Consider the following 72,089-nt stretch of genomic DNA (forward strand, 5'->3'; position numbering starts at 1 on the left):
TGCACCTTGAAAATGATTTCTAGCATTTAAATGTCACCCGGCACATCCAGTTACATCTACCTTGATAAGATTTTAAAATTAAGGTGAAATTAAATATTTTTTTAATTTATCACTATCACTTATATAATGCGTATTTCCTTTTGTCAGAATACCAAGAAGGTGATTTACGTGAGGCTACTTTCCTTCTGACTTTTCAGTCAATATTGTTGGTCATTGAAGAACAATTATTTTTTGTGCTAACAACGGTTACGGTTAAAGATCAACATACCTCTAACTTGAATTAGTGAATCTAAAAACACCTACAAATGAAACCTTAACTATCCAAAAGTAATGTTTGCGCATTTATAAGGGTTATTGTATCATTGTATCATGCAAAAACACAGCAACCAAACAGCAAAACAAATCAAACATCGGTAGCGGGAATTGTCCAAGCTTTGAGTACAGCTCCATCAATAATTCACCTGGTCTTTCAAGCTAGATTCACTGGCTTCCGTTACATCGGTGATAGTCACACTATCGTTGGACCTCACAGGAGTCCAATCCTTCAGAATGGACACTTCAGAATCTTGATTTTGAGAAGACTCCGAAGTCTTTGCTGTTTCAGGTTCGTGGCATACAGCCTTAGTCTCCAGGATGCCTTCATCTTCATCGTCTGACCATTTATCACCATATGCTGTTAGTATGTCTTCCAGCTTTTTCTCGCTGTCTTTGAGGTGGCTCAGGGTTGCCATCAGGTCTGCGACGTCGCTGTCGACCTCTTCCCTTTCACCTCTTTCAGGCTCCTGGCAAACACTCCCAACCGTCCCCATTAGCAAATCGTTACAGCGCCTCAACGAGATCAGTCTTGTTCGTAACTGTACAACATCAAATTTATTTCACGACGTACATTATTCAACTGGTTGAAGTAAGGAAGTTGTTTAATTCTATAGATAACATTATAATAACATGATAATATTTCCTATTACAGTAGAACCCCGTTAATTCGAAATCCAGGAGACTTAATGAATTTTCATGTAATTTGAAATTTTAAGAAAACAAAAAAAGTGGCGAAAACCAAGTTTCGCGGCCGTCTCTTTAAATTCGGAATAGGTTCTTTGGTGTAAATTCGTAATAATACGACTTATTCCCGTGTAAATCGAATATTCGCAACTGATTTCCGTCGCGGTCGGCCCTTCAAGTTCAGTTATTCAAAGTAAATTCATACTAAAACGAAATATATCCAGTTTTTCGCAGATTCAAATTTTCAAAGTAAAATCGTAAAAATACAATATATTTGATCATAAATCGAAATTTAAAAAAAAGTCGTACTTCGAATTTAAAAAACATTATGTATTAAAATAATTTTCTGGCGAAAATTTCAATTACGCATTTTTTCGAATCACTGGGGTTCGAATTATCGGGGTTAGGTAGTGATAAGAATACAATAACTTGGGTCAGGTTAGTAATATAATATAATAACAATTTTGGTAGCCATAGCTCTAGTATTTCAGTAGTTGGCTTTTTATGCTTATTTTATATTTATATTGAGAAGTTGTGAATGATGAATACATGGAGCAGGCGAAAGGGTTTGTGTATTTGGAGAGAAGAAGTGGAAAGGCTGATAGTGATAATGAAAGAAGGGTAAGAGTAGGTACATAACTCCATTAATAGAGGACTGAACAACAATGGAGTGTGGGTACCTACCCTGATGTATGGCAGTGAGGCATGGAACTGGCAGAGGTGTATGTGTGGTAAAACCACGTATGATAGTGTGAGAAATGAGTAAGATTAAGAAAGGGACATTCAGATGGTTTGGGCTAGTGATGCAACAGAGCTCTGCTTCCGCTTCTGCAGAAGTTCCGCAAGTTTTTCACTTCCGCTTCCGCTTCCACTAAGATTTACTTTTGACATCTGTTTCCGTTTCTGCTTCCGTTCAGACACTTCCGTTGCATCACTAGTTTGGGCATGTAGAGGGAATAAACGAAGAAAGGAGTGTAAGGAGAATATATGACTCAAATGTGAATGGTAGAAGAAGTCAGGGACGCCCAGATACTTGAGTTGGGCCATGTCAAGAGTCAGAATAATAGAAGAGAAAGAATGTGAATGGGGCAAGGAGTGTGTGCCAAGACCGAGTTGTTTGGCGGTCCTTCCTCTCTGCCTCCCTTGCAGAGAAACAGTGTGATGGTTAGTTAGTTAGATAACCCAATCCGACTCATAACATTCTTGAGAATTCATGGCAAGATATGGCACTGGCGCATCTCTTCAAAGTAATACTTTAAGTTTGAATAAAGCCCCCCTGCACGCTACTATAAGTTTGTTGGGCAATCTGCACGGATGAGCTTCAGTAAATCTGATGGGGGAATGGCTCACCTCATCCTCCGAGTTCCTCATGCTGTCCACGAGGGTGGAGGTGACACGGATGTACTCTCGGATCTGTCCGAGACGCTGCTCCACACGAGCCGTGTCAGGGCAGGCGGCCACCATGCTGTCTCCGGTGGAACGCGCAGCCTCCGTCCGCGGGAGCTGATCATGGAAAACATCTCGTTGAAAATATCGATTCCATCAAAAAACAGAAAAGTTAGGAGAAGTGAAAAAAAAATACCTAACTAAACTAATTTAACCCCTAACCTATTTTTTTTTTTTTTTTAAAGAAAGACAAACATTCCCGGGTTACGAATAACCCAACAATGTTTGAAAATCTCCTACTACCACCACAGAAAGCCGAAAATGTTGCTTGTGTTGTGATGGAGGACTTAGCCAGCCGAGGAATCGAACACGCGACGCTCGGGTGAGACCCAAGCGCTATGCCCACTCAACCACTGACCGGTCATTTTATCTGTTCTGTTCATATTCTGTTTGTTCTGTTCTATTATTTTATCTGTTCTGTTTTGCCATCGTTCTGTTTTATCCGGTTCCCGAAAATATTGCAGAAAGAACTCATTATCATTGGAATTGTTGACAATTTGATTTTATTAGTTGTGGCAATCCAATTATTTTGGAAATCTGCCGACTTAAATTGGTATCATACAATTTTAATATTAATTCTATGCAAATAACATTAATAAATACACATCGTCACTATGGTTTGACAAGGTTCTAACTGACAATTTGGACCAAAATAACCTTTGAATGGGAAACCGTTTCTTTAGCTCATATCTATGTCCAAAAGTAATTCTGTTGAGTATTAACAAAGTTAGTAATGTGCCAGAGTTCTAATATCAGACTTTTATTTTTAATTTATTTTGACAAAGATCTGTTCTCCAACTTTCTGACATCATCTTTAAGAAATATAACGGGCAATATGTCAGATGCCTGAAGGGTTAATAATAATGAAAATAAAGACACAACAAAACTTTGAAACAAACCATTTTGTTTCTAACTGTGAGTTAGGAACAAAATGTCAGTTGAACAAGGATCAAAAAGGACGTTATAACCTTGTAAAATTATATACGAGGGTGATCTGAAAAGTTTCCGACCTCAACGCAAAGATGGCGGTACTCGTCAATAAAAGTTAGTGAATGTAGTTGTGCATCTTTTGACAGTTACTCACCAAAGTTTCGGCCATTTTGGACGTGCAGTTTTTAGTTTACAGTCGTTTGAGTGAGTCGATGTGTGTGTTTTCGTGAAAATGGAAAAAATTGAGTATAAAGCTGTTATTAAATTTTTGTTTTTGAAGGCAATACGCCTACGCAAATCAAAGATGAGTTGGACTCTGTGTATGGGGACATCATTTACCACAGTGAAATTTTAGTAAGCTGAATTTAAAAGTGGCCGTAAGAGCATGGGAGACGATGAACGTTCAGGACGTCCAAAAACTGCAACTACTAACGATAACATTGCTAAACTTCACCAAATAGTGTTAGACAACCGCCGAATTAAAGTGAGAGAGATAGCAGAGGTTATGAAAATGTCCAAAGAACATGTCTGTCACATATTAAATCAAGATTTAGACATGAGAAAGCTGTACAGAAAGCTGTTGGGTGCCGAGTTTGTTCACGTTAGACCAAAAACGTGTTCGAATGAACATTTCCAACGCTCTGTTGGCGCAGTTTAGGCGCAATAAATCCGAGTTTTGGTGCCGATTAATTACTGTAGATGAAACTTGGATACACCATTATACGCCAGATGAGGAGGCAATCACCTTTGTGAACAATTATTTTGCAGAGAAAAACGCCGACTACTATTTGGACGGGTTAGAGAGATAGGAGAATCGCTGGGAGAAGTGTGTAGAGTTACAAGGAGACCATGTAGAAAAATAAAGAAAAAAATTCTTGTTTCATTGTTAGGTCGGAAACTTTTCAGACCACCCTCGTATTGTGTCCTTGCTGGTCGAACTTGGTTCTAACTTCACAAGTAGGTATGTTCAAGAATAAAAATATACATCCAATTTGTACATTTATTTTCTTTGTTTGTAGTGAAGAACTAAAATACTATTAACACATTAGATCAAACCATAAATTTAGCAATTGTTATGAGAAATTGACATTGTAATGTTTGGAACCCCATAACTCAGAATAAGGTAATGTTCAGTTACAACCTTGTCAAATTAAAGTGATGATATACAGTAGAACCTCTCATAATGAGCTTCATTCGTTCGTTATGTGAAACACTCATTAAACCAAACAATTTTTCCCATATAAATCAACTAGCTGACATGTAGTCGGTGATGCTCGACTTTTCTCTACTTTCAATAAATAAAATATCCTTGTATTATATATATAAACCTTCCGGAAGAAATTCTCTAAAACTCTAAATGATACTAAAAACCCTATCACACTCCGTTGCATAGTTTAGAAGGACTAAGCTCACAAACAGAGAAGCGGATAGTGACTTTGTTTATACTATTTAGAGATGTAAAATACTATAATGCATTCCATGCCAAAAATACCCAATTTTTTTTACATTTATTTAAATAATTACGTTGCAACAGTTTCCCATGCTTTTAGCATTTCTCTTATTGCGCCAGAAAACTGTTGCTCTGCTACTTCCTCCTCCTCCACTAACAAACTCACCTCCATAACTTCTTGGTGTGAAACCAATGCAACTCCATAAGCTCTTCTGTGGTCAGCTCTTGAGTGTGCTCTTCCACAAGCTCATCAATATCATTGTTATCCACCACATTTGACAACGCTCTTTGTCTAAATTTTCACAAAAAGTTAAAATATTATACCATGTTATGTTCCTGTTGATTCTGCACCATATTCTCATTGCCGTGTGTCTGGCCGTTGCCGCCATTCTGGTAGACAGAATCATGGGGATCGTGGGCGGTGTTGGTGGGCTTTGGGCCGCCGCCGGCCGGGTGGGGACACACGGGGGCTGTGTTACTGTAGGAGCCCTCGCGGCTCGACGAGGAGCCCCGCACGTTGTTCCTCGCGCCCGAACCCGAACTATTCTGAATGACGAAATATACAATTTAGACTATAATTAATATAAGATAAAATATTTATTTGTAAATGTCTTGTAATTTAATAATTATCATCCATTTGTTGGCTATTTGATGGCCTCTGTGGTTGAGTGGATACGAAGTAAATTCATTCAAATTAACTTATTTAGGGTTATTTCATAATAATTTATTAATTTAAAAATAATACATAGTATGTTAGCGGCACGTTCCAAGGCGGTAGATACTTTCAGTATCTCCCTGGAATTAAGGTACTTCCCCACCTTCCTCTTCCCATCTCCTTCATCTTCCCACTACCTTCAGCATCACAACATAACTCAATTGGGGATACCATAGTCTCACTGGCTCCAGACGGTTGGGAGGAGTTTATTATTGTGACTTGTGAAAGTTGTTTCAGAGTTCAAAGCCTATATCAAACTGTATCAAAAAGGGCTAAATGTATTTTAGTTTCTTAAATCCTTTAACCCTTGGTGTACGCAAGCTAATTGCGGCGCTGTCTATAGTGCTTCAATAAAATAAGAATTTATGAATATTTATATTACGTACATAAAGAGAAATAGACATGGATAACCTAGTATTATTATACAGAGCTATTGTTTATGAAAGTTGTGTTTATTAAAAAGTACACAATCCAGGATTCAAATTCGAGTCTGCGCACACCAAGGATTAATATTTATTTATTTATTATTCATTGGCGCCCTATCAGGCTTTTACAAAGGAAATTGACAATTTATGTGTGTAAGTGTAACATAATACATGAATAATAGCTAACTATATACATAAGTTACTAACTCAGTCTAGTTTCTGCTGCCGTGCAGCTCGCACGGACAGAAATTTCGATAAACTCAGTAACCACAAACCACAGTGATACCCAGTTTAACATATTGTTGTTGCAAAAATAAAGCAGGCTGGCTGCGTTTAGTCACCAGACAGCCCGCAAAAAAATAACTCATTATGGACCGAAGTGTCCAATCATTAATTGACTCAATTAAAATTGAAATTGGAAAATGCTCATCTGTCAAAGAGGCAAAACAAAGAAGTAACATAGAACAAGATATACACCAGCTAGAGGAAATATGGTGCAAGGAAAAACTTCAACTACAAGAAAAAATAATTGAGCTACAAAATAAACTTATATTAAATGAAGAAAAACATTCAGAAAAAATTGAAAATTATTTAAGGAAAAAAAGGAATCAATTAATACAACGTACAACAAGTCAACCCTCTCAATACCTATACCAGAGGCCAAATACTCATTAATAATTGCAAGTGAAAATACTAATACAACTTCTGATGATATTCGAGACATGATAGTTAAAAAAATTAAAACATCGCATTTGGGGATTGCAGTAAATGGAGTACAAAAAGCATCAAATAAGAAACTAATCATCTCTTGCCCCAAAAATGATCACGCAAAAAAACTAACAGAAGAAATAAATATAGTCTTCAAAAATAATTTGATCGCGAAAGAATTAGAAAAAAAAAATCCTAAACTATTCATCAGAAACCTACCTATCGACCTATCAGAAGAAGAAATAATAGAATCATTAAAAACCCAAAATGATGGAATTAAAATCATCATGGATGAAAATCCGAAAAACTCAGTAAAATTAGTAAAAATGCTTAAACCAAAAGGACAAAACAATCTTACAAACTATATAGTCGAAACAAGTGGAAAACTTAGGAAATATCTCATTTCTAAAGAGAAAATTAATATTGGATACCACAGAGTGCGGGTGGAGGATGCTAATCCAATAATGCAATGCTTCCATTGCCTGAGATTTGGAAATTCAGCTGTCAACTGTTTTAATAAGGACAAGAATGCTTCGTGCCTGCACTGCGCCATGGACCATCCTTGGAAAGACTGTCCCAATAAAAACAAAGAAGAGAAATGCAAAAATTGTGATTTCCAAAACAACACTTTCAAGTCAACAAACGATACAAATCATAAAGCAAATAGCAAAAATTGTATGTATTTAAAAAAAATGATGACTATTGCCCAAGGGCGTATAAATTATGAATAGGTATGTACCTACTTTAACATTCTTAATAACTAACTTTAAAATTCTTAACGAGATTAAAAACTCAATACCAAAATTTATATTTTTGTTTCAAATACGCTTGTTTTCTGACTTTTCACACTTTTCTGACTTTTCGCACAATTTAGCTATTAATACTAAAACTTTAAAACAATTGAGAAACATTTCAATGTTATTAATCTACCATCGAAGAGATAACGATTTATCAGTAATATCCAAAAAATATTTAATTAACTATTTCTGTAAAATTTTAAGACAAAAACAAAGCATTAAAATATTAGCCTACTCTCAAAGTGTTAATGTTTGTAAAATATTATTTATACAAAACAAAATTAATATACTACATAGTATGTATCATCTTTATAATATCATCACTAGTAATATAATGCTAAGTTGTTCAATATTGTCACCAAATCTATTTCAAGTCAACCTTGATATTATCCGTGAACATATGCTGCTAATTTATAGTTTGTCATCAAAATCAAATTCATTTTTGACAATTAGTTATAACAATATTATTTCCTTATTTCTTTAAAAATGAATAATTTCTTCACTGAGGAATTAGATAAAACGCTTAATATTTCGGAATATATTTGTCATACTTTAAAAGATTGTAATAAAATCGTGGATAAAATAACAAATTCATTCTCTGTACTCCATTTAAATATCAGATCAATGAAACAAAATTTCAATGAATTTTTACTCTCAATTAATTTACTAAATCATAAACCGGACGTTATAGTTTTAACTGAAGCATTCACCAACGTATACAATAAATTTTGCATACCAGAATATACCTACTTCGCAACATCTTGTGCTATTAATAGAAATAGTGGTATTGTTGTATTTGTTAAATTTTGCCATTCAAACATCGCAGTGGAAGAAGTACCTATGCAGCGAGTTAATTGCTTAGATATTAATCTAAATGTAAATAAAATGTGTTTTAATATTATTGCAATTTACCGAACACACGGATCAAACGAGTACACATTTATGGATGAATTGAGAAGCATTATCTTATCAAAAAAAAATAAACAGAACATAACAATAATCGGCGATTTCAACATAGATGTTTCAAACGAAAATAGTAACAGAATAAAAACTGAATTTATCAATTATATGACGGAAATGAATTTCATATTGTGTATAAATTTTTTTTTTTTTTTTTTTTAATTTTAGCGACTATATAAGATAATTGTTACATACAAAATATAATGGTGAAATTAAGTATAAAATATTGTATTTCTTAGTCCTCCTCACTAGGGGGTCCTGTGCCGAGGCGGACTAAAGTTATTTAAATATGGTTTATTTGTCTTCTATGTCGTTTTTAGTGTCTTCTATGTCGTTTTTAGTGTCTTCTATATCGTTTTTAGTGTTTTCATTAGGGTTTTTTCATTGACCTCTTTCAGCCATATTTTTATTAATGATTTGTATTCATTAGGATTTTTTATTAGTTTTATGTCTTGGGGAAGGATGTTATGGAGTTTTGTTGCAAAGTATGTATAGTTTCTTTGTCCGAATGTGGTTTTATAACTTGGAATATTTTTTATATCATTTTTGTTCGATCTAGTGTTATGCATACACAGTCTAGTAGAGGATTTGTTATTTTTGAAGAGCTTCAATAATATATTTTTGGCATATATTTGCTGTACATTTGGTACGTCAAAGGAATTGAATATTTCAATTGAAGGCGTTCTAATTGGTACTTTCAATATGGTCTTTATGATTCCTTTTTGAATCGTATTCAGGTTGTGTAGGTACGTATGTGTAGCAGATCCCCATCCTATGATTCCATATTCAATTCGAGAATGACATAATAAATATACTAGAGAAATTACGGGTCAACGTCCATCTTGTATCGATCACATATGGAGTAACACTAAAGATACCGACAAATTACACACGATAATATTAAAAAATAATATTACTGATCATCACACTTGCATCTATATACAAAAACTTAATATTAATAATCATATTGATTTAAAATGCAATACTTTTACAAAAAATTCACTAAACCATCATAAATTAAACCTAAAAATAAAAACAGAAACATGGCGTTCCGTATTAGAATCAACATGTGCTGAAACATGCGCAAATATTTTTGATAATATACTATGCAATTATATTACAGCATCAACAGATATTAAAACCATAAAAATTAAATCAAAATTCAAAAAAATAAAACCATGGATTTCACATGGCTTAATCGTGTCTATTAGAAAAAAAGAAGAGTTATATCGCTTGACAAAGAAATTTCATTTAGATAAAAAAATATACACAGATTATAAAAAATTTAGGAACAAATTAACCTGTTTACTAAAAACAACTAAAGAGAACTTTTACAAAAATGAAATTTATGTGGCTAAACAAAATGTAAAACATATATGGAAAACAATAAATGAAATAAATAGTAGAAAAAACAAAAAAACTCAAATTAAAAAAATTAATATCGGAAAAAATTCTATTAATGCCCTAATGGAACCGACAAAATGTGCTAATGCCTTCAATAAATATTTCGCTAACGTCGGACAAAATTTAGCTACACGAATCGATGAAAATTATAAAATAGATAATTTCGAAAAGGACTGTCACAAACAAAATAATCTGTCAGTTTTCAAACCGGTAACAACAGATGACATAAAAAATATTATTAGTGAATTAAAAGGTGCATCTGCACCAGGGTTTGATGGAGTCACAGTAGAAATATTGAAAAATTATAATGAATTATTAAGCATTCCAATTACACACATTATAAATATTAGTTTAAATAGTGGAATATTCCCCTCCGTTTATAAAAAATCTATTGTAACACCCGTTTTTAAATCTGGCAGCCCTGAAGAAATATCAAATTATCGACCCATATCTGTTGTCTCAAACATTGCAAAAATTTTCGAAAAGATCGTAAAAAAGCAACTTTTATACTATATTGAAAACAATAAAATAATTAGTCCTAGCCAATTTGGATTTAGAGAGAAACTAGGCACTCATGATGCCATTGCAGAACTAACTTCAACTATATACCGTGCATTAGATAAAAAAAATAAATGCCTTGGCATTTTCATTGATTTACGTAAGGCTTTTGATAGTATCTCCCATACAAAACTAATTAATAAATTAAATGATATCGGTATTATTGGTAAGGTAAGGTATTGGCTGCAAAGCCATCTAAGAAAAAAAGTAAAAGAAACCAAAAAGTAAAATTAAATAACTCACTTAGCGTAGATGAAACTTTAGAATTTGGAATTCCCCAAGGGACTGTTATTGGACCAATTTTATTTATAATTTACGTTAACCATATGTTTAAATTATCACTTAATGGTAAACTTATATCCTTTGCTGACGACACTGCAATAATTATCGAAAAAAAGACATGGATCGAAATTACCAATGCAGCGAATCAGGATATGAAGGTTATAAAAAATTGGTTCGATGGCAATTTATTATCACTTAACACAGAAAAAACATATTGTATTCCTTTCACTCTACAAGAAGATGTGCCAAATAACCTAATTAACATAACAATTCATTCTAAAAATTGTGTAAATGACGGTACATGTAATACGGACTGCGCGAAACTAAATCATAAATCCAATATAAAATATCTTGGTATCTAGATAAAAATGTTAAATGGAAAGACCATATTAATCTCACTGTTGAAAGAATAAGAAAACTTATCTATATTTTCTATAATATACAAAATATTTTAAATAAGAAAACTATCAAAATTGTTTATTATGCATTAATTCAGTCCTTATTGCAGTACGGGATTATTGGGTGGGGAGGGGCTTTTAAGGCTTCTTTACAGCCAATAATTACAATTCAAAGAATAATTATAAAAATCATCCTTAGAAAACCATATGACTCCCTACTTTAGAGATATTTCAGGAATTCAATGTACCATCTATAACAGAATTGTATAAGAGAATCGCTTTATATCAAATTTATAAAGAATATTTTATTTATAAAATGCACCCCTCAGATAGCATAAGCAATAGATTCAAAACTAATGGCTTAATAGCCATTCCTATGCTTAGAACGACCACGGCTCAGCACCACTATTCATATTTAGGTGTGAGATGGTACAATATATTATTGTCCAAAAATAAAATTAGTGTAACCGAAACTGTGAATTATGAACAATTCAAAAAGTTAATTAAGTCCCTCAAATTGGATAATGATATATTGTACCCCTAATTTTCTTACACTTACTCAATCTGTAAAAAATATATATTAATTTGATTGTCTTTAAAAAAAAACTATTTTTCAAAAATTTTCTTGATATATTGTACCCTTAATTTCCTCACGCTTACTTAATCTGTAAAAAGATGTATTATTTTAATTATCTTTAAAAAAACAATTTTCTAATTTGTGTACCCATGTTAATATTATGTTTGTATTTATTTCAAAAGTTTTTGATTATTGTTTAAAAAATCATTAGAACTAAATGTAAAGACTCCTCCCATAAACACGAGCTCCTGGAGCTCAACTTATGGAGAAATAGAATAATAACGAAAAAATTATTTATAAGTCTGCATATTGTAATCATTTATAATGTTAAATAATAAATAAAAAAAATAAAAAAAATATAACAAACAATTGACCAGTTATAAGTAGCCGAGTAAAAAAATGGATCAGGTTCCCACGCAGGTGTGGTGGGTTCAATTCCGCCGCTACCTAAGTCCTCCATCATTGTACAAGCCACATCTTCCTCTTGTAATGATGGTAGTAGGAGTTTTTCAAATATTTTCAGGTTATTTGTGATCTGGGAATGTTGATCTTGCTCATACCATATTCTGATTAGAGTTTGGCGTGGTGGGGTTCACTATCATGATAGCCGTGTGACTGGTGTGGGGGCTGTGTCCCCCTAGGATGCTGCCGTAGGGGGCGCTTTCCTCGGCACTGTCCAGCAGGTCGCGCTGGCGGAGCACCAGAGTGCGGGGCTGCGGGCGGACTGGCACGAACCTGCTGCCGCCTTCGTGAGTCGTGGAAGAATCTAGGTGGATACATTGATTAGACCACAATAATAGGTGGAGACACGTCAACATAATGCATGCATCATTTTGTTATGTGAATACAGCACAACAGTCCACACTGCTCCCAACCATCTGGAGACAGTGGAATTACAGCATCCCAATGGATAGTGAGCAGAGGAAGGAGAAGGGTAGAGGAAGGTGGGAAAGTACTTGGCTATTCAGATTTAGTCACCAAACAAGGCCAAAAGCCAGTTCAAGCAAAGTATCTATTCTGATTGGTGGTCTTTCTCCAGGGCAATACTGGGCATAGCATCCACTCTGCATAAATATTTAAAGTTTTTTTTTATGTGAATACTGCACATGAGTCATGTCTTCAAAAAATTTCATACCAATTTAAAGAAACATTTTGAAAACTTTTTTTAAAGCTTTTTCTTCCTCACTCCTTCCCCTCCCCAGTACTTTCAGCCCCACAACACACTACAACTGGGGATGCCATATTCTCACTGGTTACAGGCAGTTCAAAGAACCGGACCTCATGTCCAAATTATGTTTCTAGTCTTCTCTTATATAAATCGAAAGCAAAATTTCCTGTAAAATCATAATATTTGTAAGTAGGTACTTAAATACCTACCTACTTAATTAATAATCAATTCACAGTCTATCAATATTTTTTCCATGCAGTGTCAATTAACAATAAACAAATTTAAAGTAGACAAAGAGAACTGCAACGTTCAATACAAAATTAGGTAAGTTGCTGAATTCCGCCTCAACATGCAATTAAAAAAAAAATAACACTAGATTTCAACTTACTTACTACTGGGAATAACTATTTAAGTCAGTGGAGATGTAAAACATAAACAAAATAGGTTTTTAGGTTGGTTAGTTTTTAGATTCTCACGGCCAAAAGCATTTTTGTTGTTTGTTTTTGGGGTGTTATGCTGTGTTGCGCTAACTCCTTCTTTAGCCGACGTTTCGGACAGCGTTGCAGTGTCCATCATCAGGGCAGATCCGGTAGATCCGAAGATGTGTCACATCACACATCTTCGGATCTACCGGATCTGCCCTGATGATGGACACTGCAACGCTGTCCGAAACGTCGGCTAAAGAAGGAGTTAGCGCAACACGGCATAACACCCCAAAAACAAACAACAAAAAAGGTTTTTAGGTTGTAAATTTTTTGGTTATTTTAATAATTTATGCGTATTTCCTAACCTTCAAACATAACTTCGATTGAGAAAAAATGGAATGCAATGCATCTTTTACCATCTCCCCAGACATAAACTAAGTTGAAACCAAGTGCTGTTATTAATTTTTTTGCATAATAAGCGTGAGGCGGAATTCGGAAACTTTATTCAAAATTATTCCAAGTACAATCTACTTGTAAATAATTCAGTTAACATAATATGGTTGTAATACAAAATGTAATACTAATACACTATTTTATACATGTGATAACATTAATTGAGTAATCATGGGAAATATTATATAGACTTGAATACCAACCTAATTCAGCGAAATCATTGTCTGTTGGTATGTTGGTCGGCTTGCGGGATTTGTTCTGTGATGATCTCGTATTATGTTCGGATACTGACAGCCAATCCACAGATGTCTGTTATTGGAAATACAATGTTATTAAACACCCAATTATAAACACAATGTTGCTGAGAGCAGAATGTGAATCATTCATGTGAATTTATGTAAATGTGTTATGGCGAGACACTTGATATACCTATTAATAACAACATTCACAAAATATTTTAACACGTAGGAAGACACGTAATTGTAATTTGTCAAACAAATTGCTAACACGAATAAGAACAGAACTTAACACTGAGAACATATCTCAGGGTGAGCAATTTTGTTAAAAATACAAGTTGGGAGTATTTATAAATTACTGTCATTGTGAAATCCACCATATCTAAGGCTTCTTTTTAACAACATTTTATCAAATACCGTACCTTCAAGAAGGTCCTTTTTATATCAAAATGGTAACTTCGAATTCTAGAACCTGGCCATAGTTACACTGTGTTCTATGCACTGCCTACTAATTTTGGAACATCGTCAGCAAACTTATCTAAATTTAGAAGTCTCGTGTGGCAAAAGCGTGTAAGAGAGTTTGGCATTAAGTCAGCAAAATTCAAACAGTTACCGCCTTTTCAATCTGATATACAAATTGCACCGGTGGAATATGAATTGCACACAATTATACGAAATGCCACCACTGCAAGTTCAGTATGCAATTTTGATGATTCTAAAGTGTCTACAAATATTTTGCTTACCGTCATAATATTTGTAGAGTGAATATCTCTACGGGTAGGTGTGACAACTTCTTGAGGAACATTGGAATTATTTCGAGCCTTTGTTTTAGGCACCGTGCCTGTTTGGCGATCGCTCCCTCCAGAGGCCATAATCGTTTTCAGAATGTAGCTGTAACATGTAACACCCAATTATACATTTTCCTTCATAAACGGATGAAAAAATGTTATTCCATATATGCCGCACTTCCGATTAGACAAAAATGCCACTTTAAACGGTGGTTATAGTTTCCGTAAATATTTTTTACACATGTCCAGCGCAAATTGAAAAGCCACACAAAATCATCATAGAATTCCAACTGTCAAGCTAAAATGAAAATGATCAAAATAAGATCAAAATAGTTGCCTTATATAGAAGTATTATAATTTACTCCGGTAAGCAGGTACCCCTTTCAGGTGAAAGTTTTTTTTTTTTTAGGTACTATTTTTGCAAAAAAATATATTGTCATACGAAAAAGGTATGGTACATGGTTAATAAGCACATTGAAAAAAATACTTTGTCTCAGTTAGATAATTATGAGAAGTAAGTATTTCAGTTTCCGGGAATGGAAAACAAGGCATTTTAATGTTTACGATTGTGCACTTGGCGGCCATTGTTATTGCTGGGAATGTTTTAAGGTTAGTATTATTTCTTCGCTTATTTAACCAAAAACATAAATCTTAGAATTAAAAATTGCTTTTTCATTTGTTTTTTTTTTTTTAATTAACAACCTCTATTTAAAATTGTTATGTCAAAACATGGCGCAGAGAAAAGACAGAAGATCAGGTTATGCGTTTTTTTAACATAATAGCTATTGAAATTTATTATTTTCCATTTTCGGTTACTGAAAAACTTGTTTCTCATTGTTATCTAATAAATCGTTTTTTTTTTAATAAAAATTAATCGTGCCTTATGATCGTTTTAGACCACACCTTTTTTCATCCAGTTTGTCTAATACCCCTTTCTCTCAGGGCGATTTTAGTTGATCAAGTCGGAGTTGAATGACACTTGAAAGCTAATCGACAAGTGTGAACAGCCTTTTATCAGAGTTGATCAAGTTTTTAGTTGCACGACAAAAATTGAAAGCCCGTCTACTTTTGTTGTTCAAGTATGAGTCATCGTTCGATTTTCCCGCCGAATCGAAACGTGTGAACATATGTTTCAAGTCGCTTGCGATTTTTATTTCCCTTCCGGTCATGAAAAAATGTATTAAGTGGTCGGATGACATGATGTTTAGATTTATCGATCTATATCAAAGCCATCCCTGTATTTGGGATCAATAGCAAGAATTTTACAAAAATAAGAATGCCCGTGACACTCCAATTAATAATATTATTTTTGTAATGTCACTGTAACTTAGTAGTTATTATTATTAAATAACAAATATCTGAATGTTTCAAAAAATTATATTTTTTTTACCTTCATAACAAATTTTAGGGCATCAACTACTGCAACGAACACTTCTTTTATAAACAATCATATCGTATTTTTTGGAACTCCGTGCATACATCAGACCTGAAGAAGAATCCCCCGTTGAATTTGTAACTTAGTTTTTGCTGGGACAGCCGCGCGCCTGTGTCCTGTTTTTGGATATTTTCTTGAATCTTAGACAACAGTACATCAAATTGTTCTTCCAAAGTTCGTAAATGATTGCGATAGCCTTCGGTATCTTCTAACGCCGTATAATTAAATCCTTATATTCCATTTTTTAGCCCACATAAGAAGGTTTTTGTGCTTTTTCATATTCTAAAGTTCGTTCCGTAAAAGGTCCGAAATCATAGGGACGCGCGCAGCAATAACTTCGCTTGACGCCATCTTGATTAACAAAATCGGTTCGAGCACTGCCATCTCTATAGAAGGCCGTGCTGTAGAAAACCAACTGACATTCAAAGAGTCCTGTTTTTGGGACTTCGTGGTAGCTTTTTTCTATGCGCCAGTATGGATTTTGTAGGCGTCTGGAAAGTGTGTGCAACTGGAACTGATTGAAGTAGTTATTTTACATTTTACATCACGTTTCTGCAATATTTATACTTCATTTTTGTAAAACAATACGTTGGTGGTTATATACGATCGTCAAGGTAAGACATTTTAAATATATTTACAATTTGAACGTAGTAAATGATGTTTTCAATAACTTTCATAATGGCGGATGACGCTTAGCTTTGGATCTGTACAGATTATCATTAGAAATGGTGTAATTTACTAGATAATATAATATAATCTACATAATAGTACTATGTAATAACATGTGTAGAGCTTTCTGAGAGAATAATAGGGCAATTCATAAGCCGCCACGTTTTTAGTAGGCACTTGGAAATGATACTTCGTTTCAACTCGATTGTTGATTTGTTTTCAAAGTGAAATTTGATTTGTTTTGAAAATACGTAATATATTTACTAATGGATATTATTTTCAGATGCCTCATAAGTGCTGTGTTCCCGGATGCAAAGCAAATTACACCAGTTCTCTGAAGAAGGAAGGAGCGGTTACCATCTTCAAATTTCCAGCAGAGGAAGAACGCAGACAGTCATGGATCAGGGCCATTCCTCGCAAACATTGGATTCCAGGTGCTTTCGCTGCCATTTGCATCAATCATTTTGACAAAAAGGATATTATATCGCACCCTAAAAAACCAAAATTGGCCATCGGATCTACACCAAGTATTTTTAAAGGTTTGCCAAGTTATTTAACAAAGAAAAAGGCACTGGATAGAGTGAATCCCGAAAATATGAAGTTAAAAATAAAACACCGACACGAGGAAGAAGTTGAACTTTTCTTTCAAAGTGACACAATAGTGAATTATAGTGATTTTGTTATAAATATGCAAATAAAAATTAAACTCGGTGAGTGGAATGTAAAAACTATAAATGACATAACATATTTATACGCCACAAACTTTGATAATGTAGATAAACATTTATATTTAAGTTCTCAAGTTGTAGTTGACCATAATCTGAATATCAAAGTATTTGTCGGAACAAATGAACTTTCTCATAGTGAATTGAAGTGATTATTCCCCAAAACTATGATATTGAGTTTATGGTCACAATTAGAAAATTTGTTGGTACGATATCATAATATTAATATAGATGACAATGTTAATTATGAAGACAAGAGTCAGAATACTGTAAATAATCATTTATTAAAAGCTCATATTTATTTAAAGTCCGCACTAGACGCTGCCAGTAGTCTTGAATATGAATTTAAAAACTCTTTAGAACTACTTTTAGATCAGGTTAGTTTATTAACATCAAAAAGGAGACGATATGGTACTACCACTTTAATCTTTGCTTTCATGATTTACTCGAGGTCTCCTACATGTTACAGATTAATTAAAAATGCAAAACAATCGTATCTCTTCAAATAAAAAAAGTAATACAAGAAAACTTATAACATATTGTAATTAGTTAATATTATAGTTAGGACGGGTTGTTTCGGAGAATTTGAACAATTCATCAAATTTCAACGTTCATTTTCGGGTTCTGTGAAAGTCCTATTCAAGTTCTGTTATTATATCTTTGTAGGCTAGTTGTTTGACAAAACTGAAATAAATACAGAACTTGAAAAAATCTTTCACAAAACTTGAAAATGAACGTTGAAATTTGATGAATTGTTCAAATTCTCCGAAACAACCCGTCCTTAGTGTTCATCTTTATTTTTTATCAATATTATTGTTGATTTGAAAGATATAGCAGTTGATCTATTTTGCTTACTTAATAATTTATATTCTATGTTACCTACTTTTGTAACATTTTATGTAACCTGTGTTTTGTTTCTTTATTTTTATGGACTCGGAATTTGTATGGTGGGTCCCCTCCAATGTTCCTATCCATATATTATAATACAAATATTGAAAATAATTGTATTGTGTATAATGTAATAAAATATATACTTGTACAAAAAATTCTTTTACTATTTATCCATGAAATTCTAAAATACGAAAATGGTCATCGTGTAAAGTGAGTAATTTATTTATGGTGTAAAGCGAAAATTTCCCGAATAGGTCCTGATTTGGGAATCGGTATGAAAAAAGTATCGTCTAAAGTCTTCGGATGTGAAGGCCAATTTTTTATCCAAACAATTAGGATAAAATTAAATAAAGAAAAAAATAATTTTTTTGAATAGAAATAAATTTATTATATAATAAATATAAATAAAAATTTTGGAACGATAAAAAATTCATTCCACTGTATTAAAAACGGCGAGCAGAGCAGCAACTTCTTCATGACCTGAAACGGTTTGAAAGGGAGATATGTAAATACGAATTTTATTGGGACCCCGCTAATATAAAAAAAATTAAAACAATTAAGCAAAAATGGTAAACATATGAAAGCACGACTCGTTGCCAAAATTTCTCGACAAATGCTTTAGTTTCAGTAAATTTTTTCAGGCCTATAACATATTAAATAAGAAAACAAAATGTGTTTTTAATAGTTTTCAGAGCTTACTTTGCGATTTTTCTCTATCGAGGGAATTTCATATAATTAACGTTTCAGTATAACAAATGTATAGATATTACATATATTAAAAAATAACATATATTTAAATTATAACTTAAAGAGTTATAAATTGGAAACTTGTTATATATCGATAGAAAATGGGAATGCGGGCGCTTAACCCTTAAATGCATGATTTATTTATTTTTCTGGAAAAAATATATTTTGTAGATATTTACATGCATATAATCAAGAAATACAAATATAGGGCAGGACGACGCAAGAAGATGCAGGAAGAGATTAGGAGAGCCAAGAAGAGTCAATAAAAAGCACATATTAATTCCTATGTCTGTGGTTGATTTATTCTGTAAAATATTATTGAATAACACATTTATGTTCAGATGAAGTTTGTTAAGAGAACACCAATTAATTAACCTGTTCAAATTATTTTGTAGACAGATACAATCTTCAGCGCTTTTGATTATTTTAAATATTTTTAGATCATCTGCGAAAAGTAACGCAATAATATCTTCATCAAATATATTTACAATATCATTTATAAACAGTAAGAATAGTATATAATAATTAGTTAAGGTTTATTTTTTTTTATGCTTCCGATTTTGTTGACGGGGTTAAATCTTCCCCATAGGAAAAACTAAACCCTTCCACTCACTTTTCCACAAATGATCATCTAGTCAATCAACATTATGTAAGTGCATTATATAAGCAAAATAAATACAAAACAATACAAGAACAACACGTCAACTCACAAGAGATCAAATGGCAAAATAATTCACCGACTCCAGATATTTTCATATCGCTCGGTCTGTTAGTATAGTTTTATCATAATATATTTTATAAAATTCGTTTTCTAAAAATTTTATCATAATATATTTTATAAAATTCGTTTTCTAAAAATAAATAATAAAAATAATAATAATTCGTTTTCTAAATTTTTTTTTATTAAATATCAAAATAATATACAAAAATCAAAAAGTCCCAATAAACTACTTTAAAGTAGTTTGTCATTGGGTGCTTTTACATATATATTATATATAATAATATTATCATTTACAACTCAACACACCTTAAGTGATATAAAGTCAAGCGATGAAAAAAACTAACATAAATCTTAACTAATTTTTTTTCACTTTTCAATAAAGGTTTGTTAAATTGTCATTTTGACGAGTTATACGGTATAACCAAAAAATGTGTATTGCATTTTGTCTCCAGTGACATTTTACAGTGTAATATTCTTTAGCATTTGGAAAGATCAAATAAAAAACTTTTTTAATAATAATTATAATGCTCTGGCCAGGGCTTTTTAAGTCCATATTTAATCGCTTAAATATAGAAATAGAGAAGATGATAGATAACAACACGGCACATTAAATTTTAAGAAACTATGTTTTTACTTATAGAAAAAAAAAGTACTGCATTTTTACTTACCAACAGCGATGAATAAATGGAAGCGCAAAATTTTACATTAATTTTTTTTGTTTATAATAATTTTTGATAAGCCGAATTCAGAAAACATGGTATGAAAATTCATTCCAGTTGACCAGCATATGGGGGAGACGGGCAAGGAACTAAGGTTGGGTTAGGTTAGGTTAGGAGAGCTGATATGAAAATGAATGTTACCATTCCTTCTGGCCAGGATGTAGGGGGAGACAGAACAGGACCTGGGATTTGGGTCTGCCCCATGCTCTAGTAACCACTGCACCAGCCGGTGGTTGCCAGCGCGGGCGGCGAGGTGCAGAGTGGAGTAGTCTATGTTATGTTGCTCGTTTACTTTACAACCTTCAAAAGATAACAAACTAAAGGGTATGGAAAATAATTTGAATTACTACAAACATAAAACAATGGTTCCATGATAACTGAACACATTTAATAATAATAAGAATTTATTCCAGAATGTATGCAGGGGTAGTGCAATGCAATACATTCCATATTTAAAATAATATACAAAATAAGTAATAAAAATAATAATAAGGGAGGTAATAACATAGGTGATTCAGACAGGCACAAAATGCGGAATTTAAGTGAAAAAATATAAACACAAAAATGAGTGTGAACAGCCGTTTATGGGGGATATTTGCACATATCCCGTCTAAAGAGGGCCATCAGAGGGGACTCCATACAGGCAACCATGGCAGTGATGATTCTGTTACTTGATTGGCGTAGTCTGTGCCATAAGCTTCCCATTTGATGGCGGAGAAGCGCTCTGAAAGAGTGTACTCGTCCCTCCAGGAACATTTCCGTGGCGCTGCAGTATCTCGGTAGGCTGAATAGTTGGCGATAAGCATTATTGTAGGCGACTTTTAGCTTATGCCATTGGGATGCAGTGAAATCCACCCACAGTTCTGACGTGTACAACGAAGTGCAAAATGCGTTGAAAAGTATATTTTTCACGTTTGTACTGCAAAAGTGAAAACACCTTGACAGCATACCTGCTCTAACGGATATCGCTCTTCTTTGCCTTTCCATATCCTCGATGTCTTTCAGGTCGTCTGTGATAACATGTCCCAGGTATTTGACGCTACGACTAACATCCATTTTCCTTCCATCTAGCCATACTGAAGGTGTTAGCATGTTTTCGTTTTTGCATTTGAAAACCATAACTATTGATTTGGACGTATTATATACCAGGTTATGATTTTATGGAAAATCTTCGCACATTTGGAGTAGTTTCATCAGTGCCCTAAGTCAGTGTTCCGCAAAGTGTGCTCCGCGGCACACTGGTGTGCGGTGGCCATTTGTAAGTGTGCCGCGAGTCCCGCGTCACTTCTCACAAAGTGCTCTGTAAATCGGTCTATACTTTTCTGTGCGGCGCGGCGGCCGGAGGTGACGTGGGTGGGACTCGATCGCTGCGAAGTGGCCGTGTGCTACGCCGCTACGCTACATTATCACGTGTGCTACACTACATAAATGGGGTGCTATTGCTACATTATCACGTGATTGCGCACGAGCTATCGGGGTGCATGCGCGTGACAACATAACATTACGAATTACGACGGCAACGTTACGCCCGCTTGTTTAGTAGTCATTCGTTAATGCTAGTGTTTGGTTGTGTCGTCGCGAACTTTAATGAATTTTTTAATTGCAAAAAAATATCCCATATTACGTGTTTATAATGGATAAATTCGTTAAACGTACCGCAAGTTTGTCAAGTGAAACTAATGATTCCCAAGAAGAAGCAGAGTGAAAAAAGAAAAAACCTAAGCTTTTTGATCGGAAATACGATGAGAGCTATGTGCGTTATGGCTTTATATATTGCGGTGGCGAATCGTGCCCAATCCCAAAATGTCTTGTTTGTGGAGAAACTTTGGCTAATAATTCGATGGTGCCAAGTAAACTTTCACGACATTTAACAACTAAACACCCATCGGTGGCTCACAAAGATAAAGCCTTCTTTCAACGTATGAAAGACCAGTCTAAGAAACGGGTAACTCTCATGAGTTCGTCTTTCAATACATCAAGCAAAGCGCAAAAAGCAAGCTACGTGATCGCTAATATGCTGGTTAAATCGAAGAAACCTCATTCTCTCGCTGATACTTTAATTTTACCTGTCTGCAAAGAAATTGTCAAAATTATGATTAGCAAAGAAGCCGCTAACAAAATCGAAAAAATACCTGCGTCAGCAGATACGATCTCACGTCGCATTAATGAAATATCCACCGACATTCAATCAACGTTAATTGAAAAATTAAGGCTAAGTGGAGTTTTCGCGCTACAAGTCGACGAGTCTACTGATATCAGTGGTTACGCGCATCTCATCACAAATGTGAGGTACACGGATGGATATGAAATAAAAGAGGAGTTTTTTTTGTCTGCCACTACCTGGTTATACCACCGGAGAAGAAATATTCAGAGTAACAAACCAGTACTTCAGTGAACATAATTTGGAATGGCGCAACTGCTTAAGCATTTGCACAGACGGAGCAGCAGCTATACAGGAAAAAATAGGGGATTTATAACCAGGGCTTTTGAAAAAATCCTAATATTAAAAATTTACATTGCTTTTTACATAGAGAGGCACTGATGACGAAGTCTCTGCCTGATGAATTGTTGTCTGTCTTACAAGAAGTCATCAAAATTGTCAATTACATCAAGTCACGACCGCTTAACTCTCGTCTGTTTAATGCATTGTGTCAGGAAATGGGAGCAGATCATCAGTCACTTCTGTTTCATACAGAAGTACGATGGCTTACTCGCGGAAAAGTGCTTTCTCGGATTTACGAGCTGAAAAATGAGACCCAGACATTTCAAGAAACCCAGGGTTCAGACTTTGCTTCTCTATTTAAAAAAGAAGAATGGGTAGCAAAACTTGCATATCTGGCGGACATATTCGCTCAATTAAATGAGCTGAACAAAAAAATGCAAGGAAGAAATTGTAACATTTTAGCTGCTATGGATCAGCCACGCTACCAATGGTAGTAACGAAATGTTTCCAAATGTCATGGCTGCCGATTCAGAAAAAAAAGTGCAGGCTTTGATAGAGAGTGTGACCTGCAACCTATGGACTGGAAAAGAAATCCATTTTCGGAAAACATTTCCCTTGGACATTTACCAATAAACGAGCAGGAAGAATTCATGGAGCTTAAAACTGATCGGACACTAAAATTAAAATTTTCTGAAACAGAGTTAGCACATTTTTGGCTCCACGTAAAAAATGAGTATCCACTGCTGTCAAAGCGAGCTATTGCAATTCTATTACCATTTGCCACGACCTATTTATGCGAATTGGGGTTTTCAACTCTCACAACGATAAAGTAAAAAAAAAGAGAACGCCTGAGGACGATCGACGAAGAGATGCGAGCAGCTTTATCAACGATTGTTCCAAATTTTGATCGTCTGTGTTCAGTTAAACAGGCTCACATTTCGCATTAAACATCTTTTCATGTTATATTGATTTTAATAATAAATATTAATAAAATATTTTTTTTGGTAAATTTTGGTTCGGAGTGGCCACGTTAATTACGAATAATTTTTAGAAAAAAAAATTAGATATGCCGTAATTACTATAAAAGGAAACTTTTTGGCTTGGTGGCGGCGGAAAAAGATGCATTTTAATTATCAATTGCGTAAAATTAAAATTCACTTCTCGAACCGATTCGGTGACAGTTCGCGGTCATTCTGTCACTGTTATGTGATAAACATCAATCATAATTACACAAACCCGGCTAGACAAACCCTGCTTTGCCAAACAAACCATTCAAAACCTGGGATGTTTTTTTAAATTATGATGACATGCAGCTTTCGTAGTTTAACCTCAAAGTTCGCCGTAATTCGTAATAAGCCTAGCCAATCCTATCCAAAATTAACCTTGTTTTTTTTTCTTTGGTGTACCGTTAAAATTTCTTGATTAGTTAGGTGTACCGTGAACATAAAAAGTTTGCGGAACACTGCCCTAAGTGACGGTGCTAGAATAACCATATCATCTGCGTAATTAATATTGTTTACACATACTCCTTGAACATGGCAACCTATCTTACTGTCTTTGAATTAATTCATCAGTATATATATTAAACAGTGTTGGAGACATGCTTCCTCCTTGCATTACGCCACTTTTCAAATAAAATGGGTTGGATAATTCGCCAGACCATTTCACCACATTTTCTTGCTGCGTGTGACAAATTGAAAGAATCGCTATTATATCTTCCGAAACTGCTCGTTTCCTGAGTTTTTCCCAGAGTTTATTGTGACAAACACGACCAAACGCTTTGCTTAGATCTAGAAAGCAGGTATAGATTGGCTTTTCCTTTGTTTATAATAGCTGATGGTTTCTTGGAATATATTGCCATAGATGTTGACAGTGCAGATTTAAATCCGAACTGGTTATCCTCTGTCTTTAGATGGTCTGTTACGACCGTCGATAAAATTTTTTCAAATATTCTTGCCAGTGCGGTCGAGAGTGAAATCGGTCGGTAGTTATTGATAACGGATGGATCAAGTTTATTAGATTTAATTATGGGTATAATTACCGTTTTTGTCATTTCGTTCGGGATGTACCTATAACGCATAATATTTGAAAATAGTTTTGCTAGGATAATATGTATCGCTGGCCCAGCATACTTAATGTGCTCAAGAGCTATTGAGTCATGTCCTGTGGCTTTTCCTGCAGCCATTTCTCTTACAGCTCTTTCTACCATATGTGGAGTAATGCTGTTAGTGGTAATATTACCTTCGGTTTTCAAACTAAAATTTACATTCAGAGATTTTTCTGCTACTTCTTCACCTGCCATGGAGGGGAAGTTACGAAATTCATTGATTCGAAGAGGTTTTTTGCCAAAATTTATAGAAATCTTTATTTATTAGTGAGGTGGCAATACCATCCATTCGCTGTTAAATTTCTCTTTGTTGGCATTTTTTCAGAGCTAATTTGAAAATCGATCGGTACTTCTTCCTGCCTTCGGCAGCCGGCCCTGAGAGTGGGTTTTCCGGCCTCGAGCCATGAAAGAAAGTCGCGTCTCGATGCTGCAAATTTGGCTGCAACCATATGATTCCATCCTGCGTGCAGTTAAATAGATCTGCCACATCTGCGTATCTATTACTAACTTCATGCAACCTAGGTACAAGCGAGTGTTTGGAATACTCAGTCCTGATATTGTTGCATTTAAACAAAATTTTAGAACGAGTAGCTCTCGTGGGTATATGAAATTCAATGAGGTTAATTAAATCAGGACTGTCTATACTACCATTTACAATTTTGAACATAAATATTAAGTCGGATATAATTCTTCGATCTGAGAGTTTTAATAAATTTAGATTTTTCATCAATTTTTCAATGAGAATACCGAGTTTAAAATTAATGTGTCTTAGGAATTTATGTTGATTTTTTTCGATTGAATCTGAATGTAATTTGTAGTGGGGGGACCAGATCGAGGAGTTATATTCGACTTGACTACGAACCAGGGATGTATACAAAATTTTTAATGTTGAAATATTCTTGAAACCTCTGGAATTTCGAAGAATGAAGCCTAGCATTTTCATTCCTTTATTATTAATATTATTTATATGCGATATTAAGTTTAATTTAGAGTCGAAAGTTATCCCCAGGTCGTTAATTTGTTCGACAGAGTTAAGGATTGAGTTATTGAGTTTATATGAATGAATAATTGGTTGATTTCATAGACATATGAATATTAGTAGACCTGCCCTAAGTGATTAAAAGCGTATTATCCCCACTCCCCATACCGGTTCCATTGGAGCCGGCTGTGCTCGCGTATGGCCTCAAGTGAAATTTGAAAACGTGACGTCATCATTCTTGTGCGAACTATGGTCGAGGCATCATCGGTTCATTTTACGAAATAACACGGCAAAATGTTGACTTGTGATATGAAAACTTGTAAAAATAGATGTGAAAAAGAGAATAAACCCAATTGTCGTATTACATTCCATATATAAGCATTATTTTACTTTATTTTAAGCATATTCACATCGTATAATATGGATCAGTTGTAGAAACATATACTATCACATCGAGAAACGTCTGGACGCGAAACACAAAGCTGGTTGGTTGCTGAGAAGTAAATTATGAACATTTATAAAAGTGTCTTAACTAAATACTTAAACGAAATATTCGACTCTGAAAATAGAAGAAATTTTTTGCCGAATTTGGACTTCGCAAATTTGTTCATAACGTGGCGAGTAATTTGCGCTCCCATGTAAAAATGTCTATTCATTCAAAAGCAGATTTTAATTTTAAGAACTAAATGGTGATATTATAATGCGAGATGCCTATTTACTGTCAGATTGATTTATTGACGAATCACAGTCAGCTTTACCCCCTTCGTTCTTCAACAGTTGATTTTACCCCTCGCCATTATCTTCTCGTCTATTAATTCCTATGTCTGTGGTTGATTTATTCTGTAAAATATTATTGAATAACACTTATTTATGTTCAGATGAAGTTTGTTAAGAGAACACCAATTAATTAACCTGTTCAAATTATTTTGTAGACAGATACAATCTTCAGCGCTTTTGATTATTTTAAATATTTTTAGATCATCTGCGAAAAGTAACGCAATAATATCTTCATCAAATATATTTACAATATCATTTATAAACAGGAACGGTATATAATAATTAGTTAAGGTTTATTTTTTTTATGCTTCCGATTTTGTTGTCCGGGTTAAATCTTCCCCATAGGAAAAACTAAACCCTTCCACTCACTTTTCCACAAATGATCATCTAGTCCAGGGGTGTCCAAACTAGATGGGACCCAGGGCCAATAAAAAAGACTAAATACATTGGTGGGCCGCAAAATATTTATAAAAATAAAATACTGGTAATAATACGTAATATCGTTATTTTATTATCTACTTTTTCATTAATTTGTCTTTTACAATTCTGTCAACATCAACCTCAATACTAGTGGTAGCTAGGCGCAGTGCATGTACCTCGTATGCCGGGACCGCATATGCGCGGCCCATACAACTTAAAAAAAAAAAAAAAAAAAAATTATATGCGATTTTAACCCTTATGTACAAAGAATTTGTATGGAAAACAAGGTCTCAATCGCTTGGGCTATTCTCGTTCTTTAAGCATCATATTCTGGAAACACTTGTAGCTCCTTCGACATCTACATTTTAAATTTTCTATGGGATGCCACTCAACAAATAATAACTGTCGCAGGCAGGGGCATTTAACTAAGCTTTGGCCTCGAAACTCATTTGAAACCGCCACGCCCACCTCAAAATTCTTATAGAAAACGAATAATATGGCTAAAAGCTCAGATCTCATTGGTGAGAACAGAAGGATTGGTTTGATCTCTCGCTCTCTACCATAATGACTCGTGTAACAGAAAGAGATGACGGAATTTTGACGTTTGACAGTTCATTCAAACAAAATGACAGTGGTTTATTTATACACGCGGGTTGTCATTTTCTGCCGAAATACTATCATTTCCGTCGAAAATATTGCGTGTTAAAGTTGTTCGTGATAAAAATACAATATAAGCCAGTATAGTGTTAGCGAGTTACAAACATATTATATTCAACCTACCTACGTAAGTTCAAGTTTAAAGTGAATTAACAGTTTTAGGTTATTCGTTCGGTTTTTTGAACAATGCTTCATACTTGACATTATGTCTTCCTCCACAACGTATAAATGTTATTTATTATATCGATAAACTTATTCATGTTATTGATTAGTGTTATCCTGTATTATCTTATTGTTTTGGTGAAATTAAAGATTTTTAAACATATGTAACCATGAGTTCATGAGGCTGAAAAATGTCGGAATTTTTCGTCGTACTGTCGGACAATCATATTTTGGAAATTTTCTTCAGTGTTTTTGCAAATTTCTTGTCATTTTGGGTTTCTTCTTCTCAGATTAACAAGTTTCATCTTAAGGAAATGCATTGTAAAAGTTTATTTTCTTAGTCAGATGAACCTTGCCCTTGGAAAACATTTCGACATTTTTCTGCTTCAAGGACATTTTTATTTTTATAATAGTTTTTTTGGGCTAGTGAATGAATAGAGTAGGCTGAGAGCAATTATGTTGTCTATGGTCGCATCTTTTTTTAAATGGCCTTGAGTTTCCTCTACCTTGTCTACTGTTTTGCTCCGCACGGTAGGTACTGCTTGTATATCTGTGGTTAAGTACTGTATAATTCTGTTGGATACAAAAAGCCGGAAGATATCGATCTAGAGAGTGGTATATTTATGGTCGCAGGTGTCGCATCGCGGTTCTATTTTAAAGTGCCAAAACGAAGTAATTGATCAATAAAACGTAAGTAATGTTTTTTTTATACATAGTTTATTGTTCACGGCATGTGTTTCGGTAAATTTAAAATACGAAAACTCAAAATAACCGACAAAATATTACGTCAAAGTATAAGCCATGTTTTCGTGATAAAAATGTTCGTTTTATTTCTAGCTATGTTGGATCATATATTGTGTGATTTGCTTTGTTTCGTATCTCATTTTGCAGATAAATCAATTGAGAACATATAACACAGCCTTCGATTTGTCCATATTTAGTAAATATTTTACTAAAAATGATATTCCGATGTCTCCGACCGCTAAAAATCTGCCAACAAATATTTTTATGTTTCTCTATCGATATTTACGTAAATATTGCATAATCTAATAAGGATTGTACATTATTATGTAACGAAAACTATTGAGATTGTGTATAAAAGCCCTAGTTTCGTCAATATTTAGTTAATATTTTTTAATTAAATAAATACGAGACATCGGAAACCTGCACAAATACACGTGAACTGTTTATATGTATGTGTGAGAGGCCATCTTGAAATGACATTTGCGCGTGCGCCTAGCTGCGCGCGCAGATATCAACGTTTTTTACAAATTCAAATTTTGTATGGGACGTACAGGGTTCTTAAAAAATACATGATTTATTAGAAATATTTATTTCGAATAATTTTTATTAGAAATATTATTTTTTATTTATAAAAATAGTGATAAATATCACAAAATTAGATCAGTTATATAGGGTGTGCAAAAAAGTACTAACAAACTTTTTTTTGTTTAGGTATAAAATATTTATAAATACAGGCGTATTGATGATTATATTATATAATGATATACATGATTGTTTCTATTGTTATAGAATGGAGATTCCAAGCGTGTCAACGGAGGAAGACACTACAGAAGAAAGATTTGCAGTCATTGCGACGGTATGTTGTGTATTAGTAGTAGTTCTATAGTGGTTGTACGCTTCATCCTTTCCAAAATTGAAAGACATTCGTGTAACAATTAATGTTTACAGTTTCAGATTCCGGGATGGCAGGCTGACCCGAGACCATCAACCTCCTCTACGCATCGGGCTCCAAATACTCAGGTAATTATAATAACACTTGGCTAACTTTTACAGCGCCATTTTTGTCTTGTATTACCTCAAGGACGCTTTACATAGCTGTATATATATTTTTTTTTCTTTTCTTTCTGTCTATAGGAAACCGACCACATCGTTGCGGAGTTCTACGGATTCACTGATAGCGAGGATGAATCCCTCGCCGGTGATGTAGAACTTCCGTCAATGGTGGATATGGATGTTCCTGAGGATGAGTTGGAGCCTTTGGAGGAGGGGGAGGAGGAGAATCCAGAGGAGCAGACCTTCACCTGGTCCGAGGATTTCTCCACCTTCACGGGTCAGCGTGAGCATTTTGCCGTCCTTCAACCTGGCCCATCACCCGACGTGTTCCCTCCGACAGTCGCTACATCTCCATATGACATCTTCTCCAAAATATGGGACTTGGAAACAATGTCCTATATCGTGGAGGAGACCAATAGGCAAGCATGGAGCGCACTGGACGAGGTGAACACTGAGGATGGACTGTTGGATTTAACAACTTATTCCAGGCTGAAGGACTGGCAAGATGTTACAGTCGCTGAACTGTATGTATTCTTCGCGATGCTTATATACATGTCCATTTGTTACAGAGCTCAGTTATCAGAATACTGGACAACAGACATTTTAGAGATGCCTAAATTTAGGACTCTAATGTCGCGTAATAGGTTTCTTCTGATAATTCGGTTCCTACACTTTGTTGACAATAACACAATTTCTAAAGTCGGTTACCAAAACAAGCTTGCAAAAGTTAAACCACTATTGGATATAATGAATGAAAAGTTTTCCAGTCTGTATACTCCCTACGAAGATATTAGCATAGACGAGTCCCTGTTGCTCTGGAAGGGTCGCCTAGGTTTCAAGCAGTGCATTCGCACTAAGGCGGCTCGGTTCGGCATTAAAACCTATGAGCTGTGCGAATCGTCAACAGGGTACTTGTACCGCTTTATTATGTATGCGGGGAAGAATACAGAAGTCGAAGAGAACCATCTTGGGTTTTCGGGTAAAACTTCAAAAGTTGTACTCAAACTCATGGAGGGGCTCTTTGACAAAGGGTACTGCCTCTACATGGACAATTTTTATAATAGCATGCCATTGACTAGGTACCTGAAACAAAGGAATACCGATCTTATCGGTACCCTCAATCGCCGCCGAAAGATGGTACCTCAAATCATTAAAAGCATGAAGAAGAGTGTGCCACGGCTTACTATCATTGGTAGACACTATGGTGACATGTCAGTCGTTGCCTGGAATGACATTAAAATTGTCACCATGGTGTCTACCTACCACAACAGCGACACGGTTGAGGGTAAAAGAGGGTTAGAGAAATACCAAATGCCTCTATCTGTGGTCCAGTACAATCGCTTCATGGGGGGAGTGGATACCAAAGATTCGCTGTTATCCACTTACCGCATGGAGAGAACGCGGGGTTACAAATGGTACATTAAGGTATTTCGTCGCCTGCTCAATGTCAGCATCCTGAATAGCATGGTGATATTTAGGCAGCTTCACCAAGAAGACCCAGGGAAGCCAATATTGCACCGCGCATTCAGGATGAAATTGGCATCTGAGCTTGTAGAGCGACACTATCCCTCTTTGATTAAACCCGCACCGAGCGCTTCCATCGTCGGAGCCACTCTTAGATTAAATCGTTCTCTTGACCATTTTCCAGATGAAACCCCAAAGATGGACAGTAAGAATCGACGCATTCGCAGAAGGTGCTTACTATGTTCACATCGTAAAATACGCAAGGATGTTTCTACGATTTGCGTAGCGTGCGATGTTTTCCTTTGCATTGGGGGGTGTTTTAAACAATACCACACTCTAGAACATTTATAATTTATTTTTTCAAATCGTTTTTTTCCATTTAGATTCTTTTTTTTATACAAAATTTTAAAAATTGCCATGAAGAGGAAATTCATCATACCTAATAGTGGCAGTCCCATAATTACAGTTCAGGAATTGTATCGCTATTTCTTGCATTAGTGTTGTTGTTTGTTATAATGTTATTGTTTGTTATAATGTTATTGTTTGTTATAATGTTATTGTTTGTCATAATGTTATTGTTTGTTATAATGTTATTGTTCTTTGAATGTTGGTTGCGGTTGTTATTTGTTGAATGTGTGTTATCATTTGTTACTTGGATTTTGTTATCTGTGATTGTAATTTGGTACTGGTTGTTGTTATTTATGGTTTTAAATATTTATTGAATGGGTGTATTTGTGCATTATTTGAATAAAAATGTTTACTGAAACAAGTGCATTGTGCATCTTTGCATTGTTTGAATTTTCGTTTCCATTCATTGTATCTTCCACTTTTGAGGAGGACAGAAACAGTGTCTAAAAATTTGAATATTATAATAATAAATTTATGTATGTGAAAAATGATTTTTTTCGCAGTCTCTCGACCAAAGATTAAAAAAACGTGTTTCATGTACCTGTTCTAAAACTGAAATAAATATGATGATTTTTTTTTCTTATTTATTTTGAACCACACAGTATCTGAATTTAAAAAAAAACGTATTTAAATAAATAAATAAATATTAATAAAAAAATATTAGCAAATTTTATTTTTATTCCTCGAGTCATGATTTTTTTGTCACCCTGTTCTTTCGAACACATCTGTACACGGATGCCGGCGGCCATTTATAGCGGGCGAATTGACAACAATGCAGAAACGTCGCGAATTTTTATAAGGTAACCTCTTACTTCTTTCATTATTTTTTATATAAATTGATTGTGGAAATAATAGATTTGAGGTATCATCAGAAAGATAGTTTTATCTACATTATTTTGATGTAATTTTTATAATATTTCACCCAAGAAAAGTGATGAAAATTTACTTCGTAAGAAATGTCAAAATTTTTACGTCCTAATGAATAATTTTATTATTAGCATTATTTATTTACAGGTTTCTTGTACAAAATAATATTATTAGTAACAACAGTTGTATAAACTACCGAAATCTGGAAGAATTGTTATCATATACTTATAAAATACGACACAAAAAATTTTTAAGTGGACACTTGACGTTTGATTTTTTTTTTGAATAAATGAAAATATTTTACATTTTCAAAGAAGTGTCAATGGCATTACTTCTTCGAAAAAACCTTTGGATTATTTTTTTTCACGAGGGGTTTATTCAGGTTTGTGTAGAAATAAAAAAATCAGTTAATTTTCTTATGAATATATTTTTTTTACATTTGTTTGCCGAATGGGAAAATTTTTACACTTTTTTTTTGTTAAAGTTAGCTATTCTGGGAAAACTTGTAACAATATTATCATGTAATATATATGAATAATAAGATACATTATCTGATAAACAGAAAACAATCGCAAAATAAACAATTTCTTTGTTTTTAAACGGATGTTTGACCAAAAGGCAGGAGAGTAATTTGCGCGCGGCTTTTTTCAAAAAAGCTTGGAATTTCCGGGCATTCAACAGGTTGTGAAGTATCTGTCAATGAAGACCTGTATTTCGATTTAATAAACTTCATTGTTGAATATGCACTTTCACAAAGGTAGGTACTGCCCATCATCGAGCCCATTTTTTGCCCGAAATTCGTCAGTTTCGGGAAACGTTCAGCGAGGAGCTTAAAAAAATCAATTCCTGTTTCTGTTCTGCCCTTGTAAAAGGGGTCTGATTGCAGATCACACAGTTCCAATTGATAATCAATCTTCACACTCGCAACTGCGATCGTTAATGGATGAGTAAAGAGAGCTATATCACTCTCAATTTTTTTAAAATCTGCAAAACGCCGCTCAAATTCGACGATTATTTCGTCCATGTATTTGAGGTGGTCCAAAAAATTACATTCTTCAAAATTTTTCATCTCTAAATAATGTTCTTTACAACTTGAAAAAAAAGAAAAATCATTTTTTTTTTTTTTTTTTTTTTTTTTTTTTTATATTTACTCCACACAGGAGGCCCTGAAGAAAATAATTTCCCTCAGGGCCTATGTCATCTTTGGGGATGCTGTGTGGAGGGTCTTTTTGTGGAGAGGAAGGAGTGAACATGGGTCTTGAAGAGTCCCATGTTGTAGGAGGGAGGAAACACAGAGGCCGGCAGTTCGTTCCACAGCCGAGCTGTTGAACTTAAGAACGAATCGTAGAAGCGACCCGTTCTCATGTGACAAGTGTCAACTGTGTACAAATGTTGGGCGCGCGTTTGGCGTGTATCCCGGCTACGCACCGGTGCCGAAGGGATCAATGACGCTAGTTCCTCAGAGCATCTTCCATTGTAATACCGATAGAACAAGGACAGCATACCTACCTGACGCCTGTGCTCTAAAGAGTCCGTTTGTTAAGATTGGGGAATCTATCAAACGGACCGCCCGTTTCTGCACAGAGTCAAGGGTTTTTTTCAGGTATTTTGGGGCTCCAGACCAGAGATGGCTGCCAAATTCGACAGTAGGGCGCACTTGCGATTTGTACAGGGTGAGCAGTTGTGTACTATTAAAGTATCTGCGGGCCCTGTACAGTACGCCCAGCTTCTGAGAGGCCAACTTTACTCTGGCTTCGATGGAGCCCCCGTACCTGAGCTGGTCACTTATAGTTACACCAAGCATATCAATGGAAGGCCTGTTCGGAAGATTGCTTCCGTTGAAGGAGACTAGATTATCATTTGGATCCCTTTTAGACGTAATCAGACAGGATTGGGTCTTTGAAACATTAAATTCGACGAGATTATTTTTACCCCAGGAGGAAATACTCTCGAGATAACCGTCCATTCTCTGCTTCAAAGCCCTCCGAGCCGTTGGAGTTTGTGTGCCCTTTGGGGGCTTGTCAAACAAAAAGCTATCATGAACTGTACTGTCATCCGCGTAACAATGAATCGGTGCACATGTCAAAAGGTCATTGATGTGCAACAAAAACAAAGTCGGAGACAGAACCGATCCCTGTGGGACGCCAGCATTTATGGAGTGCGAGGAAGAGGTGAAACCGTCAGCAACCGCCTGAATCGACCTATCCCTTAAAAAGTCAGCAATCCACGTACACAGGGATGCGGGAAGTCCGTAAGAATGCAATTTGTTGACAAGTCCTCGGTGCCAGACCCGGTCAAAGGCCTTGGATATGTCTAGTGCGACCGTTTGGGTCTCACCGTGACGTTCCAGGCACCGCCCCCAAACATGCGTCACATACGCGAGAAGATCACCGCACGAGCGGTTCCGCCGGAATCCGTATTGACGGTCGTTGATAATTTTGTTCTTCTCGAGGTATGTGAGCAGTTTGTCGTTGATCACACGTTCCATCACTTTGGACAGAACTGATGTGATCGCTATGGGGCGGTAGTTGGCCGGCTGTTGTAGAGACGTTTTGAACAATTTCAGTTTACTTCTGAATCCATTCACATTTCCGTACATGTTGGCTATATTGAGGTTTTTACCTTGCAATTTTAAATTAAATTCATTCAAGTGTTGCGTCATATCAGTTAAAAACGCAAGATCAGCCAGAAACTGAGGATCTTGCATTTTATCTTGTAGTTCAGAAGTGTCAGATGATATCTCATTTTTTAGAAATAAAGGTATTTCTTTTCTTAAGGCGAAAAAGCGTTGCAAGCACTGGCCAGCACTTAGCCATCTGATTTCCGAATGCAATAGTAAATCTCCATAGTTTGCATCGATTTCACTTAAAAAGTCTCTAAATTTTCTATGTGTCAATGCCCTGTTTCCACCTCTAATCAAATTGGTTATCCTTATAACAACTTTCATAGCATTCATTTGACGCAAAGATTTTCCACACAAGGCTTCCTGATGTATAATACAATGCAACAACGGGCAATCAATGCCATTTTGTGTTAGAAGTCCCGCGAATCCTGTCACTGTCCCGGTCATAGCTTTTGCCCCATCGGTCACAATACAAGAACACTTACGAAATCCTCCATATTCTACTATAGTTTTGTTAACCGCTTCAAATATATCACTGCCTTTAGTTGTTCCATGAAATGGTATTAAATCCAGCATTTCTTCCGTGATTGTAAAATCTTTGGAAATGCAACGTATAAAGATTATTAATTGACTGACATCGGTCTGGTCGGTACTTTCATCCAAACATATTGAATAGTATTCGCAATCTACAAAGTAATCACATATTTTTTTTGTAATATAATTACCCATGTCCTCTATTCGTCGCGCCACCGTTTGATGAGATAATGCAACAGATTCAAACTTTTCCGCTAATTTCGGCTGCATAAAGCGTTTAGCCATTTCAACTGCGCATTTTTTTATTAAAACTCCATCACTAAATGGTTTTTTTGCTCTGGCTAATTGTAATGAAACTTCATATGAGGCAGCCAAGCTTTGTTCATTCTCAGTACTTACTTTTGAAAACATACTTGTTTGCTGTATTAGTTTTTTTTTGTACTCAGCCACCATAACTTTTCTTGCTTCACCGACATGTTTTTTATACTTTTCTTCATGTAAAGAAGTATAGTGTCGCTTAACATTATATTCTTTACTTACAGATAAAACTTGCATACAAATCAAACACTGAATTTTATTGTTATTGTTGGAGATAAAGTAGTCTAACTCCCATTTCGCATTGAATGTACGATTTTCTTCACTTAACTTCCTCTTCTTTGTAGACATGATGAAAAGTTCAATATACTCAAACACAAAGCGAACAACGTAATACCAAACTTTAAAATAATGTAAAAGTCTTTAATAACCTGAGAGTAACCTTGCGCAATCAAAACTTTCATTGCGTTGAATGACAAGTGACAAACAAATGCCCAATGAACGATGCGCGGTAGGTACCTATTTTGAGTTCGGGGAATTCCCCGAATTCTCGAGTCAATAGTGATGTGAGCGACGTGATCGAACATACCCAAAACGTTTGAATTTCGTCGCGAGAAAAATAGTTTGCTCATTAATGTATTTAAAACTTCGAACAAAGAAGATAATGAACTAAAATCTGAATAATAATTGCTTTCATACAAAATGTGACAAGAAATAAAGGTAAATTTTGGATAGGGCCTGACACGCTTATTACGAATAATTTTTAGAAAAAAACTTTATATTCGCCTTAATTACTATAAAAGAACACTTTTTGCATTTCGGGCGGCGGAAAATTATGCATTTTGATTTTCAATTGCATAAAACCAAAATTCACTTCGCGAATCGATGTGGCGACAACGCGACGCCATTAGGAACGCACTGTTATGTTGGTATCACTGATGCATTCAAGAGCTAAATACGACCGTTGCTATCTTCAATATGGTTTGTGATACAAAGGAAAGTGCCCCTTAATAACGCCTGCTCGCGTCAAGGCAAGAAAAACATCCCAGTTTTCAACTAGTTTACCGGCTACGCTAGGTTTGTGTAACATGGTTTGTGATACAAATCAATGTATCAGGGATACCAACATAACAGTGACGTACCTAATGGCAGCTGATTGCCGCTGCATCGATTCGCGAAGTGAATTTTGGTTAACGCAATTGAAAATTTAAATTCATAATTTTCCGCCGCCCGAAATGCAAAAAGTGTTCTTTTATAGTAATTAAGGCGAATATAAAGTTTTTTTCTAAAAAATATTCGTAATAAGCATGTCAGGCCCTATCCAAAAATTACCGAAATAAATAAAGGACTAAGTTAAAGCAATTATTAATTAAAATAAATATAGTTTAAAAAAACTAAAAAACACGCTTTTAAATAATATCGAACTAAAAACTTCAAAATAATTTTTAAAATAAGCTTAAAGCAATAATGAATGAAAAATGATAGTATTATTGTTAAAAAGCGTGGGCGCTTTGTGCCATATTTTTCGTATATCGTGCGCCCGACGCTTTTTCACAATAATACTATCATTTTTCATTCATTATTGCTTTAAGCTTATTTTAAAAATAATTTTGAAGTTTTTAGTTCGATATTATTTAAAAGCGTGTTTTTTAGTTTTTTTAAACTATATTTATTTTTCACTTTTTAGTTTCGTATGCTACAAAAGCGTGTTTTTTTAGTTTCTTTAAACTATATTTATTTAATGGTAGTTTCTTTATTACCGACTATGGTTCTAACAGGTAACTTTTATTCCGGAGAGGGAGCCTGAGAAACGGCTACCACTAGGGCCGAGGAAGGCAGCAGGAGAGTTACATACAAGCAAGCAAACAAGCAAGCAAGCAAGCAAACAAACATACATACAAGTGAAGTTAATAAAGTATTATTATATGCAGTGGGTACACCTACAGACCTCTTTGTAGTCGGTGTAACCGAACCGGACTTTTTTTTGAAGTCGGTTAAAAAAAGGTTCAATGGGCCGCAATAATCTAAACCGCGGCCCGCGGGCCGTGGTTTGGACAGCCCTGATCTAGTCAATCAACATTATGTAAGTGCATTATATAAGCAAAATAAATACAAGAACAACACGTCAACTCACAAGAGATCAAATGGGAAAATAATTCACCGACTCCAGATATTTTCATATCAGAGGGTTCGGCTCGGTAGAAATTCTAACAGGGCCTATAAATCCTACTGATCCCTCAACATAAATATTTAAAAAATCTTTTGTTATCCTACATGTATTCAAAATGACCGACTTTTGCATCTTTATATATAATTTTTTGAAAGATCTAATACGCCTAAATTTTTAATTAGAGAGCTAGGTATAATGCCAGTAGCCGAAATAACGAATGGTAATATTTTTATAGTCTGAGAATGCCAAATTCTTTTTATTTCATTTCCTAAATCTGTGTATTTTCTTAATTTTTCGCTAACAGATTTTTGAATATTACAGGAATTTGGTATAGCGACATCAATGATATAAGTTATTTTTTTAATTTTGTCATGTAAAACTATATCGGGTCTTTTATGACTTTATTTATTATACTGTTATACTTGGTGGAATTATATATTATTAAAATAGAAAATAAAACATTTTTTAACTTATTTCCACTTGTTTATTTTACCACTACCGGTTTCATCCTATTATGGACATCTTCAGGCTGGCAATTGAAATTCTTTTGTTACAGAATTTATACAAAATTAGGTACACAATGTCAAGGTAGGTACATATGATTGGGTTATTAAATTACAATGGTTCTTTAAGGTTAATATGTCATAAATAAGAAATAATATTTCTTCATATGAAGCTGTTACTTTGTGATGTGACATTATAATTTAAAATTAAACAGTAACTTTGTAAACACAAAGTTACTGTTTAATTTTAAGAAATAAAAATATAACAATGGTCACTATAGCAGAATAATCGATAATTTAGTAAATAAAATAATGAATTTTCCTGCATACCATGCAGGACAATCCGGAAGAGAAGAATCAAACTGTACAAAAGAACACCTCCTTAGTTGAGCAAATCAAAAAGTGGGGGGGGGGGATTATGATCTATTGAACATAATTTTGCATTTACCAGAAAACAAAAATTATTTCTATCAAGATAGAGATGTCAAAACTCTTAACGTTTGTAACAAAGGATCAGAAGATTACATAATTAAATTACACAACTGTTATTTAAGGTAAATAAGTCATGAATATCAAAATGTTCAATAATCATCAATACATACATCGCAAATTACTTAGAATAAAATGTTACCTCAGAGTCTAAGGTAACATTATTAAAATTAATTACAATGGATATATTAATGGTGACTGAGCACCATGTTCCAACTGTTTATTCATGACATATTTACGATCAATTTTCTTCGTTAGGCGATTAATTTCTAGTAATTCTAATCTGTCTAATTTCTGTCCCTTTTCACAAACGTGAAGAACCTTGACATCTCTATCCTTGTCAAAAGTATGTTGGTTCTCTAGCAAATGCAAGGCTACGTTCGATAAATCTCCCTTTCGATTTACCCAACATGCGAAATGCTCCTTTATACGGGTCGATACTGCTCTTCCTGTCTGTCCCACGTAACATGCAGGGCAATTCGAGCAATTCACTTGGTAAATTCCAGAGTTCTCCAATTTATCTCTCTTATCCTTATTGTTTATTAATATCTTACCCAAAGAATTCACGCTACAAAAAGATGTCTTACACTTCTTGTCACTGTCTATCAATTTCGAAACTTTATTTGATACTTTCCCAAGGTATGGTATTTTACACCATTGTTTTGTTTCAATTTCATTTTCTGGTGTAAGGCCATATGTAATTGAAGTTATAGTGAGTTTTTTATTTTTCTTTTTTATTAAATTATCTATTATTCCGCTATCGTAACCATTATTCACCGCAATAGCTTTGATAACATTCAATTCATTATTGTAATCTATATCATTCAATGGTACATGTAACAGTCTATGGATTAGACAATGGAATATCGACATTTTGTGTGAGATGTGATGTCTCGAAGAGCTGTGGATGATATTATCACTATATGTAGGCTTCCTGTATATTGAAAATTCCAACTTGTTATTAACAATCCTAATTCCTACATCTAAAAAGTTGATTCTATCTCCTCCTATCTCCATAGTGAATTGAATCGACCTATTGATTTGATTTATCTCCTTGATGAAGATATCCAGCTGCCTCTGTGTACCAGTCCATACGATCAAAATGTCATCCACGTATCTCCGATAGAAAACAACATTCTTAAAGGACACTAACCTCTCAATGGTCTCTTCTAAGTGGTCCATCATGATCTCTGCTAAAATTGGAGAGATTGGGCTACCCATTGCCAACCCTTTCGATTGTAAATAGAATTTATTATCAAATCTAAAAAAGTTTTGTTTTATGCACACATTTATTATTTGATTAATTTCTCTCTTTTTTATAATATTTATGTTGGATTTCTCCATGTAGTTATTGATTATTATTTTTAATTCATCTGTAGGTACACTTGTGAATAGACTAACAACGTCAAATGACACTAGAGAGGCGTTGTTTGGTATATTTATATCTTTTATCAGGTGTATTAGTTGTAAACAATTTTTAATACCATATTTTGGTTTGAAATTTAAAGTATTTTTAATGATTCTATTGGCGTATTTTGCTAGTTTGTAGGCTGGTGCTGAGTTATAAGCTACGACGGGTCTCACTGGTATATCTAATTTGTGAACTTTAGGTTGTCCATACAATCGTGGACATTGGGGGTTCATGACAGTGAGGTAGGATTTTTGGAATTTATCTTTAACAAGTGTTTTGCATGTACTAAGAATTGAATTTATTTCTGCGGTAAATTTTGGGGTTGGATCTTTATTCAATAAAATTACATCACTAGAGTTTAGTACATTTTGCACTTTTTCAATATAAATATTTTTTGGTAGAATTACTGTGCTATTCCCTTTATCAGCTTTTGAGATAATTAAATTATTGTCTTTAATTTTATTTTTAATTGATTTTATTGTATGAGCTTCATTTGAAAACTTATTATTAATTATAGCATTTTTTATTATTTTTGAAAGTGACCATTGTTATATTATTATTTCTTATTTATGACATATTAACCTTAAAGAACCATTGTAATTTAATAACCCAATCATATGTACCTACCTTGACATTGTGTACCTAATTTTGTATAAATTCTGTAACAAAAGAATTTCAATTGCCAGCCTGAAGATGTCCATAATAGGATGAAACCGGTACTGGTAAAATAAACAAGTGGAAATAAGTTAAAAAATGTTTTATTTTCTATTTTAATATATCGGGTCTATTATGACTAATCGCTCGGTCTGTTAGTATAGTTTTATCATAATATATTTTATAAAATTCGTTTTCTATCTACCATCTTTTGAGACTCTTCGTACGAATAAAATTACTTTCCCTGTCTCATATCCAGATCATTATAGTTTGGTAAATATTGAAATAGTTTGCTAAATCATTACAATCCGCATAGCTTCTTAACGGGAATTGCATGGAAATTAGGCCTAGAAGGAGGCGATTACTCTTACGATGAACTTGTAGTAAAATTAATTATTTCTTCTTCAGAAAAAACTTAGGACGGACTTTGATCTCATCTGCATTTTGTAAATTATTAACAGTATGATTGACTCATATCCATCAAAACCTTCACTTGACATTCTCTTTAATTATTATAAGTGTTTTGGTGCCCTATGCTGTATTGTAACATTTCTCCTTGCAATTAACTTCCCGTAAGTTAGTAAATACATAAATAAGTCATACAGCAGTCAATTCAAATCTCCCGGTAAAATGCGGACTTCAAGCTACGACTTTCTAACCAATCAGCGATCTACACCATGTATGAGCGAACCTTGTTTAATATTCTTTCGAACCTTGAGCTTACACCGTGGACCTAAAATGCCCTCAGATAAGTTTGCAAGTCGGTAAATTATAATTAACGTTAAGTAAATATAAGTACTAACCGGCTACAACCAGAAAATCCAAAATGGAAAAATCGATCAAATTTTTGGTCATCACGGCACACGCAGCAAGATATAATGGCGTGTCTCCTCTCGATGTCGTGGTATTTATATCCGCACCTAAAAATATTTAAGTGATAAACATTGCCTGCATCTAAGCACAACATTTACGTACCTATTAGAACTTATTGTGAAACTCTGCAAAATATTTTCACAAGGGAAATATTTTTAAATACCAGATAAGAAATTTTTATTCCTTTACCTTTTTTAAGCATTAACAGCACTATTTCTTTGCACCCGGAGGCGCATGCTTTCTGAAAAATAACATGTCAGTAAACAAATAAAACAAAATAATAATCAATTAGTCCTAGGATGTGGCAAATGAGTAACACAACATATCTAAATATTATTAAATTTTGTAAAATAAATATTATTTTTTTACCAGGAATGGCGTGCTGCCTCCGATTTTAAAATTAATTGTCTCTGGACGTGTTCCAATGTGGTATAAACAGTGTTCTTTTTGATCATGGTTGTGGAAAGATAGCTGAAAACAATAGTAGTAACAAAAAATTAAAACGATAACATGTATAAATAAATCGATAAACTTGTTACAAAACGATTTACTTACACCAATGGTTCTGATCATTTTTGATGCATTCTTTCTCAATATTTCAGTTTTTTTATTTTTATTTTTATTAAATTCTATAACCTTTTGAATAATTTTGAAAAGTGCTGCAATTATAAGTAATGAAATAAGAATATTCAAAAACATATTTCTTTAGGCCGGAATTTGCTGTGGAATAAAACATTAATTATTAATGTTTCTTTTTTGTCACTTTATTGAAATATTTAAAGAAAGATTATGTTTGCCAAACAATCTACCTGTGTATATGTTTATAAATTGTTTATAAAATGCTGTGTATATGTTTATAAAAGCACACACGAAGATGTGAAAAATAAAAAATAAAGCTAACTCGAAAATAAATAAATATGTAAACTGTCAGAAATATTGAAAAAACATTCTCGCTTTAGGTACATTCGATTCCAGAGAAATGTTTTGAAAATACTTCTAAATAAAATACTGACATTCAAAACAAGTACTGTTTCTGATTTTAGTATAACAATCACATATTATGCAACTGAAAATATTCTGCTTGTTTTTGCGTTTATTATGGGCCGGTATGTCAGTTGCTCTGGCTAGCTAAGATTCATATTGCCCGTCGAGGTGCTCTCCCGTAGAAGTCATTAGCCTAGTTATACTATTACCAAGTAAGTATAGTAAATAATATAGAGGCAAAAAAAATAGTGCTCGTAGATTACATTCCTGAAAAACACAACAAAAATTAATCCAACAACCCTCCCACGTGAATGCTACAGCTATACGCCCTTGACAATTGCAAAAAATACCTTTGTTCCGGGCCATCAGGTCTATAATATTCGCCATTTTTTTCTGTATTATGGGCCGGTACGTCGGATTCTCTTTATCCTCGTTAGCGAGATATTTACGTCCGTCAAGTTGCTATGTGGTAGGAGCCCTGGCAAGGTAAGCCTGGTGATACTATTACGAAATTTTAATGTAACAGACCATGGTATAAGTTCGTTAACAATACAATAGTTAATTAATATTTTTGTTTTGTATCTTAAATTGGGTATACTTTTTGTGAACAGACGAACAATTTATAACTACCTTATATAAGTTAGGAATGATTTACGAATCCCAGATATAAATAATACGATGTTTGTTTGTTAAATAGGTTGGCATTGCGCTCTGGCCATGTATGCTACTTTCTGTGCACGCTGAATTATTTCTGCACATCGTTTCTTTCTCATGAGTCGACAGTCTTGGAAGAAACCTTCGTTTCTAGGGAATCCATTGCTTCCGTCACTGAATGTGACTATGCCTGCAATCCAAAAGATTTAATGTGTTAATTTAGACCTTAACAATCATTTTTATAACAATAATTTGATACCTGGCTTTGCCGGAGTTTTAAAACCTACTTTTTCATAATACTTTCTTACTGCACAGTGAAAAAATATTGAATAATAATATAAAATATAATGTCTCATCTTATTTTTTATTTAAACGGTTATTTCTCAGCTACACAGCTTATATTGGGATTGAATGATCTTGCGGGCTGAAAGTTCCTAATGAACCTTAGAAATTATCACAGCAAAAACACTATGCAAATTTCAGACAGATAGATTATAATATCCTTTATAGATAAGTAAATTATTATCAATTTGGACATCAATGTCAGATTTAAATGTGGATTAATTTTCAAGGATTAACTATCAGATTTAAAATAAGAAAGACAATATTACCAAGACCCCAAATCCTCCCTCCTCTGAATTCCCCTTCGTACTTCATTCCATCTGCTCTCCAAAACACCCCGTGGCCGTGGAACCACCCCTGCATGAACTCGCCTTCAAATCTAATCAAACAAACACAACATGATTACAATCAGCTGGTGGTTGGGCCAATTATTAATAGTGTCACATTTCCCCTCAAACTCTATTGTCACTGACTGTTTGCCTTTATTTGGAACAACAATACGTGACCGCACCAGGACTAAATAAAGTCCTTGAGTCGTTTTCCAACATAAAGTCTTCCAAGAAAGTCTAGAATTTTAATAAAATGGCATTAAAATTTTACGTTACTGTGGCAACACTGAGTAACACCGATTTGGAAAAAATTTTAGAACATTCAGTGTGAGGTTATGCTTGACTCCAGAATTTGATAATTGACATTTACAGGAAAATTATCATAATTTTTTTTTTTTTGCTAATGCTGTGTGTTTCTTCCACTCAATTTAATTAATTTATATTGAACTTCGGAATGCCGAGCTCCTGTCAACTAATCCATATGGATACGCCAGCGCTCAAGGGATACAATTTTTTTATCCAATGGGTACTTTTGGCGCTTGAGAAGTTAAACATCTTAAAATTGCTTCATTGATAAATTCATTATGTACCTACATCAAAAAAAAACTTCCATGCAATGGCCATTCTACACGCTAATATAAAACAATGAGGTAGTTAGAATATGATGTAGGATTATTTCCTTTTAGAAAGTGGCACTAATTTCTAAACCCCGTTTTACGTTGATGTGAAAAATATTCACTTGGACCGTAGTTCTTTTTTAAAGTTACAAGTGCTGTTGGCTGTTCAACACACTTCGTTAGTATGACAGAAGTAAAAGTTCCCATAGCCGTTCCGTACAACGAGCACATAAACCAAAAAAAAGTGTGGGACGCGGACTAGCATCACCAGATCCAACTTCGGGTAGGTGGATTTATTAACCTAAACTTCCCATCTCGATAACACGAAATTTATTTACAGTCAACTCCTTTAAACTACCACTGGCAGGTTCCTGCTTTTTGACATACCTTAATACTAAGGTTTAAGAATCATAATATGAAACAGAAACATTGACATAACGAAAATATGCACACACAGTAAAACAATCTGATAACAAAAGCAGTTGTGATCTGTTAACAAGTCATCAATAACGAATAATTATTGTATGAAAAACAAATGTGAAATCTACGCAAGTTTAAGGGCAGTTTATTAGTACGAGAAACTTTAAAACTTACTTGGCACCATCGGGGAATGTCATAACACCCAAGCCGGAAGACAGTCCATTAGTAAAGGCTCCGTCGTACCTAGTACCGTCTGGCAACACCAGGTGTCCCATCCCGTGCTTCTGTCCTCGGGAGTTCCATTCCCCGATATAGCGAGTCGTATCCTCGTATTTATAGGCCCCTGTCTTTGCCACTCCTGGATCCATCACTGCCAAACAGATTTATATACATAAACACGTCACTATTCAACTATCTCAACCGTTTGGAGCCAGTGAGACTACGGCATATGCAATTGGCGTATTTTGTGAGGTGGAAGGTAGTGGGGAAGGGAAGGTGATGGGGAAGAAGAAGGTTGGGAAGTACCTACCTGGCTATTCAGACCTGGTCACCAAACAAAGCTATTTGAAGCAACATTTTAATTCTGAACGGTGGTTTTACATATTTTAAATATAGTAAAAATATATTATTTTTAATTGATAAATTGTAAAATGAAAAAAAGTAATCAAAGAAAATTTACTTGCGACCTCCGAATTCGTAGCCGAGGATTGTAACCACTCGGCCACGGAAGCCGTTAGATAAATGTAAGTATGAAGTGAACGTCTTCACTAATCAGAAGTTTACACTAACAATCAATTGAAGATTATTAGTTAATATGAGCTACTACCTAGTACCGTCTGATTTTTATCTTTTTAATAAAGTAAATTAATGTAACAACACACACCACAATAAATTTATGAAAAAATCTTCAGAATGTATTTTATTTCACCATCTGAATGCTTATAACTATTCAATTTTAAATATTTGCAAAGAAAGTTAATGAAAATTTTCCATACCTTCAACCATTTTGGATGTTTGTAGGTTAGCTGCACAAATGACAGTGGATATTCATCGATACAAACATTGAAGTGTTTTTCTAAGGTTTCCCAGCGGACAGCCTTGTAATCGAATTAAGTACACAGACTTAGCCCATGTAAACTTCATCACCCTACTTTAAATAATGCTACTAATTGGAAACATTCATATAACTATCTAGAATATTGCTTTTTATGTGGATATCATTAGTTATGTATTAGACAAGGATGGGTTGTTTCACAGAATTTGAAAAATTCATCAAATTTATAAGTTTCCTATTTACGTTCTGTTTTTATCGAAGTCAATTTTGTCAATGTTTAATTAATTATTTATCACATAAAATATTAACTGAATCGGAATTGTATAACTCACTATAATTATGAATAATATTAAAATCTTCAATCTGTAAAATTCACTCGCCATAACAGAGGCATCCATCACATGGCGGTTGAAATAATATTCAAAATGTATCATCCAATGCAAATTTTCTTTGAAATAAAAATAAATAAAAAACGGCGTAACAACCGCCCCATGACTTGTATTTTAACATTGAAATTTGATGAATTTTCCAATTCTGTGAAACAATTCGTTTTTAGTGTTATCTATGGGTTGTCTCGCAAATTTTTTTAAATAATCAACATCTAATAATTTCCAATGGTATTTACCTCTCAATCCCTGCATTATAGACAGCTTTTGGTTCTTCGTACGCAAAGATTTTTACAAGACTGTTACGCAACCTACCAATATATGCTACTCTTTAAAGCTGGTTTCTTTACACGGCACTGCCTGAATTATACTGAACTTGATCATTCTTTAAGTGCAGTCATGGAATTAATACAATGTCAAGGGACTCTAGCGACGAAGACAATAATATTGTTCGTCTTCATACATATTTACAAGCATAAAAAACGATATAAAGATGATTTAAGGTTCATCCAAACAACGAAATAAATGTTAATTGGAGGACATTTGTCGCCACCAAGGAACTACATGAGAATGATGTCAAATTGACTTTTCTTTCGAACCTCAATCCACAACATGTATTCTGGTAAATTATAGTTATATAAACATGGATATTTTCCTACCTCCAGAATGAATTTAACATTCAAATCGTGTTCGAACATCATCTCTGACAAACGAGTAGTAGATGCGAATGCAAGACGTGTAGTGTGCTACCAGTACTATCAGCAGCGTGCAAGTGACGTCAAACCAATAGTCAATGCGTAACATTGTGTGCGAACACTAGCAAAATAGTATGAAGGACACTCACGAGCAGCATGTATGCTACACGACAAACTCGAGTCGCTTGTAAGTATCTCCTTGTATGAATGGCCTTATTGTTACCAATGCCATCTATAAGTAACCTCTTAAACTACTATCTAAGATATCACACCTAGTATTTTATATTTAAGAATATTCTCAGAGGAGCAAATTCCCTTCAATAAAGCTCACCCAGGTTGTACCTGGATATAATTATGGTAAAAAAATTTAAAATAAAAACACAACAGGTTAATAAAATTAATAAAAATACTAGATAGAGATTGAGAAGTAAAAAAATATATAATTTATGTTTAGTTTTTTACACAATACATAATGCCTTTTCATATATTTTTTTAATTAAGATGCAAGTAGCCTATTCAAGTAGATTCTTCATCAACATCATCTTCTTCACTCTCCGAATCAGCAGTTCCTCTTCCACTAGATTCACTTCCCGAATGGTGCTCATCTACTTCCATTTGTTCTTCATTCTGTCGATTGCGTTTCCCGAGATCCTGAATGTATTGCATTGTATACTTGTTAAAATCGCAGCTGTAAAAAAAAAGACAAATTTGTAATTAAGATCTGGGGTTCAAATGTCAATTTCACCAGTTTCACAATTTCAGAAAAATGAACATTTGATGCCTCCATTCGACAGACAAGCATTCAATCATCGAGTCAGCAAGTAATAACAAAATATTATCTGTTTAATTGTGCGGGAAGAACTCACATTTCAGACAGCTGTTGATATTTTCTAGAAAGTGTTTTTTCTAAAGCCAGAAGTGTGGGCATAGCGAACATTCCCTGCAGACGAGAATTGTGTATTGTTGTCGCATAGCTGATCCAATGCAGGTATAACTCTATGTGGCGGCTGTCCTCAAACAAAGTGGAAATCGCTTTGAGAAGCCGGTGCAAGTATTCATCGGGAAGACTTGCAATAGTAAGCTGGACTGAAATAAATTAAAAAAACTAATAAATAAACAATAATTAATTTATTTGTATTAAAAACTAAATCGGTTGCAAGTTCGATGTTACAACAAGGTGTCTGCGGGAAAAGTTGAATTGTTTATATGGGAAAATAAATAATCTTCTACAGAAAAATATTATGGGAAAAAAAGTTGGAATTTAAAAAAACTTATTTATACATTTTACTTGTACCATCATGTAAAATAATCACCTACCGAAGTCAGCGCACTTTACCCCTGGACACCCTGTATAATAATTTAGTGATATTCCATTTATAGATGGTTTTTAAGAAACAAACAGGAAAGATCTGTTCCAGAGCATGGAAAATACTAAGTAATGTGAAACAGTGTAATTTTATTTATGTAACCCTTTGCTTGTCCTTAATTACTATTGATTTATCTGCCACCAATTCATAATTAATAATTAATGAAGAATTTGACGTTTTTAGATTGTGTTACAAAGAATTCGGATATAATAAATCAGATTTAAACATTTTTAAATATTTTAAAATGTCGAGTTAGACTCGACATAAGAGTAGACGGAAGTGACAGCGACAGCACTATGTAATTCTACTATTGTTACTGATTTATTGTAATGATTCGATTTATTTTGGGATGGTTTGCAGCCATAGGTATACAAAAGTATTAACTGTTTGTGCAAACTTACTATCACTGATAGATACTCGTTCAACAGCCTCCTGAATGATTTTCATCTCATTCAGCTGCAGAGCGGCCATCAAGGCCTCCGTCCACTCCTGCTTATTGAGGGCCTCCTTCACCATCTGAGGAGTGGCATTGAGCTGAAGTTCAAACGGCTGGAACACTCCACCTGTGTTCAGGGAATACTGCATCAATCCTTCTGTTGTAGCCACTGAGAAGCTCTGACCAGTGGGAGAGAATTGTACACAGAATACTCGCACCTGAAAGGATTAAATTAAAAATAGTATAATTTACATTGCTATAAAATTAAATTTATAAGGCTGATATCGTGCAGAACAGAACTAAGAAATAAGCAGGGATTTCAATTAGGGAGGCGGGTATGGGTACCGCCGCTCCGGAACCATTTATTGGATAACCGACACATCTGTCATAGGTCACCTCAAGCAGTTCGTTTGGTGACTTAACAGGGCTTGCCGGGTTCATGGGATGAGGTTTATCCGGATCTTGGCGAGCGACGCGTCTGTCCACCAAACGCATGGTGGGCCAGATCAGGAGACTGGTTGAGGGAGAACTTTTGACCACTCCAACAGGGCTTTTTCGGAACAACGCATTCATGAATTTGTAGCAGAAGAATCCAGATTAATTCATTAATAATAAGCAGCTCGACGCTACTTAGGTACGTACTTGCTACTTAGGTACGTACTCGCAGTCGAAATCAAAACAGAGCAACCTACGTACTACAAGCACCTACTTGTCTAACGACGACAATAATATCGCAAGTCGGTCTTTCACATTATGAGAACTCGCCAGAAGGTTCAAGTCTGCCGCCTAGGCATAATTGCCACGCCGCCGAAACTTCGGGAAAGGGCCAGACCGAGCGAGTGGCCTCGATTTAGTTGCCATTTAACTACCTGCTGTTGCCACCAGCCGAACAATATAAATAAGCCCGACGCAGCGAGCATAATTATTAGTATTCAGTATTTACTATCGTCAACAGCTGCTACCTACGAGTACTACGACCTAGTTTCGCGAACATTCCATAGTATTTGTGCATAAATAAACGTGAAATATTGTGAGTGTAAATCAGCTTTCAACTTATAAATAAACACTATACCTGAGTTGGAGAGATCTTTCATTTATACACCACGATAACCACAAATTCATATGTCTGTCACTCCTGGACACACTCCTTCTCCTTCTTTTACTAAAAATACCCTCCACACAGCATCCTAAAGATGACATAGGCCCCGAGGATAATTATTTTCCTCAGGGCCTCCTATGTGGAGCTAATGTAACAAAAAAGAAAATGGCATCTAAAAGAGCCTGATTGATTCTATAATATTATTTAACAAACCTCTGGTTTAAAGTTTCTATCGGCCATGTCGCCTTGCTTCACCCCTGGTAACCTTAGTTTAACATCGCCTCCTTCTAATTCACTCCTTTTCTCCACAAGCATCAGATTTCCAAATTCCGTCAGGTTGCGCCGACTCACAAAATCCTGAAAATATTCAATATTAATTTCTAAATAAAAACATTACATGGATGTAGGTTATAACATGTTATGTTAATGTGAATTTACGGAATTTGTAAAAATAAACTGTATACTTACGCCCATTGCATCTAATGATTTGTTTAATGTGATTTGGAATTTCTTTAAAAGTACTGATTCGTTAATACTGTAAATGCAGATATTCTTGGATTGTCCTCCGGCTAAAACACATTTCCCGTCAGCCGAATAACATAGAGATGTGTCCAAATGGACAAAATTCAATTGTATCAATGTCCAAATGGACAAAGTTCAATTGTATCAATGTCCAAATGGACAAAGTTCCAATGGATGAATGTCCAAATGGACAAAGTTCAATTGTATCAATGTCCAAATGGACAAAGTTCAATTGTATCAATGTCCAAATGGACAAATTTCAATTGTATCAATGTCCAAATGGACAAAGTTCATTTGTATCAATGTCCAAATGGACAAAGTTCCAATGGATGAATGTCCAAATGGACAAAATTCAATTGTATCAATGTCCAAATGGACAAAGTTCAATTATATCAATGTCCAAATGGACAAAATTCAATTGAATCAATGTCCAAATGGACAAAGTTCAATTGTATCAATGTCCAAATGGACAAAGTTCAATTGTATCAATGTCCAAATGGACAAAGTTCAATTGTATCAATGTCCAAATGGACAAAGTTCAATTATATCAATGTCCAAATGGACAAAATTCAATTATATCAATGTTCAAATGGACAAATTTCAATTGTATCAATGTCCAAATGGACAAAGTTCAATTGTATCAATGTCCAAATGGACAAAGTTCAAATGGATCAATAACCGAATGGATAAAGTTCAAATGGATGAATGTCCAAATGGACAAAGTTCAATTGTATCAATGTCCAAATGGACAAAGTTCAATTGTATCAATGTCCAAATGGACAAAGTTCAATTGTATCAATGTCCAAATGGACAAAGTTCCAATGGATGAATGTCCAAATGGACAAAGTTCAATTGTATCAATGTCCAAATCGACAAAGTTTAATTGTATCAATGTCCAAATGGACAAAGTTCAATTGTATCAATGTCCAAATGGACAAAGTTCAATTGTATCAATGTCCAAATGGACAAAGTTCAATTGTATCAATGTCCAAATGGACAAAGTTCAATTGTATCAATGTCCAAATGGACAAAGTTCCAATGGATGAATGTCCAAATGGACAAAGTTCAATTGTATCAGTGTCCAAATCGACAAAGTTCAATTGTATCAATGTCCAAATGGACAAAGTTCAATTGTATCAATGTCCAAATGGACAAAGTTCAATTGTATCAATTAATGAAGGTCTAAATGGACAAAGTTCAATTGCATCAATGTCCAAATGGACAAAGTTCAATTGTTTCAATGTCCAAATGAGCAAATTTCAATTGTATCAATGTCCAAATTGATACAATTGAATTTTGTCAAGTTTTGTCAAATTTTGGACAAAATTCAATTGTATCAATGTCCAAAGACAAAGTTCCAATGAATGAATGTCCAAATGGACAAAATTCAATTGTATCAATGTCCAAATCGACAAAGTTCAATTGTATCAATGTCCAAATGGACAAAGTTCAATTGTATTAATGTCCAAATGGACAAAGTTCCAATGAATGAAGGTCTAAATGGACAAAGTTCAATTGTATCAATGTCCAAATGGACAAAGTTCAATTGTTTCAATGTCCAAATGGACAAAGTTCCAATGAATGAAGGTCTAAATGGACAAAGTTCAATTAAATCAATGTCCAAATGGACAAAGTTCAATTGTATCAATGTCCAAATGGACAAAGTTCAATTGTATCAATGTCCAAATGGACATATTGATACAATTGAATTTTGTCCATTTGGACATTGATACAATTGAACTTTGTCCATTTAGACCTTCATTCATTGGAACTTTGTCCATTTGGACAATGATACAATTGAACTTTGTCCATTTGGACATTGATACAATTGAACTTTGTCCATTTGGACATTCATTCATTGGAACTTTGTCCATTTGGACATTGATTCCATTTGGACATTGATTCATTGGAACATTGTCCATTTTGATACAATTTAACTTTGTCCATTTGGACATTGATACAATTGAACTTTGTCTATTTAGACCTTTATTCATTGGAATTTTGTCGATTTGGACATTGATACAATTGAACTTTGTCCATTTGGACATTGATACAATTGAATTTTGTCCATTTGGATATTCATTCATTGGAACTTTGTCCATTTGGACATTGATACAATTGAACTTTGTCCATTTGGACATTGATTCATTGGAACATTGTCCATTCGGACATTGATACAATTTTACTTTGTCCATTTGGACATTGATACAATTGAACTTTGTCTATTTAGACCTTCATTCATTGGAACTTTGTCGATTTGGACATTGATACAATTGAACTTTGTCCATTTGGACATTGATTCAAATGAATTTTGTCCATTTGGACATTCATTCATTGGAACTTTGTCCATTTGGACATTGATGCAATTGAACTTTGTCCATTTGGACATTGATACAATTGAACTTTGTCCATTTGGCAATTGATTCAATTTAACTTTGTCCATTTGGACATGATCTTTCAACTGTCAAAAAAACAAAATGGCATTTGATGACAAAGTTACATTTGAATTTCTCTGAAACAACCCGCCTTAAATCTTTTAGAAGTGAGCACTTCTTCCATGGGAACCTTATGTGCGGTTTTAATTAATACTCACTGCCAAAATGGAAAGTCTCCAATTAGCCTCCATAAAAAAGATGGTTTTTCTAAAAATACAACTTTATGGAGATTTTGTGACTGAGTTCGATTTGGATAACGATTCTTATCACTATTCCAATATTTCAGCCAGTTTGGTCCCATAGAACCTGAAAAAACTGCTTCTAAAGTTCGAACCCAAGTCTGAAATTAGCGTCCATAAAAATCATGATTTTTCTAAAAATACAACTTTATGGAGATTTTGTAACTGAGTTCGATTTGGATATCGATTCTTATCACTATTCAAAAAATTCAGCCATTTTGGTCGCATAGAACCTGAGAAAACTGCTTCTAAAGTTCGAACCCAAGTCTGAAATTAGAGTCAGTAAAAATCATGATTTTTCTAAAAATACAATTTTATGGAGATTTTGTGACTGATTTCGATTTGTACCATGCTTCTTATCACTTTTCCTAAATTTCAGCCAATTTGGTCCCATAGAACCTGAGAAAACTGCTTCCAAAGTTCGAACCCAAGTCTGAAATTAGCGTCCAAAAAAATTAAAAATTTTCTAAAAATACAACTTTATGGAGATTTTGTGACTGAATTCAATTTGGTTAGCGATTCTTATCAATATTAGAAAATTTCAGCCAGTTTGGTCCCATAGAACCTGAGAAAACTGCTTCCCAAGTTCGAAGATTTTGTGACTGAGTTCGATTTGGTTAACGATTCTTATCACTATTCCAATATTTCAGCCCGTTTGGTCCCTTAAAACCTGAGAAAACTGCTTGCAAAGTTCGAACCCAAGTCTGAAATTTGCGTCACTAAAAATCATAATTTTTCTAAAAATACATTTTTATGGAGATTTTATGACTGATTTCGATTTGTACCATGCTTCTAATAACTTTTCCTTAATTTCAGCCAATTTGGTCCCATAGAACCTGAGAAAACTGCTTACAAAGTTGGAACCCAAGGCTGGAATTAGGCTCCATAAAAAAGATGGTTTTTCTAAAAAGTTAACTTTATGAAGATTTTGTGACTGAGTTCGATTTGGATAACGATTCTTATCACTATTCCAATATTTCAGCCCGTTTGGTCCCTTAAAACCTGAGAAAACTGCTTGCAAAGTTCGAACCCAAGTCTGAAATTTGCGTCACTGAAAATCATAATTTTTCTAAAAATACAACTTTATGGAGATTTTGTGAATGATTTCGATTTGTACCATGCTTCTTATCCTTTTTCCTAAATTTCAGCCAATTTGGTCCATAGAACCTGACAAAACTGCTTCAAAAGTTCGAACCCAAGTCTGAAATTAGCGTCCATCAAAATAATAATTTTTCTTAAAATAAAATTTTATGGAGATTTTGTGACTGAATTCAATTTGGTTAGCGATTCTTATCAATATTAGAAAATTTCAGCCAGTTTGGTCCCATAGAACCTGAGAAAACTGCTTCCCAAGTTTGAACCCAAGGCTGAAATTAGGCTCCATAAAAAAGATGGTTTTTCTTAAAATTAAACTTTATGAAGATTTTGTGACTGAGTTCGATTTGGTTAACGATTCTTATCACTATTCCATTATTTCAGCCAGTTTGGTCGCATAGAACCTGAGAAAACTGCTTCTAAATTTCGAACCCAAGTCTGAAATTAGCGTCCATAAAAATCATAATTTTTCTAAAAATACAACTTTATGGAGATTTGTAACTGATTTCGATTTGTACCATGCTTCTTATCGCTTTTCCTTAATTTCAGCCAATTTAGTCCCATACAACCTGAGAAAACTGCTTACAAAGTTCGAACCCAAGGCTGAAATAAGGCTCCATAAAAAGGATGGTTTTTCTAAAAAGACAACTTTATGAGAATTTTTGACTGAGTTCGATTTGGATAACGATTCTTATCACTATTCCAATATTTCAGCCCGTTTGGTCCCTTAAAACCTGAGAAAACTGCTTGCAAAGTTCGAACCCAAGTCTGAAATTTGCGTCACTAAAAATCATAATTTTTCTAAAAATACATTTTTATGGAGATTTTATGACTGATTTCGATTTGTACCATGCTTCTAATAACTTTTCCTAAATTTCAGCCAATTTGGTCCATAGAACCTGACAAAACTGCTTCAAAAGTTCGAACCCAAGTCTGAAATTAGCGTCCATCAAAATAATAATTTTTCTTAAAATAAAATTTTATGGAGATTTTGTGACTGAATTCAATTTGGTTAGCGATTCTTATGACTATTTCGAAATTTCAGCCAGTTTGGTCACATAGAACCTGGGAAAACTGCTTCTAAAGTTCGAACCCAAGTTTGAAATTAGCGTCAGTAAAAATCATAATTTTTCTAAAAATACAACTTTATGGAGATTTTGTGAATGATTTCGATTTGTACCATGCTTCTTATCACTTTTCCTAAATTTCAGCCAATTTGGTCCATAGAACCTGAGAAAACTGCTTCAAAAGTTCGAACCCAAGTCTGAAATTAGCGTCCATCAAAATAATAATTTTTCTTAAAATAAAATTTTATGGAGATTTTGTGACTGAATTCAATTTGGTTAGCGATTCTTATGACTATTTCGAAATTTCAGCCAGTATGGTCACATAGAACCTGGGAAAACTGCTTCTAAAGTTCGAACCCAAGTTTGAAATTAGCGTCAGTAAAAATCATAATTTTTCTAAAAATACAACTTTATGGAGATTTGTAACTGATTTCGATTTGTACCATGCTTCTTATCACTTTTCCTTAATTTCAGCCAATTTAGTCCCATACAACCTGAGAAAACTGCTTACAAAGTTCGAACCCAAGGCTGAAATAAGGCTCCATAAAAAAGATGGTTTTTCTAAAAAGACAACTTTATGAAGATTTTTTGACTGAGTTCGATTTGGATGGCGATTCTTATCACTATTCCAATATTTCAGCCCGTTTGGTCCCTTAAAACCTGAGAAAACTGCTTGCAAAGTTCGAACCCAAGTCTGAAATTTGCGTCACTAAAAATCATAATTTTTCTAAAAATACATTTTTATGGAGATTTTATGACTGATTTCGATTTGTACCATGCTTCTAATAACTTTTCCTTAATTTCTGCCAATTTGGTCCCATAGAACCTGAGAAAACTGCTTACAAAGTTGGAACCCAAGGCTGGAATTAGGCTCCATAAAAAAGATGGTTTTTCTAAAAAGTTAACTTTATGAAGATTTTGTGACTGATTTCGATTTGGATAACGATTCTTATCACTATTCCAATATTTCAGCCCGTTTGGTCCCTTAAAACCTGAGAAAACTGCTTGCAAAGTTCGAACCCAAGTCTGAAATTTGCGTCACTGAAAATCATAATTTTTCTAAAAATACAACTTTATGGAGATTTTGTGAATGATTTCGATTTGTACCATGCTTCTTATCCTTTTTCCTAAATTTCAGCCAATTTGGTCCATAGAACCTGACAAAACTGCTTCAAAAGTTCGAACCCAAGTCTGAAATTAGCGTCCATCAAAATAATAATTTTTCTTAAAATAAAATTTTATGGAGATTTTGTGACTGAATTCAATTTGGTTAGCGATTCTTATCAATATTAGAAAATTTCAGCCAGTTTGGTCCCATAGAACCTGAGAAAACTGCTTCCCAAGTTTGAACCCAAGGCTGAAATTAGGCTCCATAAAAAAGATGGTTTTTCTTAAAATTAAACTTTATGAAGATTTTGTGACTGAGTTCGATTTGGTTAACGATTCTTATCACTATTCCATTATTTCAGCCAGTTTGGTCGCATAGAACCTGAGAAAACTGCTTCTAAATTTCGAACCCAAGTCTGAAATTAGCGTCCATAAAAATCATAATTTTTCTAAAAATACAACTTTATGGAGATTTGTAACTGATTTCGATTTGTACCATGCTTCTTATCACTTTTCCTTAATTTCAGCCAATTTAGTCCCATACAACCTGAGAAAACTGCTTACAAAGTTCGAACCCAAGGCTGAAATAAGGCTCCATAAAAAGGATGGTTTTTCTAAAAAGACAACTTTATGAGAATTTTTGACTGAGTTCGATTTGGATAACGATTCTTATCACTATTCCAATATTTCAGCCCGTTTGGTCCCTTAAAACCTGAGAAAACTGCTTGCAAAGTTCGAACCCAAGTCTGAAATTTGCGTCACTAAAAATCATAATTTTTCTAAAAATACATTTTTATGGAGATTTTATGACTGATTTCGATTTGTACCATGCTTCTAATAACTTTTCCTAAATTTCAGCCAATTTGGTCCATAGAACCTGACAAAACTGCTTCAAAAGTTCGAACCCAAGTCTGAAATTAGCGTCCATCAAAATAATAATTTTTCTTAAAATAAAATTTTATGGAGATTTTGTGACTGAATTCAATTTGGTTAGCGATTCTTATGACTATTTCGAAATTTCAGCCAGTTTGGTCACATAGAACCTGGGAAAACTGCTTCTAAAGTTCGAACCCAAGTTTGAAATTAGCGTCAGTAAAAATCATAATTTTTCTAAAAATACAACTTTATGGAGATTTTGTGAATGATTTCGATTTGTACCATGCTTCTTATCCTTTTTCCTAAATTTCAGCCAATTTGGTCCATAGAACCTGACAAAACTGCTTCTAAAGTTCGTACCCAAGATTTTTACTGACGATAATTTCAGACTTGGGTTCGAACTTTAGAAGCAGTTTTCTCAGGTTCTATGCGACCAAAATGGCTGAAATTTTTGAATAGTGATAAGAATCGTAATAGCAATAAACGCCCGGGTTTCCGGCAATTAATTAATAATAATAATAATAATCGATATCCAAATCGAACTCAGTTACAAAATCTCCATAAAGTTGTATTTTTAGAAAAATCATGATTTTTATGGACGCTAATTTCAGACTTGGGTTCGAACTTTAGAAGCAGTTTTTTCAGGTTCTATGGGACCAAACTGGCTGAAATATTGGAATAGTGATAAGAATCGTTATCCAAATCGAACTCAGTCACAAAATCTCCATAAAGTTGTATTTTTAGAAAAATTATGATTTTTATGGACGCTTATTTCAGACTTGGGTTCGAAATTTGGAAGCAGTTTTCTCAGGTTCTATGGGACCAAACTGGCTGAAATTTTGTAATAGTGATAAGAATCGCAATCAAAATCGAACTCAGTCACAAAATCTCCATAAAGTCGTATTTTTAGAAAAATTATGATTTTTATGGACGCTAATTTCAGACTTGGGTTCGAAATTTAGAAGCAGTTTTCTCAGGTTCTATGCGACCAAACTGGCTGAAATAATGGAATAGTGATAAGAATCGTTAACCAAATCGAACTCAGTCACAAAATCTTCATAAAGTTTAATTTTAAGAAAAACCATCTTTTTTATGGAGGCTAATTTGAGACTTGGGTACGAACTTTAGAAGCAGTCTTCTCAGGTTCTATGCATCCAAACTGGCAGAAATTTTGAAATAGTGATAAGAATCGCTATCCAAATCGAATTCAGTCACAAAATCTCCATAAAGTTCTCTTTTTAGAAAAACCATCATTTTTATGGAGCTTTTCCAGCCATGGGATCCGACTTTGGAAGCAGTTTTCTCAGGTCGTATGGGACTAAATTGGCTGAAATTAAGGAAAATTGATAAGAAGCATGGGACAAATCGAAATCAGTTACAAATCTCCATAAAGTTGTATTTTTAGAAAAATTATGATTTTTATGGACGCACATTTCAGACTTGGGTTCGAACTTTGAAAGCAGTTTTCTCAGGTTTTATGGGACCAAACGGGCTGAAATATTGGAATAGTGATAAGAATCGTTAACCAAATCGAACTCAGTCACAAAATCTGCATAAAGTTTAATTATAAGAAAAACCATCTTTTTTATGGAGCCTAATTTCAGCCTTGGGTTCAAACTTGGGAAGCAGTTTTCTCAGGTTCTATGGGACCAAACTGGCTGAAATTTTCTAATATTGATGAGAATCGCTAACCAAATTGAATTCAGTCACAAAATCTCCATAAAGTTGTATTTTTAGAAAATTTTTAATTTTTTTGGACGCTAATTTCAGACTTGGGTTCGAACTTTGGAAGCAGTTTTCTCAGGTTCTATGGGACCAAATTGGCTGAAATTTAGGAAAAGTGATAAGAAGCATGGTACAAATCGAAATCAGTCACAAAATCTCCATAAAATTGTATTTTTAGAAAAATTATTATTTTTATGGACGCTTATTTCAGACTTGGGTTCGAAATTTGGAAGCAGTTTTCTCAGGTTCTATGGGACCAAACTGGCTGAAATTTTGTAATAGTGATAAGAATCGCAATCAAAATCGAACTCAGTCACAAAATCTCCATAAAGTCGTATTTTTAGAAAAATTATGATTTTTATGGACGCTAATTTCAGACTTGGGTTCGAACTTTAGAAGCAGTTTTCTCAGGTTCTATGCGACCAAACTGGCTGAAATTTCGAAATAGTCATAAGAATCGCTAACCAAATTGAATTCAGTCACAAAATCTCCATAAAATTTTATTTTAAGAAAAATTATTATTTTGATGGACGCTAATTTCAGACTTGGGTTCGAACTTTTGAAGCAGTTTTGTCAGGTTCTATGGACCAAATTGGCTGAAATTTAGGAAAAGTTATTAGAAGCATGGTACAAATCGAAATCAGTCATAAAATCTCCATAAAAATGTATTTTTAGAAAAATTATGATTTTTAGTGACGCAAATTTCAGACTTGGGTTCGAACTTTGCAAGCAGTTTTCTCAGGTTTTAAGGGACCAAACGGGCTGAAATATTGGAATAGTGATAAGAATCGTTATCCAAATCGAACTCAGTCAAAAAATTCTCATAAAGTTGTCTTTTTAGAAAAACCATCTTTTTTATGGAGCCTTATTTCAGCCTTGGGTTCGAACTTTGTAAGCAGTTTTCTCAGGTTGTATGGGACTAAATTGGCTGAAATTAAGGAAAAGTGATAAGAAGCATGGTACAAATCGAAATCAGTTACAAATCTCCATAAAGTTGTATTTTGAGAAAAATTATTATTTTGATGGACGCTAATTTCAGACTTGGGTTCGAACTTTTGAAGCAGTTTTTTCAGGTTCTATGGGACCAAACTGGCTGAAATATTGGAATAAAGATAAGAATCGTTATCCAAATCTAACTCAGTCACAAAATCTCCATAAAGTTCTTTTTTTAGAAAAACCATCTTTTTTATGGAGCCTAATTCCAGCCTTGGGTTCCAACTTTGTAAGCAGTTTTCTCAGGTTGTATGGGACAAAATTGGCTGAAATTAAGGAAAGGTGATAAGAAGCATGGTACAAATCGAAATCAGTTACAAATCTCCATAAAGTTGTATTTTTAGAAAAATTATGATTTTTATGGACGCTAATTTCAGACTTGGGTTCGAACTTTAGAAGCAGTTTTCTCAGTTTCTATGGGACCAAACTGGCTGAAATATTGGAATAGTGATAAGAATCGATATCCAAATTGAACTCAGTCACAAAATCTCCATAAAGTTGTATTTTTAGAAAAATCATGATTTTTATGGACGCTAATTTCAGACTTGGGTTCGAACTTTAGAAACAGTTTTCTCAGGTTCTATGGGACCAAACTGGCTGAAATATACGAATAGTGATAAGAATCGTTATCCAAATCGAACTCTGTCACAAAATCTCCATAAAGTTGTATTTTTAGAAAAACCATCTTTTTTATGGAGGCTAATTTGAGACTTGGGTTCGAACTTTAGAAGCAGTTTTCTCAGGTTCTATGCGACCAAACTGGCTGAAATTTTGAAATAGTGATAAGAATCGCTATCCAAATCGAATTCAGTCACAAAATCTCCATAAAAGTGAATTTTTTAAAAAATTATGATTTATATGGGCGCTTATTTCAGACTTGGGTTCTCGAACTCTAAAAGCAGTTTTCTCAGGTTCTAAGGGACCAAATTGGCTGAAATTTAGGAAAAGTTATAAGAAGCATGGTACAAATCGAAATCAGTCATAAAATCTCCATAAAAAAGTATTTTTAGAAAAATTATGATTTTTAGTGACGCAAATTTCAGACTTGGGTTCGAACTTTGCAAGCAGTTTTCTCAGGTTTTAAGGGACCAAACGGGCTGAAATATTGGAATAGTGATAAGAATCGTTATCCAAATCGAACTCAGTCAAAAAATCTTCATAAAGTTGTCTTTTTAGAAAAACCATCTTTTTTATGGAGCCTTATTTCAGCCTTGGGTTCGAACTTTGTAAGCAGTTTTCTCAGGTTGTATGGGACTAAATTGGCTGAAATTAAGGAAAAGTGATAAGAAGCATGGTACAAATCGAAATCAGTTACAAATCTCCATAAAGTTGTATTTTTAGAAAAATTATGATTTTTACTGACGCTAATTTCAGACTTGGGTTCGAACTTTAGAAGCAGTTTTCCCAGGTTCTATGTGACCAAACTGGCTGAAATTTCGAAATAGTCATAAGAATCGCTAACCAAATTGAATTCAGTCACAAAATCTCCATAAAATTTTATTTTAAGAAAAATTATTATTTTGATGGACGCTAATTTCAGACTTGGGTTCGAACTTTTGAAGCAGTTTTCTCAGGTTCTATGGACCAAATTGGCTGAAATTTAGGAAAAGTGATAAGAAGCATGGTACAAATCGAAATCATTCACAAAATCTCCATAAAGTTGTATTTTTAGAAAAATTAGGATTTTTAGTGACGCAAATTTCAGACTTGGGTTCGAACTTTGCAAGCAGTTTTCTCAGGTTTTAAGGGACCAAACGGGCTGAAATATTGGAATAGTGATAAGAATCGTTATCCAAATCGAACTCAGTCACAAAATCTCCATTAAGTTGTATTTTTAGAAAAACCATCTTTTTTATTGAGCCTAATTTCAGCCTTGGGTTCGAACTTTGGAAGCAGTTTTTTCTGGTTTTAAGGAACCAAACGGGCTGAAATATTGGAATAGTGATAAGAATCGTTATCCAAATCGAACTCATTCAAAAAATCTTCATAAAGTTGTCTTTTTAGAAAAACCATCTTTTTATGGAGCCTTATTTCAGCCTTGGGTTCGAACTTTGTAAGCAGTTTCCTCAGGTTGTATGGGACTAAATTGGCTGAAATTAAGGAAAAGTGATAAGAAGCATGGTACAAATCGAAATCAGTTACAAATCTCCATTAAGTTGTATTTTTAGAAAAATTATGATTTTTACTGACGCTAATTTCAGACTTGGGTTCGAACTTTAGAAGCAGTTTTCTCAGGTTCTATGCGACCAAACTGGCTGAAATTTCGAAAAAGTCATAAGAATCGCTAACCAAATTGAATTCAGTCACAAAATCTCCATAAAGTTGTATTCTTAGAAAAATTTTAATTTTTTTGGACGCTAATTTCAGACTTGGGTTCGAACTTTGGAAGCAGTTTTCTCAGATTCTATGGGACGAAATTGGCTGAAATTAAGGAAAAGTGATAAGAAGGATGGTACAAATCGAAATCAGTCACAAAATCTCCATTAAATTGTATTTTTAGAAAAATCATGATTTTTACTGACGCTAATTTCAGACTTGGGTTCGAACTTTAGAAGCAGTTTTCTCAGGTTCTATGCGACCAAAATGGCTGAAATTTTTGAATAGTGATAAGAATCGATATCCAAATCGAACTCAGTTACAAAATCTCCATAAAGTTGTATTTTTCGAAAAATCATGATTTTTATGGACGCTAATTTCAGATTTGGGTTCGAACTTTAGAAGCAGTTTTCTCAGGTTCTATGGGACCAAACTGGCTGAAATATTGGAATAGTGATAAGAATCGTTATCCTAATCGAACTCAGTCACAAAATCTCCATAAAGTTGTATTTTTAGAAAAACCATCTTTTTTATGGAGGCTAATTGGAGACTTGGGTTCGAACTTTAGAAGCAGTTTTCTCAGGTTCTATGCAACCAAACTGGCTGAAATTTTGTAATAGTGATAAGAATCGCTATCCAAATCGAACTCAGTCATAAAATCTCCATAAAGTTGTAGAAAAATTATGATTTTTATGGACGCAAATTTCAGACTTGGGTTCAAACTTTAGAAGCCATTTTCTCAGGTTCTATGGAACCAAACGGGCTGAAATATTGGAAAAGTTATAAGAAGCATGGTACAAATCGAAATCAGTCATAAAATCTCCATAAAAAAGTATTTTTAGAAAAATTATGATTTTTAGTGACGCAAATTTCAGACTTGGGTTCGAACTTTGCAAGCAGTTTTCTCAGGTTTTAAGGGACCAAACGGGCTGAAATATTGGAATAGTGATAAGAATCGTTATCCAAATCGAACTCAGTCAAAAAATCTTCATACAGTTGTCTTTTTAGAAAAACCATCTTTTTTATGGAGCCTTATTTCAGCCTTGGGTTCGAACTTTGTAAGCAGTTTTCTCAGGTTGTATGGGACTAAATTGGCTGAAATTAAGGAAAAGTGATAAGAAGCATGGTACAAATCGAAATCAGTTACAAATCTCCATAAAGTTGTATTTTTAGAAAAATTATGATTTTTACTGACGCTAATTTCAGACTTGGGTTCGAACTTTAGAAGCAGTTTTCCCAGGTTCTATGTGACCAAACTGGCTGAAATTTCGAAATAGTCATAAGAATCGCTAACCAAATTGAATTCAGTCACAAAATCTCCATAAAATTTTATTTTAAGAAAAATTATTATTTTGATGGACGCTAATTTCAGACTTGGGTTCGAACTTTTGAAGCAGTTTTCTCAGGTTCTATGGACCAAATTGGCTGAAATTTAGGAAAAGTGATAAGAAGCATGGTACAAATCGAAATCATTCACAAAATCTCCATAAAGTTGTATTTTTAGAAAAATTAGGATTTTTAGTGACGCAAATTTCAGACTTGGGTTCGAACTTTGCAAGCAGTTTTCTCAGGTTTTATGGGACCAAACGGGCTGAAATATTGGAATAGTGATAAGAATCGTTATCCAAATCGAACTCAGTCACAAAATCTCCATTAAGTTGTATTTTTAGAAAAACCATCTTTTTTATTGAGCCTAATTTCAGCCTTGGGTTCGAACTTTGGAAGCAGTTTTTTCAGGTTTTAAGGAACCAAACGGGCTGAAATATTGGAATAGTGATAAGAATCGTTATCCAAATCGAACTCAGTCAAAAAATCTTCATAAAGTTGTCTTTTTAGAAAAACCATCTTTTTATGGAGCCTTATTTCAGCCTTGGGTTCGAACTTTGTAAGCAGTTTCCTGAGGTTGTATGGGACTAAATTGGCTGAAATTAAGGAAAAGTGATAAGAAGCATGGTACAAATCGAAATCAGTTACAAATCTCCATTAAGTTGTATTTTTAGAAAAATTATGATTTTTACTGACGCTAATTTCAGACTTGGGTTCGAACTTTAGAAGCAGTTTTCTCAGGTTCTATGCGACCAAACTGGCTGAAATTTTGAAATAGTGATAAGAATCGCTATCCAAATCGAATTCAGTCACAAAATCTCCATAAAAGTGAATTTTTTAAAAAATTATGATTTATATGGGCGCTTATTTCAGACTTGGGTTCTCGAACTCTAAAAGCAGTTTTCTCAGGTTCTAAGGGACCAAATTGGCTGAAATTTAGGAAAAGTTATAAGAAGCATGGTACAAATCGAAATCAGTCATAAAATCTCCATAAAAAAGTATTTTTAGAAAAATTATGATTTTTAGTGACGCAAATTTCAGACTTGGGTTCGAACTTTGCAAGCAGTTTTCTCAGGTTTTAAGGGACCAAACGGGCTGAAATATTGGAATAGTGATAAGAATCGTTATCCAAATCGAACTCAGTCAAAAAATCTTCATAAAGTTGTCTTTTTAGAAAAACCATCTTTTTTATGGAGCCTTATTTCAGCCTTGGGTTCGAACTTTGTAAGCAGTTTTCTCAGGTTGTATGGGACTAAATTGGCTGAAATTAAGGAAAAGTGATAAGAAGCATGGTACAAATCGAAATCAGTTACAAATCTCCATAAAGTTGTATTTTTAGAAAAATTATGATTTTTACTGACGCTAATTTCAGACTTGGGTTCGAACTTTAGAAGCAGTTTTCCCAGGTTCTATGTGACCAAACTGGCTGAAATTTCGAAATAGTCATAAGAATCGCTAACCAAATTGAATTCAGTCACAAAATCTCCATAAAATTTTATTTTAAGAAAAATTATTATTTTGATGGACGCTAATTTCAGACTTGGGTTCGAACTTTTGAAGCAGTTTTCTCAGGTTCTATGGACCAAATTGGCTGAAATTTAGGAAAAGTGATAAGAAGCATGGTACAAATCGAAATCATTCACAAAATCTCCATAAAGTTGTATTTTTAGAAAAATTAGGATTTTTAGTGACGCAAATTTCAGACTTGGGTTCGAACTTTGCAAGCAGTTTTCTCAGGTTTTATGGGACCAAACGGGCTGAATTATTGGAATAGTGATAAGAATCGTTATCCAAATCGAACTCAGTCACAAAATCTCCATTAAGTTGTATTTTTAGAAAAACCATCTTTTTTATTGAGCCTAATTTCAGCCTTGGGTTCGAACTTTGGAAGCAGTTTTTTCTGGTTTTAAGGAACCAAACGGGCTGAAATATTGGAATAGTGATAAGAATCGTTATCCAAATCGAACTCAGTCACAAAATCTCCATTAAGTTGTCTTTTTAGAAAAACCATCTTTTTATGGAGCCTTATTTCAGCCTTGGGTTCGAACTTTGTAAGCAGTTTCCTGAGGTTGTATGGGACTAAATTGGCTGAAATTAAGGAAAAGTGATAAGAAGCATGGTACAAATCGAAATCAGTTACAAATCTCCATTAAGTTGTATTTTTAGAAAAATTATGATTTTTACTGACGCTAATTTCAGACTTGGGTTCGAACTTTAGAAGCAGTTTTCTCAGGTTCTATGCGACCAAAATGGCTGAAATTTTTGAATAGTGATAAGAATCGATATCCAAATCGAACTCAGTTACAAAATCTCCATAAAGTTGTATTTTTAGGAAAATCATGATTTTTATGGACGCTAATTTCAGACATGGGTTCGAACTTTAGAAGCAGTTTTTTCAGGTTCTATGGGACCAAACTGGCTGAAATATTGGAATAAAGATAAGAATCGTTATCCAAATCTAACTCAGTCACAAAATCTCCATTAAGTTGTATTTTTAGAAAAACCATCTTTTTTATGGAGGCTAATTTGAGACTTGGGTACGAACTTTAGAAGCAGTTTTCTCAGGTTCTATGCAACCAAACTGGCTGAAATTTTGAAATAGTGATAAGAATCGCTATCCAAATCGAATTCAGTCACAAAATCTCCATAAAGTTCTTTTTTTAGAAAAACCATCTTTTTTATGGAGCCTAATTCCAGCCTTGGGTTCCAACTTTGTAAGCAGTTTTCTCAGGTTGTATGGGACTAAATTGGCTGAAATTAAGGAAAGGTGATAAGAAGCATGGTACAAATCGAAATCAGTTACAAATCTCCATAAAGTTGTATTTTTAGAAAAATTATGATTTTTATGGACGCTAATTTCAGACTTGGGTTCGAACTTTAGAAGCAGTTTTCTCAGTTTCTATGGGACCAAACTGGCTGAAATATTGGAATAGTGATAAGAATCGATATCCAAATTGAACTCAGTCACAAAATCTCCATAAAGTTGTATTTTTAGAAAAATCATGATTTTTATGGACGCTAATTTCAGACTTGGGTTCGAACTTTAGAAACAGTTTTCTCAGGTTCTATGGGACCAAACTGGCTGAAATATACGAATAGTGATAAGAATCGTTATCCAAATCGAACTCTGTCACAAAATCTCCATAAAGTTGTATTTTTAGAAAAACCATCTTTTTTATGGAGGCTAATTTGAGACTTGGGTTCGAACTTTAGAAGCAGTTTTCTCAGGTTCTATGCGACCAAACTGGCTGAAATTTTGAAATAGTGATAAGAATCGCTATCCAAATCGAATTCAGTCACAAAATCTCCATAAAAGTGAATTTTTTAAAAAATTATGATTTATATGGGCGCTTATTTCAGACTTGGGTTCTCGAACTCTAAAAGCAGTTTTCTCAGGTTCTAAGGGACCAAATTGGCTGAAATTTAGGAAAAGTTATAAGAAGCATGGTACAAATCGAAATCAGTCATAAAATCTCCATAAAAAAGTATTTTTAGAAAAATTATGATTTTTAGTGACGCAAATTTCAGACTTGGGTTCGAACTTTGCAAGCAGTTTTCTCAGGTTTTAAGGGACCAAACGGGCTGAAATATTGGAATAGTGATAAGAATCGTTATCCAAATCGAACTCAGTCAAAAAATCTTCATAAAGTTGTCTTTTTAGAAAAACCATCTTTTTTATGGAGCCTTATTTCAGCCTTGGGTTCGAACTTTGTAAGCAGTTTTCTCAGGTTGTATGGGACTAAATTGGCTGAAATTAAGGAAAAGTGATAAGAAGCATGGTACAAATCGAAATCAGTTACAAATCTCCATAAAGTTGTATTTTTAGAAAAATTATGATTTTTACTGACGCTAATTTCAGACTTGGGTTCGAACTTTAGAAGCAGTTTTCCTAGGTTCTATGTGACCAAACTGGCTGAAATTTCGAAATAGTCATAAGAATCGCTAACCAAATTGAATTCAGTCACAAAATCTCCATAAAATTTTATTTTAAGAAAAATTATTATTTTGATGGACGCTAATTTCAGACTTGGGTTCGAACTTTTGAAGCAGTTTTCTCAGGTTCTATGGACCAAATTGGCTGAAATTTAGGAAAAGTGATAAGAAGCATGGTACAAATCGAAATCATTCACAAAATCTCCATAAAGTTGTATTTTTAGAAAAATTAGGATTTTTAGTGACGCAAATTTCAGACTTGGGTTCGAACTTTGCAAGCAGTTTTCTCAGGTTTTATGGGACCAAACGGGCTGAAATATTGGAATAGTGATAAGAATCGTTATCCAAATCGAACTCAGTCACAAAATCTCCATTAAGTTGTATTTTTAGAAAAACCATCTTTTTTATTGAGCCTAATTTCAGCCTTGGGTTCGAACTTTGGAAGCAGTTTTTTCTGGTTTTAAGGAACCAAACGGGCTGAAATATTGGAATAGTGATAAGAATCGTTATCCAAATCGAACTCATTCAAAAAATCTTCATAAAGTTGTCTTTTTAGAAAAACCATCTTTTTATGGAGCCTTATTTCAGCCTTGGGTTCGAACTTTGTAAGCAGTTTCCTCAGGTTGTATGGGACTAAATTGGCTGAAATTAAGGAAAAGTGATAAGAAGCATGGTACAAATCGAAATCAGTTACAAATCTCCATTAAGTTGTATTTTTAGAAAAATTATGATTTTTACTGACGCTAATTTCAGACTTGGGTTCGAACTTTAGAAGCAGTTTTCTCAGGTTCTATGCGACCAAACTGGCTGAAATTTCGAAAAAGTCATAAGAATCGCTAACCAAATTGAATTCAGTCACAAAATCTCCATAAAGTTGTATTCTTAGAAAAATTTTAATTTTTTTGGACGCTAATTTCAGACTTGGGTTCGAACTTTGGAAGCAGTTTTCTCAGATTCTATGGGACGAAATTGGCTGAAATTTAGGAAAAGTGATAAGAAGGATGGTACAAATCGAAATCAGTCACAAAATCTCCATTAAATTGTATTTTTAGAAAAATCATGATTTTTACTGACGCTAATTTCAGACTTGGGTTCGAACTTTAGAAGCAGTTTTCTCAGGTTCTATGCGACCAAAATGGCTGAAATTTTTGAATAGTGATAAGAATCGATATCCAAATCGAACTCAGTTACAAAATCTCCATAAAGTTTTATTTTTCGAAAAATCATGATTTTTATGGACGCTAATTTCAGATTTGGGTTCGAACTTTAGAAGCAGTTTTCTCAGGTTCTATGGGACCAAACTGGCTGAAATATTGGAATAGTGATAAGAATCGCTATCCAAATCGAACTCAGTCATAAAATCTCCATAAAGTTGTATTTTTAGGAAAATCATGATTTTTATGGACGCTAATTTCAGATTTGGGTTCGAACTTTAGAAGCAGTTTTCTCAGGTTCTATGGGACCAAACTGGCTGAAATATTGGAATAGTGATAAGAATCGTTATCCTAATCGAACTCAGTCACAAAATCTCCATAAAGTTGTATTTTTAGAAAAACCATCTTTTTTATGGAGGCTAATTGGAGACTTGGGTTCGAACTTTAGAAGCAGTTTTCTCAGGTTCTATGCAACCAAACTGGCTGAAATTTTGTAATAGTGATAAGAATCGCTATCCAAATCGAACTCAGTCATAAAATCTCCATAAAGTTGTATTTTTAGGAAAATCATGATTTTTATGGACGCTAATTTCAGACATGGGTTCGAACTTTAGAAGCAGTTTTTTCAGGTTCTATGGGACCAAACTGGCTGAAATATTGGAATAAAGATAAGAATCGTTATCCAAATCTAACTCAGTCACAAAATCTCCATTAAGTTGTATTTTTAGAAAAACCATCTTTTTTATGGAGGCTAATTTGAGACTTGGGTACGAACTTTAGAAGCAGTTTTCTCAGGTTCTATGCAACCAAACTGGCTGAAATTTTGAAATAGTGATAAGAATCGCTATCCAAATCGAATTCAGTCACAAAATCTCCATAAAGTTCTTTTTTTAGAAAAACCATCTTTTTTATGGAGCCTAATTCCAGCCTTGGGTTCCAACTTTGTAAGCAGTTTTCTCAGGTTGTATGGGACTAAATTGGCTGAAATTAAGGAAAGGTGATAAGAAGCATGGTACAAATCGAAATCAGTTACAAATCTCCATAAAGTTGTATTTTTAGAAAAATTATGATTTTTATGGACGCTAATTTCAGACTTGGGTTCGAACTTTAGAAGCAGTTTTCTCAGTTTCTATGGGACCAAACTGGCTGAAATATTGGAATAGTGATAAGAATCGATATCCAAATTGAACTCAGTCACAAAATCTCCATAAAGTTGTATTTTTAGAAAAACCATCTTTTTTATGGAGGCTAATTGGAGACTTGGGTTCGAACTTTAGAAGCAGTTTTCTCAGGTTCTATGCGACCAAAATGGCTGAAATTTTTGAATAGTGATAAGAATCGATATCCAAATCGAACTCAGTTACAAAATCTCCATAAAGTTGTATTTTTAGGAAAATCATGATTTTTATGGACGCTAATTTCAGACATGGGTTCGAACTTTAGAAGCAGTTTTTTCAGGTTCTATGGGACCAAACTGGCTGAAATATTGGAATAAAGATAAGAATCGTTATCCAAATCTAACTCAGTCACAAAATCTCCATTAAGTTGTATTTTTAGAAAAACCATCTTTTTTATGGAGGCTAATTTGAGACTTGGGTACGAACTTTAGAAGCAGTTTTCTCAGGTTCTATGCAACCAAACTGGCTAAAATTTTGAAATAGTGATAAGAATCGCTATCCAAATCGAATTCAGTCACAAAATCTCCATAAAGTTCTTTTTTTAGAAAAACCATCTTTTTTATGGAGCCTAATTCCAGCCTTGGGTTCCAACTTTGTAAGCAGTTTTCTCAGGTTGTATGGGACATAATTGGCTGAAATTAAGGAAAGGTGATAAGAAGCATGGTACAAATCGAAATCAGTTACAAATCTCCATAAAGTTGTATTTTTAGAAAAATTATGATTTTTATGGACGCTAATTTCAGACTTGGGTTCGAACTTTAGAAGCAGTTTTCTCAGTTTCTATGGGACCAAACTGGCTGAAATATTGGAATAGTGATTCGCATTTTGTAAGCAATTTTCTCAGGTTGTATGGGACTAAATTGGCTGAAATTTGGGAAAAGTGATTAGAAGCATGGTACAAATCAAAATCAGTCATAAAGTTGTATTTTAAGAAAAATCATGATTTTTACTGACGCTAATTTCAGACTTGGGTTCGAACTTAAGAAGCAGTTTTCTCAGGTTCTATGCGACCAAACTGGCTGAAATTTCGAAATAGTCATAAGAATCGCTAACCAAATTGAATTCAGTCACAAAATCTCCATAAAATTGTATTTTTAGAAAAATTATTATTTTTATGGACGCTAATTTCAGACTTGGGTTCGAACTTTTGAAGCAGTTTTCTCAGGTTCTATGTACCAAATTGGCTGAAATTTAGGAAAAGTGATAAGAAGCATGGTACAAATCGAAATCATTCACAAAATCTCCATAAAGTTGTATTTTTAGAAAAATTATGATGTTTAGTGACGCAAATTTCAGACTTGGGTTCGAACTTTGCAAGCAGTTTTCTCAGGTTTTATGGGACCAAACGGGCTGAAATATTGGAATAGTGATAAGAATCGTTATCCAAATCGAACTCAGTCACAAAATCTCCATTAAGTTGTATTTTAAAAAAACCATCTTTTTTATTGAGCCTAATTTCAG

At 34.1% G+C, this 72,089-nt stretch overlaps 3 protein-coding genes across 3 annotated transcripts; all 3 read right to left on the minus strand.

The window, feature by feature from the left end:
• Positions 1 to 461: 461 nt before the first annotated feature.
• Positions 462 to 14,996, minus strand: LOC149408816 (uncharacterized; the record flags this gene model as incomplete). The annotated part of the gene is made up of 6 exons (XM_089650407.1): positions 14,675 to 14,996; positions 13,899 to 14,004; positions 12,210 to 12,415; positions 5,150 to 5,371; positions 2,350 to 2,502; positions 462 to 854 (listed from the first exon to the last, which is right to left on the minus strand). Coding segments are annotated over exons 1-6 (1,209 nt in total), but the record flags the coding sequence as incomplete, so codon positions are not given.
• A 28,956-nt stretch (positions 14,997 to 43,952) lies between these two features.
• Positions 43,953 to 45,993, minus strand: LOC149408817 (MORN repeat-containing protein 4 homolog). Its single transcript, XM_089650409.1, has 3 exons — positions 45,800 to 45,993; positions 44,529 to 44,638; positions 43,953 to 44,107 (listed from the first exon to the last, which is right to left on the minus strand). Exons 1-3 carry the CDS (start codon positions 45,991 to 45,993, stop codon positions 43,953 to 43,955), a joined length of 459 nt encoding a protein of 152 aa, XP_089506535.1.
• Positions 45,994 to 48,276: 2,283 nt separating this feature from the next.
• LOC149408818 (periodic tryptophan protein 2 homolog) lies at positions 48,277 to 51,220 on the minus strand. Its single transcript, XM_089650412.1, has 5 exons — positions 51,131 to 51,220; positions 50,876 to 51,019; positions 49,529 to 49,781; positions 48,627 to 48,846; positions 48,277 to 48,448 (listed from the first exon to the last, which is right to left on the minus strand). The coding sequence occupies exons 1-5, from the start codon at positions 51,134 to 51,136 to the stop codon at positions 48,277 to 48,279; spliced, it is 795 nt and encodes a 264-aa protein (XP_089506538.1). The 5' UTR covers positions 51,137 to 51,220.
• Between the last annotated feature and the right edge of the window lie 20,869 nt (positions 51,221 to 72,089).

The sequence above is a fragment of the Hesperophylax consimilis genome, unplaced genomic scaffold, assembly GCF_061612785.1.
Source record: "Hesperophylax consimilis isolate HC1 unplaced genomic scaffold, BYU_Hcon_1.0 scaffold_56, whole genome shotgun sequence".
NCBI lineage: Eukaryota > Metazoa > Arthropoda > Insecta > Trichoptera > Limnephilidae > Hesperophylax > Hesperophylax consimilis.

Bases quoted from the DNA above. Each gene is read 5' to 3' on its own strand.
- LOC149408817 (XM_089650409.1), bottom strand. From the start codon at position 45,993: ATGGATCCAGGAGTGGCAAAGACAGGGGCCTATAAATACGAGGATACG. The intron at 44,639-45,799 runs GTAAGTTTTAAA...TTGTTTGATTAG, and splicing joins ACATTCCCCGATGGTGCCAA to ATTTGAAGGCGAGTTCATGC. The intron at 44,108-44,528 runs GTAATATTGTCT...TTTGGATTGCAG, and splicing joins AGGGAGGATTTGGGGTCTTG to GCATAGTCACATTCAGTGAC.
- LOC149408818 (XM_089650412.1), bottom strand. The intron at 49,782-50,875 runs GTTTGTTAAATA...TAATCCTTTCAG, and splicing joins ATAGAAACTTTAAACCAGAG to GTGCGAGTATTCTGTGTACA. The intron at 48,847-49,528 runs GTAAGTTTGCAC...AATTTATTTCAG, and splicing joins ACGAGTATCTATCAGTGATA to TCCAGCTTACTATTGCAAGT.